The sequence below is a fragment of the Arachis stenosperma genome, chromosome 6 (genome assembly GCF_014773155.1).
Source record: "Arachis stenosperma cultivar V10309 chromosome 6, arast.V10309.gnm1.PFL2, whole genome shotgun sequence".
NCBI lineage: Eukaryota > Viridiplantae > Streptophyta > Magnoliopsida > Fabales > Fabaceae > Arachis > Arachis stenosperma.
The window spans coordinates 139,180,326-139,251,670 of record NC_080382.1 but is presented as its reverse complement, the minus strand read 5'-3'; the positions used below and the strand labels follow the sequence as shown (position 1 = coordinate 139,251,670).

Genomic DNA, 71,345 nt, shown 5'->3' with positions numbered 1-71,345 from the left:
AGTCCTACTTCACTACCACATCCAAGACCAGAATTCAAAGTCTCAAGTCACAGCTATGATCGGTAAGAAAAACTGGTTCAGTGAAAGAATATCTTCAGAAAATTCAAAAGCTTGTTGATGCACTCTTCTCAATTGGATATCAACTTCCTGATGATGACCATATCCAAACTATTCTTGATGGTTTTCCAGAAGAATTCTCAGGTTATATCTCATCCGTCATGTCCAGGTTATCTTCCTTTACTGTAGTTAAAGTAGAATCATTTTTGCTAGCATATGAAGATATGGTAGATCGCTTTAAGCGACCAGAAACTGGTATACCCATGGCGAATTCAACTCAGTCATCCATGTCCTTTACCAATAATGGTAGAGGCACGTTTGCTCGTCGTGCCAGAGGTGGTAGATTTGGAAGAGGGGGAAGATTTTCCTCTCCACGCCCTCAATGCCAACTCTGTGGCCGCCTTGGCCATGTTGTGCAAACATGTTACTTCCGTTTTGACCAAAGTTTCCAGAATAACTCTTCTCAAAATGCCGCTCAAATCCCCTTTGGCAATTCTATCCCACCACCACCATCTTCCAATTTTCACCAACCCCGTGCATATTACACTACACCATCATCATCCTCTGTGGCAGAATCTTCATGGTACCCTGATTCGGGTGCAAGCCACCACGAGACTAATAATCGCAACAATCTTATGACTGCCAATAATAATGCTCAAGGTCTTGATCTCTTTGTGGGTAATGGTCAAGGTATTTTTGTCCCTACTATAGGTTCCTCTTTGTTATATGATAGTTTTCATAATATGTATTACAAATTGCATAATCCTCTTCATGCACCAACTATCACACAAAATCTTTTAAGTGTTTTGAAATTTGCAGCGAATAATCATGTGTATTTTGAGTTCTGGCCTAACTATTGTGTTGTGCGTGATCAGGATTCCCGGAAGCTTCTTCTCCAAGGCACTGTTGAGGGAGAAATTTATAAGCTTCAAGATTTAGTTGTTCCAAGATTGTGTTTGAGTAAATCTCTTGTGTCTTTTTTTGCTGATTCAAATTCTGGGTCTTGTTATAATAATTCTTGTTTGTCAACAAATTCAGTTGCTGTGTCAAGCAACAAATGTGAGCCCTCTCAAAATGTTCATAAATGTGTGTCTAAGTCTGTTAACTCCCCAAATTTTGAAGTTCAGAATGCTATTGATGCCAAGTCTGTATATTCTCTGACTTTTGATAATAAAAACGTTGTTGATGTGTCCACTATATTATCTCCATCTACTGCTAATACTAATGCCCACTCCCATGATTTCATCTCTTAAGCTAACACAAAATGATTCTGATGTCTATGAAGATCCCAAGCATTATCGATCTATTGTAGGTGTTTTGCAGTATTTGACGATCACTCGTCCAAAATTATCCTATTCTGTCAATAGGGTATCTTAATTCATGCACTCTCCAACTATTAATCACTGGAAAGCTGTCAAGTGTATCTTGCACTATGTTCAAGGGACGGTAAGTGATGGTTTAGTTTTTCATAAGTGTACTGACTATTGTTTGATTTCCTTTGTTGATGCAGACTGGGGAGCCGATTTGGTTGATCGAAGATCCATCAGTGGGTATTGTGTGTTCATGGGAAGCAATTTAATATCTTGGAAGAGTGGCAAGTAGTCTAAGGTGTCCAGGTCTTCTATAGAGGCAGAGTATCGAGCACTTGCCACTGCTCAGGAAGAACTCATCTTGCTGTAGCAGTTGTTGCAAGAACTTTGTATCCCGCAGCCTATCCCTCCCACTGTTTATTCGGATAGCCAAAGCGCGTGTTTGTTGGCAGCAAATCCTGTTCTTCACAGCTGATGCAAGCATTTAGAGCTTGATTTGCATTTCCTACGTGATAAAGTTAACAGTAAAGAGTTGTATGTTGTCAATATACCTGTCGCTGATCAAGTGGCTGATACATTTACTAAGCCCCTTTCTGTTAGTATGTTTAATAAGTTCAAATTCAAACTTAGAGTGATTCAAAATCCACTACCAAGGTTCTGAAAACCAAATCGGTCATTGAATCGTTCTAGTTACTGGTTCACTGGTTCATAGGTTCAACCGGTTCGACTGTGGTTGAACTGAAAAAAACCGTTTTATAATAAAATAATAAATAAAATATAAATAAACACATGAAAATATAATTATAGTCTAATGTAAACTTTAAAATATCATTTAAATTAAAAGTACTACATAAACCAGAATGTTATAATCTCATTCAAATACAAATTCAAAAGTCAAAAAATAAAACAACCAATCAAACATAACATAGCAACATCAAAATGATCCAAATTTGTCAACAAAATCTAATGATATGAAATGAAAGGATGAATATATATATTCCATTTGTTTTTCTACATCATACGGGACCTTAGAACACTTCTTAATGTCTCCACCTATCTTCGCCAAATGCTTTTTCATTCTATTAATTCTCCCGCCCCCGAAAGTACTCAGACAAAATAAGCATTGGTAATGCAGTTTTTCATTTATATTTTCTAAAGCAACATATCCCTAAGCAGGATCAGTTTTTCCCCGAACACTAGAAGTTTGTGACTGACTTTCGTTAGTCGTGGGAGGAAGAGAACGTTCATTCGAAGCAGAATTATTTTCAGCATTATTATTCCTAGGTAATTCTTGGTTGATACTTTCATCCATACCTAAACATTACCAGCAATCTAACCCAATAATCTCAGCTCTCAAGTTCACAACAAACAACAAAATCCAGTTCAGTAAACAAAGCAAAATCAAAGAGCTACTCAATCAAAGAGTTCACAATTTAGCAGTTCATCATGTCACAAAATCCAGTTCAGTTAAGCACTTAATCAAAGAGTTCACAGTTTAGCAGTTTATCATGTCACAAAATCCAGTTCAGTTAAGCACTCAATCAAAGAGTTCACAGTTTAGCAGTTCATCATGTCACAAAATCCAATTCAGTTAAGCAGGATCAATAAGAGTTCACAGAAGCAGAGTTCATCATATCACAAAATCAAAGAGCTACTCAATAAACAGAGTTCACAGTATCAGAGACTCAGAGTTCATCATGCAACAGTTATTCAGTGATTCAATCAAACAATCATAAGTTCATAACTAAAATAAAAATTACCTGGAACTTTGGAAGCTCGAAGGCACCTTCAAGGCTTCAACAGAACATGCAATAGGGAGAGTGGGAGACAGAAAGTGACGCCGAGTGGTGACGGATCGAAGGCGGTGACTGCTCGGCGGAGGTGACTGGTTGACTGCTTGACGGAGGTGACTGGTCGAAGGAGCTGACTGCGCGATGGAGGTGACACGTCAAAGGAGGTGACTGCGCGACGGGGTGAACGCTCGACGGAGGTGACTGTACCACGGAGGTGACTGCGCGACGGCGAACCCCTATGGCCGTGTGAGCCTGTCTGCCTGTGAGTCGTGATGGCGTTCTCTGTTCTCTCTGAAGCTCGATGACAATGGTGAAGGTGAACTGTGAAAGTGTAAAGGGTTGAAGGCAATTACAATTAGGGATCAGAATTCAGAACATGTGATTTAGGGTTTCAGGGGAGGAAACGACAGCGTTTTGCTGCCCAGCTCAAAAATTGGCCGGTTCACCGGTTAAACTCCAGTTTTCAAATTTCACGGTTTTACTTAATGTCTGAACCGTTTTGGTGCCCAATTCATGATTCGACCGGCCAGTTCAAACCGATTTTCAGAACCTTGTCCACTACTAAGTTGAGGGGGTGTTAGTTAGTGAGATAGTTATAGAGTTAGATATAATTTACTGTTCAATTTTGAGAGGAATTAATTAACTCTCTGAGATTTACAAAGGGTGTATGGTATATAAACTAGTGAGGCCCAAGTTTCTTGGGTGATATGATTCATTTTAGTAATACATTACTCTTTTCCTGTTTTCTCTCTATTCTCTTTTATGCTTCTTGGTACAACCCTAATTTAGAAAGACAAAAAAAATAAGAATGAAGAACGAAAAGAGAAACAAGCATTTTGTTTTGGTTGTGAATTGTGAATTGTAATAAGAGTGAAACATGAATTCGAGTGAGAGCTGTGTTATAAAGGGATCAGAGAGTTACTGTAACAACCTTGCTATTCAAGTTTCTCCATTTTTACCTGTTTCATTGTAAGGTCTTTAATTTTTTTTAATAGATTCTAAAAATATAAAAAATTACAACTTAAGTTTTTGGAAATCGAATAAGTATTTAAAACTTTATAATTCTAGACTTATATTTTTAATCAATCATCTTGTACATTCACAAAAATAATCATTAAATTGCATATTAAAATATGTATTTGATTTTTATAAAAAAATTATTATAAATAAATTTTATTATTTAGTTATTACAGATTTAATTATTTTGTTATGGCAGATTTAATTATTCTAAAATTTGATTATTTAATTAAAAATATACAAAATAATATAATTATTTATACAAATTACATACTAGTTAATGTTATTTTTTTTATGTATAAATAACAAAAAAAATAAAATGTATTTTATTTATTATTTTTATTAGCAGATTATGTTTTAATGAGTGCTGTACTCTACTTTTTGAATTTGAATTCTTTAAATTTTGAACTTTTATTTTAGAGAATAAAGTATGATTTTTTCATTCTTGAATAGTTTTTCTATCATATTTTTTTTAATCCTACTTATGAAATAGATTATAAAAAATGAAAAATCACACTACTTTATCTTCTAAAATTCAAATTTTAGAGGATACAAATTTCTATTTTTTACATAAGCATTTTGTCATGAAATCACTCATCCCAAAAGTTTAAGCTGACAAGAGAAAGTAATACTAATGGTTATATTTCTAACATTTTCCCTCAAGTAAGAGCCTCCATTTTTGGATTTGCTTGATTTGCTAATTTTTTTTTTTTTTTTACTTTTGGGGTTCACATCGAACTCTTGACTTTTCGGACATAGAGCTCTGATACCATGTTATGAAACCACTCATCCCAATAGCTTAAGCTGATAGGAGAAAATAACACTAATATTTATATTTCTAACACATTTATCTAAGATAATAGACTAATAGAAAAATAAAATTATAAACATTACAATTTTCGAGAAACTTAATTTTCCTTTGTAAATTTAATAGTTTATTTAAAAAAATTTCATAAACTTATTTTATTTTTTTATCTAAATTTTATAAGTTTCTTATATATTTTTTTCAAAAATATACTTACCGTATTACTTTTGTTTTTCCTATATATTCACAATTATATTTGGTTTTCATAAACTATAAAAGAGTTCTATCTAATATGAAATATATAAAAATTGTGTTTCAATAAATGAAATCCATAAAAGCTATATAAAAAGATACCAAACAAAAAATGTTATCTTGGGATAATATTTAAATATGATAATGCAAGACAATAACAAAGTAATTTTATTTAATTTAATATTTAATATTATTTATTTATTCTAACAGTAACTACATAATATAAAATAAGAAGAAACAATAATTAAAAACATAAAATTAAATAATTTTACTTAATTTTTATTACTTTTCAAAAATTTTGTTGGAATATTTAAAGGAAACACAGAATAAAACTCAAAAACGGAAAAATTTTAAAATTATTTAGAATACAAATATCAATTTAAAATTATTTTTTAATAAATATCCAACAAAAATATAAAAAAATTAACTTTTTAAATTGTTAAAAAATATATTTAATATCTAAAAAAAATAATCTCATTAAACAATACCTCTAATATAATATTACCAACTTTACACGACTCTCCAAAATACCAAAATACAAAAAGAGTAAAATATGAAAATACCGACGGTGGGACATTTTACAAAAAAGATTTCATATTATTTCTTGGAACGAATACTCCTCAGCAGGACAAGTGGCACATGACGTGGCACTTTTTTATTGGTGTATAATTTTATCTTAGACATCTATAACAATATATAATGCTAAAACTCATTTTGGTGTCTAAATTTTTTTTCCATTTTATCCTTCCTAATAACTTACTCTTAGTTACAGAATTCCTACTACTTCATTTTCATTCACGTTCACGTTCACGTCAATGTAACTTCCATAATTATTTCACTAATAGGATACCAATTTCTCCCGTTAATTTCTCTCGCTTCATGTTACTTCATAATACTCGAGTATAGGTCAGTTACAAAATTTTCACTCCTTCATCTTTATCTATAATTATTTCACTAATAGGATACCAGTTTCTCCCGTTAATTTCTCTCACTTCATGTTACTGCATAATACTCGAGTATAGGTTAGTTACAAAATTTTCACTCCTTCATCTTTATCTATAATAACTAATAGGATACTAGTTTCTCCTCTTAATCTCTCTTACTTCTTCACATTACTGATTATTCCATAATAGAAAAAATTTTCTTCATCTTTGTCTTCTCCTACATCTTTCTCATTTCACAGACAACGAAGACAAAATATGAGTAAAGAACAGAGACAGCAACACATTGCCAGAAGGCATGCCAATTACCGAGAGAGTATTAGACGAGGAAAACAAATCGATTACGAGAAAAACAAATCGATACATCGAGTAGAACTAACAACATAAATTTATTAATGGGAAGTATAACTTAGAGTACCTGATACAGAATATTGATGAGCGGGTGTATTTATGATATCTTGTAATGGTGTTGTCATGTTAGTTCCACTCGATGTATCGATTTATTTTTCTCGTCTAATACTCTCTCGGTAACTGGCACGCTTTCTGGCAATGTGTTACTGCTCTGTTCTTCGCTCATATTTTGTCTTCGTTGTCTGTCTTAGTCTTGCCAAGTTCGTCGACCACTTCCACATGAATCTTCCATTGGTATGTTGTCAATTGTAATTAATCAAAGAAACATATAAACATAGTTTTACACTTTTATTTAATGACGAAAAGCATATTACAGTAGGTTTTACGTTATATTTAGGTGAAGTGAGAAAGATGCAGGAGAAGATGGATCAGAGATGAAGGAAATTTTTTCTATTATGGAGTAACCAGTAATGTGAAGTGAGAGAAATTAAGAGGAGAAACTAGTATCGTATTAGTTATTATAGATGAAGATTAAGTAGTGGAAATTTTGTAACTGACCTATACTGGAGTAGTAACATGAAGTGAGAGAAATTATCGGGAAAAACTGGTATCCTATTAGTGAAATAATTATAGAAGTTACATTGATATGAACGTCAACGTGAATGAAAATGATGTAGTGGAAATTCTATAACTAAGAGTAAGTTATTAGGAAGGATAAAAATGGAAAAAAATTTTGGACACCAAAATGAATTTTAGCATTATATATTGTTATAGTTAACAAAAACGATTATAATTAAATGGAACGTCTAATAAAAAATACATCTTAAAAGATGTTTAACAGAAATTAAAAAAAAGAGGGAAAGAAAAGGAAAAAAATATAAATTATATATGGTACATGTATGAAATCAAGATTTAAGTGTCAAGTTAATGGGTCTCTCATTTTATAAACTCCTCATTCTTCCTTGTTTTCTTTAACGTGAGACTAACTTTATACACTCCTCACACTTACAACATTAACAGAAAGCACTCAACACGTAGACCACGTGTTGCATCACCAAGGAATCAGAATAGACATATAGACATTTCGCCCCCACATGTTGAGTTAGCACACCCTCCCCGTGTTGGTAACACGCCCTCGACGTGACACGTGCTAAGTCAGCACTCAACACACTTCCCATATGTTGAAGTTGCCCAACTAATACGTCCACCATAGTTATCAAATCCGGCTTGACCCGGCCGGTTTCGAACAGAAACCTGGTTACTTGGTCATCTGGTCGGATCGAGTTACTTATTGAATCGAATAAGTATGAGACCCGGTGAAAATTGGTTTGACCCGGTCGGTTTTCATCAAAACCGGTGACTTGGCCGGTTAATGCAACCCGGTCCGGATTGTGTTTTTTATTTTTTATTTACTTTAACTTTACCTGCAAATGGCGTCATTTCAATGCCTCTTCCCCACCTCCCTTTTGTTAAAATCTAATCTGAATAGAACCCCCACTCCCAGCCTCATCTCTCTTCTCTCTCGACACTGCACGGCCTCACCCTCACCGCGTCACTCTCTTGGTCTCGCACTCATAAGCTCGTCGTTGCGGTCTCGTGCTCCTGCATTCGCTTCGTCAGCGGAAGAAGCAAACGGGACCAGTCAAGCAGCATCTGCTCCATTGGATGGTGGTGGTCGTGGTCGTCTTCTTGTTTCGTCGCGGTCTAGAAAGTTTGAAACCAATTAACCGGGTGAGCTTTGTTCGAATTTTTGATCCTGTTCTTTCACTGGTTTCAGTGTTAAATTTGAATAAATTAGAATTGTTGTTGAACTTAAGCAACTTTTAATTAGAATTGTTGTTGAATCTGGTGGTTGTTGCTATTGTATTTGATTTTTCACAATTGTTGCTGAACCTGAGCAAATTTTTTATTGCTAGATAACATAATTAGATTGAATTTTGATGCTAGATATCAGAGTTGAATACTTGAATAAATTAGAATTATTATTGAACCTAAGCAAATTTTAATTAGAATTGATGTTGAATATGGTGATTATTGCTGTGTATTTGATTTTTTACAATTGTTGAACCTAAGCATATTTTTGTGTTGCTGGATAATATCATTGGATTGAATTTTGTTGCTGGATGACCCGAGTTGAATACTTGAATAAATTAGAATTGTTGTTGAACATGAGCAAATTTTAATGATAATTTTTGTTGAATCTGATGATTGTTGCTACTGTATTTAATTTTTTACAATTGTTGCTAAACCTAAGCAATTTTTTTTTTGCTGGATAACATCATTGGATTGAATTTTGTTGCCAGATAACAGAGTTGAGTACTTGAATAAATTAGAATTATTGTTAAACCTTAGCAAATTTTAATTATAATTTTTGTTGAATCTGGTGGTTGTTGCTACTATATTTGATTTTTCACAATTGTTACTGAACCTGAGCAATTTTTTTGTTGCTGGATAACATCATTGGATTGAATTTTGTTGCTGGATAATAGAAGTGAATACTTGAATAGTTAAATTTGTTGTTGATTATCTTTAGTGAACTTTGGTGGTTGTTGCTGTGTTGATTAAAAAATTGCCTGTCTAAATCTTTCATTGCTGAAAATTTTTTGTTTCTTTTACTAAAATTTTAAAAATGTTTTCATCTCAAACACTATCAGAAACACCACCATCTCAAGAACAAGCATCATAGCAAAGAGTTGTATTTTAAAAATGTGTAATATGTTGATCGCCCTTGTTCATTTAAATTATGAGAATATTTTGTACTAGACATTAGTTTATTATAGATTAGTTTATTATGTCTAAGAATTGATATTAAATTATTAATATTTGTAAAGACTTGTATTTTAAGTTTTAAAACATTATTTTAATTTTATTTATGTAATTTTATATTTTTCTTAATTATGACTGGGTTAACCAGGTAAATCAGTGACCTACCAGTTGAACCAGTGACCCGGTGACCCAGTCATATGATCGGATTGATTACCGGTTCGGTTCTGATAACTATGACGTCCACTAATATATAAATACACCAAATACACTTATTTCCATTAAAAACACCAATAATATTTTGAAATTATAAAATGGCCTAATTTGGCATCTTTAAACAAATAACCACAAAATAAATAGTGTATTTTTTTTACATTTTGTTTGGATGTTGAAAAAAAAATAGAAGAAAAAAATAAAAGAAAAGAAAATAGAAGGAAAAGTTGAATTATTTGTATTTTGTTTGGATGAATAGAAAATAGATGGAAAGAAAATAAAGAAAAAATTTTTCTTTGTTTAAATAGAAAGAAAAGTGAGAAGGAAAAAAATCATAATAGTATAAAATTATATTAATATCCTTATCATAAAATAAAGTAAAAATATTTTTATTTATTCATATTTTGTTATATTTTATAAATATTATAAAATATTATAATTTTATATATTTGATTTAAATTATTTATCTAATACATATAATATTTAAATATAAATTTCTATTATAATAATATATTAAAACTAAATTTATATTAATATTTGTCAATAATAATATAATTAAGAATAGTATTAAAAATACAAAATTATAACATTTGTTTTTTGTTTTTTTATTTGTAATGAAAAGAAATTTTTTTAATAAAACTCACACCAAAATTTTCTTTCCTTTTTATTTTTTTTGATAACCAAACAAACAAAATATTATTTTTCATTCTTTTTTTATTTATTTTTTTTATTCATTTTTCATCAAACCAAACTAAATGAATGCTGACGAAAGATTAATCTTTCGACAAAATTGATCAAACGTTAATTTGATTTAACCGTGATAGACTCTATATTAACACTTCCATGACTTTCGATCTTTATTCTTTCTCTTTTAGGACCTTGTGACCATCACAACCATTAACATCATTATTAGAGTAAATACTTTTTTCGGTCTCTAATTATTTGCCTAATAGACTTTCTACCCCTTAAGAAATCTAAAACTTAAATCAGTTTCTATCTACTTTGAAATATGTACATTCTAATTCCTATCAACTTTGAGTAAATGCTTTTTCAGTCTTTGGTAATGTCCTTTCCGATTTCTAACCAAGAATTGGAACTCGGTACATATATCAACGTAGATAAAAACTGATTTGAGTTTTTAGATTTTTTAAGGGGTGAAAAGTCCATCTGACAAATAATTAGAGACCGAAAATGACATTTACTCTTATTATTATTACCGCCATCATTTCCCTTGTCTTCTTCCTGTTACTACTCCTACTCCTACTCCTCCTTAGTGAATATCCAACTCTATAAATTTTGCTCTCTTTCTCTCTCTCTTATTGTGTGAGAGATCATTTTTTGTTTATTAAGTAGTTAGAGACTAAAAATATATCTAAATTATTTTATTATTAATAAAAATACTTTTAAATTTTATTGTCAATACTAAAATATTTTATGTTAACAAAAAATAATAATGTAATAAACGAAAATTTTTATGTGACAATTAAAATTCTGACATTAACAAATAAATTACATGATATTTTTTTATTAATAAAATAAATCTCTGATTACAATTAGATATTTTTTACACATTTTAAAATGATTTAAAGATGCTTTTGTTAATAACAAATTTAAAAATATTTTTGTCAATATTAAAATATTTTGGTACATTTTTTGTGATTTATTATTGGTAATTAATTTTTAAGCTTTTAAATTGCGAAATACATTGATTATTTTCCGTTGTATAACAGTATAAGTTTTTGGTAGTTTGAAAAAGGAATTAAAAAATTGTTCTTCTGATAAATTTGGTGGCTAATTTTTCTCATAATTAAAATTTTTAATAATTATTAAACTAAATATTTAATTTTAATGCACTATCAATTTAAATCATTTTACATATTTATTCAATCAAATTTATGTATTTAAATAATTTTAATATATTTAAAAATTAATCACTTTTCCAAAACAATTAGTTATCCACATAAAATTTATACTGATAATACATGAAATTAAATTCTTAAATTTATAAATAAAAAATTTAACAAAATTGTGCTTTTAGATTACTTGTTAACGATTCTAAATGTAACAATTTAAAAAAAAAGTGTGTTAAAAATATAAAAAACTTGAATTTTTAATAAATTTGTCCTCTTCTATTTTCTTAACATAACCAAACTACAAAAAATTATAGACACAAAAAAAACCTATAAAAAAATATAATTCTTTTATAAAAAATAGACAAACAAAGAAAAAAAAAAGAACAAGTGGGACACGTTTGGCAATACGAAAGGCTACGTTTGTTTCTAGAGACAGGACAGAACATGACACTGAAACGGAGACAATAGGACGGAGACACTAAAAATTATCTTTTGTGTATTGTGTTTGGATACGATGGACAAGACACTAATGTAATGTCTAGTATTATGTTTGGATACATATGGACAAGACTAAAATATTAGAAGAAATGACTAAAATAGCCATGTGATTCCAAATTTTTTACATCAATACAAATTAATTTAATAAAAAATGAGAGTACGTAGGAATACAGACGGAACTTGAAAAAATATTTGAAGAGGCAAAAAATTTTAATAAAAAAATATATTAGTATTTATATTAAAATAAATTTATAAATATAATTATTTTATTTTAAAATTTATTATTAATATGTAAGAATACATATAGTTAAGATTAACAAAAAAAATAAATTTGAGTTTGATTAATAAAAAATTTTGTTTAAGTTAATAAGCCAAATTAATTTTAAATAAAAAATTAATTTAAAAAAAATCCATTTTTACATGAAAAAATAATTAGTTTTTGCATATAAAAATTTATTTTTATTTAAAAAAAAACTAATTTTTTTATCTAAAAACTTATTTTTCTTTATAAAAAACTGATTTTTCTTTAAATTATATAAAATCAATTACAATTTAAAAATTATTTTTTAACATTTTAAAAGATCAATTTTACTTTTGATAATATTTATCTTTCAAAAGTTTTAAGTTTAATTATTTTTGTTATTATTTTTATTACAAATCAAATAATATAATATAAGGTTAAAATGGTATTAAAGTAAAACGATAAAAAGAAAAGAATTATCTACCCCCAATAAAAAATTCTACAGAAATACCTGAAAAAAAAAGAGATAGAGAAAGAACAGGAAGAAAAAATTATCTCTGAACAACGCAATAGGAAAAATAAGAAGGGATAATAGTGGAAAAAAAGGAAAACAAAATTTATAAAATTGTCCGTGTCCACTCTTCCAAATCCCGTGTCTATCATTGTCCTTCGTGAAAGAGTGGACACAAAAGTATAAGAAACTGTCTCGGAGACAATATGTGCACTGTCCATGTCTCTGCTTCCAAATACTTTTTAAACAAATATTGTCCATGTCTCCGTGTCCTGCCCCCGAAAACAAACGCTACCAAAGAGATCATCGTGCGGCCTATAAATAGTAGATAGCTCCTCCAGGATTTCTTATGCATTGATTTGCATTCCAACCTAGCTAGGTTGAGTGTTTTATCTCGATTTCTCTCTCTTACTCTTTTGTCAATCTACGAGGTTCAGACGCTCGCAATTTCTCTTCGCCGAAAATATTGTTTTTTCTGCTAACAAAATTTCTTTGCAGCCTCTTCGCAAACCCTAACCCTCACACCCCTCACTCTCTCTAATATTCCTTCGATTTCCTCTTCTCGCAGGTATTATCCTCTTTTCCAAAACCCTAGAACTATAAACACTTGAGTTTCTAGGTTTAAACCCTAATTTTCTTTTTGATTTTCCTTTCATTTCAATTTACTGAATAATTGAACACTTAATGGTTCGCAGAATATGGGAGAAACCAAGGACGAAGCATACGAGGAGGAGCTTCTTGACTACGAAGAGGAGGACGAGAAGGCACCTGACTCCGTTGGAACCAAAGTCAACGGTGAAGCTGCCAAGAAGTGAGTTTGTCTCTTGCTTATGGTTTTATCTGATTCGAATAGAAAACCCGCATGTTAGAAATAGAAATAATTGTTTGGAATAGGATTTGCTGGTTGAAACATGTCAATTTTTTATTTGGTTTCCGTTATATCTGATCTGTTTTTATCGTATGCATTCTCCCTTTACTTGGGCTTGTAATTGTTTTTCCTTTTGTTGAGTTTTGGAGTATAAATGTTGAGCTTAATAAATACCTGTAAAATAGTGTTTTGTGAATACTGTGTTTGGTATTTATTTTGGTTTGTTTTTGTTTTGCTTTTTGTCTGATGTTTTATTTTGTTGTTATTGTTTTGTCCGCAGGGGCTATGTTGGTATCCACAGTTCAGGATTCAGAGACTTCCTTCTGAAGCCAGAGCTTCTCCGGGCTATTGTGGATTCTGGATTTGAGCATCCTTCCGAAGGCAAGTTATCACTCATCCTCATTTATAGTGATTGGCTCATTTCGGTTGCACCTGTTCTAATGACTTAAAGCTCCAAAGATCTAATTGGATTTTGGATGCCTTTACCTTTGTTTTTCCTGGGATGAAATAAAATTCTTTGTTGATAGTTTACCCAAGTCATTAAGATTTCTAATTTTTGTTTGAATAATTGTTTTGATAAGCTTTATTTTCTAATGTAGTTTTTGACACTTGTGTTTATGCTTATCTTCCGGCCAATTTTATGCTAAGATTTGGGATTGAGGTTACCAGACAGCTTGTCAATTTTTGTTGCAATATTGCACACCATGGCATCCCTGACAAATTATCGTTCTGCCAGTAATATTTGTTTGATGCACATGCTGATTTTGAGATTGAAAAATTGACGTATCCCTGACCGTACTTATTTGTCAAATTTTCTTTTCGCAGGTAATACTTCTATATAATCTTATTTTGGGCAACTAATATGCTTTGGTAGCCCTGCAAAGGGTCAGAAAGGTTTTTTTTACTTACCACCGGTTCCTTCGACCGTCTTTGGTTCATCACCAGTGCAACACGAATGCATACCTCAGGCAATCCTTGGAATGGATGTGATTTGTCAAGCTAAATCGGGAATGGGAAAAACTGCAGTGTTTGTTCTTTCAACTTTGCAGCAGATTGACCCTGTTGCAGGACAAGTTTCTGCACTTGTTCTGTGCCACACTAGGGAATTGGCATACCAGGTATTTTATTTGAAGTTTATTATATGAATGGTGATGTAATTTACTATTCTAGTATCTTCTCAATCTTATTTTAGATATCTTTTCGGCTTCTTCCATGTAGATATGCCATGAGTTTCAGAGGTTCAGCACTTACTTACCTGATCTCAAGGTTGCTGTCTTCTATGGAGGTGTCAACATTAAAGTTCATAAGGATCTACTGAAGAATGAATGCCCTCATATTGTTGTTGGTACACCTGGAAGAATACTAGCACTGGCTAGGGACAAGGACCTTTCATTGAAGAATGTTAGGCATTTCATTTTAGATGAATGTGATAAGATGCTGGAATCACTGGGTATGTCTAATTGCTGTGCTGTAATTGTGTTCAATCTTATATTTGAGTGCTCTTTAATTTGGATATGGTTTTAAATATTCCTATTATGCTTTATGCAGACATGAGAAAAGACGTGCAAGACATTTTCAAGATGACTCCCCATGATAAGCAAGTGATGATGTTTTCTGCAACACTTAGCAAGGAAATTCGTCCCGTCTGCAAGAAATTTATGCAAGATGTAATGTCCCATGGCCAGCTCTACTTGTATTTGAAGTCTCTTTTGCATAATACTCGCATTCCCTGAGAGATCATTAAATGTTTACAACGCTCTGCTTCCTGAAAATTTTACTCTTGATAGGAGTTTCTGTCGGGATAGTGTCTTCTGTTTTCAAATCCACTTTCATGGTACAAACAACTGGTGGGGTGAAGAGTGGTTGGGTGACCATAGCTTGGGCTAGAAGACCTTTACTGGGTTGTTTTAGGAACTTCTATCTGTGACTGTTGTCCTTCTTGTGGCTGTAGTCCTTCTTATGTACTTTTCCTCCATGTTTCACTTTGGAAGTTAGTTTTTGTCTCCAATAGTATGTCTATCAGATGTGACTTTTCACAACTTAGGATATCCTTTAGTTTTGGTTGTGGGGGTAAGTTCCTAGTGCATTTTGGGGTTTTGCCTACACTGTTCTTAGTGGGTCAGAGTGTCAGTGGAATTTTGCATGGTGTGACTGAAAAAAAAGTATCTACAAGGAGACAAAACTGATGGACCAGAACTGTGATTCAAGGGATCTGCATCCATCATTCATTTCGTTCTGGATTCTGTTAGCTTGAGGAAGGCACCTAATATGATTTACTGTGACATTGTTGCTTTCAGCCAATGGAAATTTATGTTGACGATGAAGCCAAGTTGACCCTTCATGGACTTGTGCAGGTGACTTTTTTGCAAGTTAATTTTTTGATAGATAATATGTTAGCTGAATGGCTTACATTGGGGATTGAAATTGCAGCACTATATTAAATTGAAAGAGGAGGAAAAGAACAGGAAGCTGAATGACCTTCTTGATGCATTGGACTTTAATCAAGTTGTGATCTTTGTTAAAAGTGTTAGCAGAGCAGCTGAGCTTGACAAACTACTTGTGGAGTGCAACTTCCCATCAATATGTATTCATTCTGGAATGTCCCAGGAAGAAAGGTTTGTATTGTGTGATATTAATGGACCATTAAATTATGGGTTGATATGTGTATGAATCTGATGTTAGAATTTGCTATGATTTCATTTTTTAATGGAGAATATGTAGCGAGAAATGTAATAAATCAGAATCACAGGAGCAGTATATTATTTTATTATACTTCAGTTAAAAACTTGGTCTAAAATTTTGAAATGCATTTTCACAGTACAATGTGTGGCACTGGAAGTTTCACAATTTCTATCATTCATTTTTTTCTTTTAATAATTTAGTGTACCCTTGACGAGCAACTTGGATATTTCTTTTAATTGGAATTGATTTGTATGCTTGTGTTGTATAATATAATGGTTTAACCTGAAAGTGGGGTTCTGAGAACATTTAAGTACTGTGTTCATGTCATGTATGCACTAGTCTCTCTAAATGCCATTGTTTTGATATGACTGAGAGCCATGTGCTACTTGGTGCTAATGCTTTGAATTTTTAGAAGGTATATTGAGCTATACTGTTTGAATTGTTGGTTCTGCGTGCAATTATATTGACTCTTCCTGTTTGTGTTGCTCATTGCTGTTGTCTGCTTGCATTTGGATTTTTGATTGTGTCATTTAAGTGGGCCATTTAATGGATTTCCCATTTTGTATGTTTCTTGTTTTTCTAAAACAGGAAAGGCTTGGTTGTGTGCACTATTAAATCTTGTCTGATTCTGGTTAATGGTTTTGTAGGTTAAAGAGATACAAAGGTTTTAAGGAGGGCCACACTAGGATTCTTGTGGCTACAGATTTGGTCGGTAGGGGAATTGACATCGAACGTGTGAATATAGTTATAAACTATGACATGCCCGATTCTGCAGACACTTACTTGCACAGAGTATGGCTAGAAAATCTTCTATTTCTAAGTTTCGTTTTTCACTTAGTTATATCTTATCTGCAGTCTAATTTCTTTTTGGCTGAAACTCTGAGCAGGTAGGTCGAGCTGGAAGGTTTGGCACGAAGGGCCTAGCAATTACATTTGTTTCATGTGCTAATGACGTTGATGTCCTCAACAATGTATGTATGATGACTTATGCATGTCTTTTTTGACGATCGACATTGTTTATGAAAATATGGCAAGGCTTGTGAAAATAGTCCAGAATCCTCATATGAGTTGATTGTCTTGAGGGTTGATACATTGGTGCCATGGTTTTGATTGTCCCTCTTGTTTGGTTGGGTGCTTGGTTTGTGATTCTGTTCAAAGACACTTCTGTTCATTTTGTTGAGTTTGATGTAGTCCTCCTTCCATATTCTTTAGCTTGTCATTTATGGTATCTCAGTAGTCTCCCTCTTTTGTGGCATTCTGTCCCTGGCCTATGTATCGAAATTTCTGATTTCACATGTTTGCAGACTTGATTGCTCATCGTAAATGACCTGCTTAAACTGTCAGCAATGTCTTAAAACCATGAACTGACAATACTCCATAGCAGATCTTCTCAAACCGGAAAATCTGACTGAATCAACATAGATGTTCACTGCTCCGAATATCCACACCATGGATCACCCAGAAATCCTTTGTTTTGGGGGATTGCATGTCCAGCCGTAACATAACAACCAAAGTCAAACAAAGTTCCTGAAGTCCTTGCATGTCCATTTTCCAGCCTGTTATTTTATTTATGCCAAGTCACCTCTCCCCCTCCCCTGTTGTTTCTGTTTGTCTTGCATGGTTTGCATGGTTTTAGTGTGGTTTTACCAAAAATATCACCTTGTTGAATAAAAAAAAAAATTCATTCAGCTTTTTCAATTTTATGAAAAATGTTGAATTATAAAATTTAGATTCTTTAGAGAGTCCAAGTTGGATAGATTTATTTTTGAATACATGGTGTTTAGTACAGTTTATTTCTGTGAGTGCTGCTGTTTGCAGAAATGCAATCTTCACTATAACTTTAGTGGGTGTTTGGATTTTTACCAAGCTGTGATCTGCCATCCTTATCACAGTCCAGGTTACTAATTTCCTTTCTTTTCTATTTCAGGTTCAGTCCAGGTTTGAGGTTGATATTAAGCAACTTCCTGAGCAGATTGATACCTCTACCTACAGTATGTTCTTTGTCCAATGCTTTAATTTTCTATATTTGTCCAGTACTATGTTTTGGTTAGATACACCACTTAGCATGCTAGAATCAATCAATCATTTGCTTTCTAGTCCTGTTAATTTGCTTAACTTCATCTATTGGTAGCTTGTTTAAATATTTTGGTGTCTCAGTTTCTTACAGCCTTACAGGATGCAATTATAGAATTGGATTTATACCTTTTGTTATCCTTTGCCAAACTTTAGGGTTAATGGTCAATATTTAAACTCAATAATACCTCTATTGAGGATGTTTCAAATTAGTCCCTTGAAGATACGACAACGGATCATATTGGTCCTTCCATTAGTTAGGTGATGATGTGTCAAGAAATTATTAAGGATTATTTTTCTGTTAACCATTCTAGTTGATAATTCAAATGTGCTTGCTACTAGATACTTTTGCTTGCATTGACACCCCAAATTTATGATTTTGTTGATATTGGATTGCTCTTGATTGTCCTTTGTATATTTTGTATTAGTACTTACTGATAGGCTCATAACAGAAGTAATGCTGAAATGTTAACTATAGCATTATAAATATTCGTACATTTTTGTACCCCGAGTTGATGAGGCTTCTTTGGTGGAATATTGAGAGAAACCAACTTAATGAAGTATTATATTCGATATTTTTTGTTTTCAATACACTTCCAATGTGTTAAATACATCAGTAACAATAAAAGTTGGTTTTATTAGTTCTATTAAAAAGTCCCCTACACTATTAACTACTGAGAATTGTCCTTGCTTAACTGACACTTTTGACTTCTGGGGTTTGTGCTGTTGGCTGCTTCCCTTGACCCTTTTTTTTCTCAAAAATATTTGCAGTGCCATCTTGAATACCACGCTGGTGAAGAGTCAATCTCATGGATGCAACGAATTTATCTTTTCGGCATTCAGCGGCCCAAGGCTCCTAAACCACTGAGCCCATTTTGAGCCTTGTGTAGTTTTATGTTCTATGATGACCGTTTTATTATTAGGGGTTTTTGTTGCTATTAGGATTTTGCGGTATCCTGGCTATTAATATGTGGGATTCAAATTCTGTACTCTATTCTGTAGATGTTTGCACCTTAGGGCCTCGACTGTTTCTTCAAGAACTTGTGTTTTGAATTATTATGGTAGTGAACGAAGTGGTCTTTTATTTGTTTATGTCGCTGCTTCTCTGTGTTTATACAGATTTTGCTGGTGTTATCATAATGAGCTGTTTATTTGTAATTTTGTTTTGGACACTGCGGTGATATACTAGATGAGAATTGAGAAATATGGCACGCCTCTTGCGTCATACACTCAATCTCTCTCTTCCATCTTATTTATTTTGACAAATGGTGGCGCCATCACCTTTTACTCATTCTTTCTTTCGTAGGAACTGCTAGTTTTACATTGAGATTTTAAAATGTCCTGTTTTATTTTCCTGGTGGTAGTACTTTTGTTTTTCGGAATTTACTCCTAATTTTATGTGAGGAGCACATAGGTGTTCTAGTAATGGCGTCTCATCCGTCATACACAGACATTTCAATTCTCAATCACCAAATCGTTGTACAAAATGATACAATGGAGGATAAGGTTCAACAATGGACAGGCACCAGGAACAGCGATAGATGGGCCCCAAACGGACAAGAAACACCGCTCCTCAATGTATTGTTCATCAAGCGAGCGAGCTATACTAAAAAAATTTCCTTCTTTCCCCCAAACTACTATTTCACGGTTCACCGGATTAACATTGAATTCCTTCAGAATTTAAAAAACTACAAGTTTTCTTGATTCCAAATATGTTGCATCTCGTATCCTAATTCTAGCCATTCCATATAATATCTCTATTACTTTGCTGCATTTGTTGTCATCCAATTAGCAGCACTGTTGGTTGTCTCTCGAATCAAAGGAAGCTGCACTTAACAATTTCTCTAGTGAGAACCTTTATGTACAATCTGTTTCTCAAATAACCTCCTTAATTTCACATACCCAAAGGAACACTAATCCCCTTCATATTGCAAAATGTTCTGTATAAAGTCCATACTATGAAGAACATTTGAGACTTCAACATTCCCTTAACAACTTTTTTTATTTATTTTCAAAGTATAACAATTACTATTAATAGTAATATATGGTTTGTGATTAAATTGATCCCAGCCGTCCAGCTAATGCAACATGCAATCATGCTCAAGGGACATCCACTAATATTGTTTCTCCTCCTATAACATGTTTGAGTCAATACATGCACATTTAATTAATTTGTTCCTTGATTAAATGATTTTGTTAGAGGTATATAATAAATTTGTTATTATTTTAAATTTAAGTTGTTTTATTTAGTTTGGAACTTTGGATTAGGTTTTATTGTTTTTTTATTCAATTAGTTATGATTATAATCACTTTCAATTTGTAATCGAGTTATCAATATATAATAAATTATAACATAATTCGTATTTAAATTCAGCTAACTTTTCATTTAAAACGTCTTCTGTAAGTGAAGTATTAAAATTGACTATGAAAATTTACATTATTGAATAATGGAAATTATGACTACGTAAAATTCGTGAAGTATTTTGTGCAGCGTTTTATTTCTGATTTTTTTTCTTTTTTTGGATGCATTTGATTATAAATGCTTGAAGCTTGATGCTAGTTTGATTCTTCTTGTTTCAAGCTACAAAAGACATCAACTTAGAGAATAGAGAGAATCATACACCTCATGCTCATTCATCCAATTTAGAAAATTAGTGTCCCAAATACTGTATTTGGATATTATTTCTGAGATAAAAATAGAGAGATTTAAACTCGTTTATCTATAGAGACAGAAATAGAGAGATAAATTTTGGTACTTCAAAGAGAGAAAACTATTGTATTTTCTCTATCTCTATGGCTATATTTAGATATTGTTTCTGAGACAGAAACACAGACATTGGATATAGAAACTTGTTTGGTTGTAGAGACAGAAAATATCTGCTCCGTTTGTCATGTCTATAGTTTTATCTAAGAGACAATATCTAACTCACTATTGGAAATATCAATTAAAATCAGTGATTTCATCAAATATTATCAAGCAAGACAAGAAAGCATATTCCAAGGAGAATGCATGGCATAGTTATACCAAAACAAATAGAAAAGAACATAGAAAGAGCTTACTGACAAAGAATGGAATCAACCTGAGCTTCAAACAAGATTCCAACAACTACTCTTCGAGATGCTGATTGCTGAACCAGAAATCCAAGATGAAACTGTCTAAAGAAAATATAAGAATGAGATTATAATTTTATACATTATAAATCATTATATTTTATAGAGAATAAAATTTTATTTGAATAGAAGAGTACAAAAGCCTACAGTAGTATAGTAAAATCATGCAACAATGCATGAAGAAACACCATTGAACCCTGTGTAGAGTAGCAAAGAGATGCCAAAAGAGTAATCATAGCGCAAATAAAGCATAGAATGAAAAGGAATAACTAATGATTTTGGTATTATTTTCCAACCAGATACAACAACATAAATGATAAGCCAAAGATTGTCACAATGTCTACTTTTCATTTATAGGATTTAAAATCTTTTCAAGAAAAAAGATGATGTTAATCCATATGAAAAATCCACAACTCCAAAAAGGATCCAAAAGTATGATTCAGAGAGATCTTGTCATAGGGCACAATGGCGAAGCTTGAAACAAAATTTTGAGGGGCCAAAAATCAATACTTATTGAATATTCTAACATTTTTATCATATAAAAAATTAAATTAAATAAACAGCAAAATATAAAATAATATTAAATTAAATAAATAAAAAATACCTAATTTTTTATATTTGAACTCAAATGTAGAGGGAGTGTTGCTTGTTGAATAGAAAGCTGCGAAATGCGAATAGATAGCAAAGCAGCGTGATTTTATAATGATGATTTTTATGTTTTATTTTGTTAGATGATCTTTTTTTATTCTTATCTTTTTTTGTTAGATAACTTTTTTATTTGATTTGATTTTATCTTTTAATTTTGATGTGTTGTGAAAGCCAACAAAGGCCCACTCAGTTCAATCCAAATCCAATATGTTTTGAATGTTTAAAACTAAAAACTATTGTGCAATAAAAGCAAGAGATGAAGATTGAATTTGGGTACTTTAAGTCATAGGAAAATATTTGAGCCAACTGAACAATTTTTTATTTTTTAAAGAAGTACTACTAATTTCAGCTCCTACGTCATGATACATTGATAAACATATTTGGGAACAAGGCAGCAAGTTACAAATACACACCTGATGTAGGCCTCAGATCAGCAAGCTCTGGCTGGCTATGAAAACAAGAAACTAGAAAAGCAAGGGCAAAGTGAATCCAGGAGAGGGGAGTGTGAAGTAGACAATTTCAAATTCCTGATTCTTGGGTTATAAGGTAGCCTTTAACCTAAAGAAACTACAAAAAACTATAAGCAAATATCTGAACGGCATATGCTATAAGAGAATGTTTTAAATACAATTAAACAATACATTACTCCCTGCAAATGACTTGTCCAAATGCATCCTAAGGGTGCATATTAACAAATAATTATTTGGAATCAATTTATTTATTATTCCAAAATAATGCATATAACTTCATTGATTTCATGAAATTAACTCTAAAATGGCTACCTTAGTAAATTACATAGCTTACATTTCAATTTCAGCTGTACAAAAGTTGGCAACCAATAGCATTTCTACCCTTGGTTCAGACAAGTAACTGAGGACAATACCTATGTTTTGACACCAACAAAAGAAACTTTAATTGTCTCGTGAATTGTTAGGATACAGCATCAAGATTGACTCATGGTTATTCATCTACCTCCTAGTCAGTTTTTGGACAACATTTTGTACATGATGGAAAGTAGAAACCTTGAAAAAAGAATTAAAAATCGTAATCTCAAAATGATATTCAGACATGAAAATTTTGAAGTTTCAGAAAACGTGGAGAAAATTGATGATGCTTCAATCAATTGGTCACCAGAAGTCTCTACAGGAGCACACACCATTCTTGAAATGGTGGAACCGATTGCGGTCCCTCACCACAATCTCTCTGTTATAAACCTTAGATATGAACTTAGTAGCAGAATGACAATCTTCACAGACACGCAAGTTTTTCACGAGTCTAATGGGTGTGCCAGGGGGCGTATTCAAAAAAGAAAAAGCTATGGCAATTTTTTCACTGTGTCTATACAAAGCATCTTCTTTGTCTTCTTCATCAATGTCAAGCAATACCTGTGAGGTTGTAGGCATATAGCCAGCCCTCTTTATCTCCCTTCCCATCTCGTCCATCATTTCATATATTTGTTTCGACTGATTATGTGACTTATCTCCAGCGACAAACTCATACATCTCATTATTCAGTTCAATCATGGTGCTTCCTGGGATCTTCTTCATCCCTTTCAAATCCATCATCTCTCTAACCTTGGTCTTTTTCTCCCAGCGAAGCAATTTTGCGTAAATGTTTGAAAGCAGTACATAGTTAGACTCTTGCATTGGCTCGCTTCTGATAAGTTTTTTTGAGATGCTCTCTCCAAGCTTGAACTCACCCCGAGCCTGACAAGCAGTGATTATGCTTCTCCAGATGATTTGGTTTGGGTTAATAGGCATTTTTTGAACAAATTCCAAAGCCTCCTTGACAAGTCCAGCTCTACTTAACAGATCCACCATACATCCATAATGTTCAATCTTTGGCACAATGCTGAAGTTCTTCTCCATTGAATTGAAATAGTAATGTCCTTTATTGACCAGCCCGGAGTGGCTACAAGCAGAGAGGACCCCAATAAATGCAACATCATCAGGTGCCACCCTTTGCTCAATCATCATATCAAACAACGAAACAGCCTCTAAGCCGCGGCCATGCATTGCCAAACCAACAATCACCGAAGTCCATGAAACTATAGTGCGAAAACTCATTTGTCTAAACAGTTCCAGAGCTTTGTCAACATCACCACACTTTGCAAACATGTCTATCAAAGCATTGCAGAGCTCCACTGACTTTGGTATTTTCTTCCTCTCAACATAAGACTCTAACCACTTCCCAAGCTCAAGTGCACCCAAATCGGTACAAGCAGACAACACACAAACAATGGTGACATCGTCAGATACAACACCCTTAACCTGCATTTCCCTAAACAATCCAACAGCTTCCATAGACCGCCCGAGACGCGCATATCCACCAATCATAGCACTCCAAGTAACGGAATCCATCTTGGGACTTTCATCAAACACCTTCCGAGCAAACTCAACCCCTTCCCCACAGCAACAATACATGTGAATCATAGTGTTCTGTACATGACGATCATCATCAAAACCAAACTTCACCAAAGATCCATGAACCATTTTCCCCAAATTCAAGTCACCAATGCCAGCACACGCCTTGAGCACAAAAGGGTACGTGAACTTATTTGGCAAAACGCCATAGCTAAACATGGTTTTGTAAAACTCCAAAGCCTTAAACTTTGAGCCAGCCGTTTGAGCATAAGCCCTGATAACAGTGTTAAACAAGAATGCATCATACAATAAGAGATTGCTATTATTATTAGAGGGGGAGAATAGGAATGAAGAAGCATAGTGAATGGCATTGAGATCTGAAGATGTTGAAGTGAACTTGGTGAGAACAAGAGGGTTGTTATGGAGACCCAATTTGAGGATGATGGTGTGGATTTGTGTGAGGTTGGTGAGAGTGTTGCAAGAATGAAGGAGGGTCAAGCAGGTTTGTTCTGCTAGTCTGCGTTCGGAGGTATAAGAAGGGAGTTGGAGGGCTAAGTTGGTAATTGCACGTGAAAGCTTGGTTCTGATGGAATGATTCATCACTATACCTCCGAACATTTGATCACTATGAAATTAACCAATATACGCAACTTCTTCAAATTTTACATACGTGAGAAAATAATTAAGCTTTTATTTGTTTAAATAAAAATAAAACCTTTCACTTAGATGCGATCATGCGACGAAAATTGTTAAAAAAGGTCCACCGAATACTTTGCCTGACAAAATTTGGTGGTAATAGAAACGGCCACGTCAATCGCCATCTACCTTCGTTCTTTCTCAACTCTACTTGTCCCTCTCTTATGTTACGAGCTACCTGCATTCTTTTTATGATCGCATTCAAAGCATAACGCAAAAAGCAACCTCGTTTACGGATTTGGAAAAAAATGAGAAGAATATTCTATCTTCTCTCTGAGTCCAAGAAGCTCATTGCAGCAACAAACCCAGCTTCCAAGCTTCGTTTCAATGCGCTTCGCTCTTTTTGCGATCACTCTCTCCTTCGCCCACAAAGCCGTCCAGGTTCACCAAGCTCCACCTTCTGCAATTTCTTTCTCATTTTTTATTTCGCGAAATGAAGTTAAACTATCTTAATTATTCATTGTTATACCAATTTCGAGTTGGTTGCGTGGTAGGCAAGTTCGTTTCTTATGATAGGTTCCGGTGGTGGCAAAGATAGCGAAGAAAGCTGTTCAATTTTATAGCTCTAATTTTTAAATGTTGAATTTGAATTTGTCAATTGATTTAGTTAGTTTTTTTTTTTTTGTATCATTACAGGGCCGCTTGTGCAGTATAAGAATCTAGTGGAGCAAGGGAAGTTGAAGCATGATCCATACCAAGAGGGTGTTGCTTCAGAGCTTGAGAACTTGCTTGCAAGGTTGGAGAAGTATGAGAAAGATATGGAAGAATATCATGTAAAATTGGAACTGGATATTTTGTTCTATTCTAATCTTTCTTCATCTTTTCGTTTGTGCCTAGCAATGTACTTTTTTACTTGGTTATGGATGTTCAAGGATTCTGTAATTTTTTGTCAATGTGATTTTAAAATCATAGTCTTCCACTTGTGGCAGATAAAACTATCTGAATGGGAGAAGAGTAGGGAGAGTGAACGGCGAAAGCTTCTCACGGAGGAAGTTGAGCAGCAGCAGAAAGACGAGGATTGGTGGAAGCGGTTGAACAATAAACTTGTTGATAGATGGTCCTCCCGGTAAATTTTGAGTCAAAGTTTAGATGATTTGGTTTCAACCTGCTGCTTAAGCATATGTGATCGGTTTGCTTCTGAGAATTTTCAATCAAACCTATATTTTTGTCTGAGTTTCTAATTTTGCTTCATTTAGGTTTCCTTGGTTTGAAATTTGTTGATGTTTCCTTGTTTTGAGTTTTGCTTCAAATTATGTTTTCTGTACTAGTTACATTTTATTAAAGGGAGAAGTCTTTCGTGACTCAGTAAGAAACCAGAAAATATGGAGCCAGGGGTCGGAAAATGGGTGTCATATCTGAAACGTGAGAAGAAGTTGGATTCACTAGTTGGTCGCCGTCCTACTGCTCCTCCAGCCCCAAAAGGACTTTACATATATGGCAATGTTGGCACAGGTAACTTCATTCTTTCATTTTTCTTTATTTCAGATGAATCTCTATGTTACCTGTAGTTCAAACTTCACCACCACTTGATTTATGGTTATCATAATGCTTTACGTTTATGCTTACATCATTTATATCAGCTTCCAGTTTCCATATAATGTCTGCTTTATTTTGCAACTTTTTTTCTGATAATTTTGATCACATTTTTAATGCCGAAGGGAAGACAATGCTGATGGACATGTTTTACAGTGCCACTGAGGGAATAGTTAAACATCGAAGAAGGTATCACTTCCATGAGGTGAGTATTTTTTCCTGGACTATTTATCATGTTTCTTTAGTCAGACTACTGTGAATGTAGCGCTGAAAGAGAAAGAGTTTAATCTTTTCCTATGAATATGCAGGCCATGCTTAGAATAAATGAACACATGCACAAGATATGGAAAACTCAAATGGAAGAGAAGTCCTTGCAGTCTAGCATTGCTGGTTGGATTATGAATCTTCCTTTTGACACAAAAGCTAAGGAGTGGCTGGCTGCAGAGGAAAGGTACAAGCAAGAGATGCAGATGAAAAACATACTTCCAGCTGTAGCAGATGAATTTTTCCTGAATCAAGAAGAGGACAGAAAGGGGGCTAGTATTTTGTGCTTTGATGAAATACAGGTAAATAAAAATGTAAAATCGTATTATAATAGATTCTCATTATTTGTATTGTAGGTTATTTTTTTCAGAAGCCATCATGACTGATTTAATTATTTGGAAAGTAAAATGGATGTAATGGGGTATTTTAGTATGTATTATAATTCTGTTTGGTTTTCTTGCTTAACAATGGGCATGTACTGTTCCTTTCCACTTTTAGAAGTTTTTGGTGATCCATTTGAAAGGATTCTTTACGGTGGTGTAAACTTCATGTGGTTTTCCACTTTCCCTACCCCTTGTCTAATTCTTTATGCATAAGGTGCTTGGATTTCTTTTGTGCAAATAAGTTTTTTTGCACCCCTATGTACACATTAGCTCCAGCCTCCAGATCTCACTGTCTGGAAGCAGGCTTTAAGGCATCACTGTTTTAGCTTGTAGGGTTGATTTTCTTCCATTGTTTTGTCCTGCCTATTTGATTCATTCTGTGAGCACTCTCTGCACTATGCTACTTGTAGCTTTTGCTGATCGGATCCTTTCAGAATCGCAAATTATAATGACATTTTGATGCTCTATTTCAGACTGTTGATGTATTTGCTATTGTGGCTTTATCTGGAATTCTAAGCAGATTACTGAGCAGTGGAACCATTATTGTGGCAACCAGTAATCGAGCGCCGAAGGATTTAAATGAGGTGTGTGTTTTTTATTTGTCTCTCTTTTGCTGCATGTGGGTCAAGTTATTACAAGGATGATGTGTTTTTTATGTTGTGGGGATGGAGGAGCCTTGGAATCCAGACCTGTAGGATATGATGTCTTATTTGTTTCCTATTCTCTTTCTTGGATCATTTGTCTTGTTCAGGCTGGTATGCAACGAGAAATCTTCCAAAAACTTGTATCCAAGTTGGAACAGCATTGTGAGAATGTATTAGTAGGAAGTGAAGTTGACTACCGTCGGTTTATAGCACAGAGATCAGCAAATCAGGTGAGAATTTAAAGATATCTATTTACAAATGGGATGTCATATTGTCAACTTTGCTATAAAACAATGATTTTCTTTTCTTGAATATTTGTATATTGATGGTATGCACCTCTGAATTCTATTTTCAACTATTGTGGTCAACTGGTCATTGATTTCTCTTATATGTCATCTACAACATATAGTTAGCAAAGTCATTCAAAAGTAATAATTAAGAGCTGATATTGTGTTATGAATAGAAAGGAAAATAATCAATAGTTGGTAAGCATATACTTCACTATGATAAATTTAAATCTAGACCAATATATAAAGAGAATTGGGGTAGTTTGATTTATATTTTGGTCTTTCTCACATTTGTCTCACACAATTTGTAAAAATAATTCCAAAATGGTTGACGTGAGGAATTGAATCTAGTCTCTTCAAGTCGTACCCTTTACAAATTCTTTAACCACTAAGATATAAATCTTGTTGTGTTTATTGTTTTATATAAAAAAATATATAAAAATGCTCAATAAACACCAAAAATAAGTTTTGTGTATATTTATACATGTTTGTTCACACATCTTTTTGTGTTTATTGTTTTATATAAAAATAAAAATAAAAATGCTCAATAAACACCAAAAATCAACTTCGTGTATATTTATACATGTTCTTTCACACATCTTTTTCAACAGAGTAATCAGCTAACAGAATAATGAAACATGTCATAATAAAAAATTCAAAACTTGTCCCAGTAGAATAATCAAACCTTTTTATAGCATTATAATCAAAATTTTTCATGAACACCACATATGCATTCCTATGCGGTGGCTTGGTGGCTGATTTTTTTATATTCATGTTGCACAATTATAAAAGATAGGCGCTAATATATAATGCTTAATTGGAATAATTTTAGTTTTAATGGTTAATCAAATGTAGATGCACTATTTCTGGCCCATTGAACCAGAAGCTGCCAATAAATTCGAGAAGAAGTGGCATGACGTAACAGGAAGGTTTGGAGGAAGAATAATCAGCAACACCATCTCAGTGATGTTTGGAAGGTACTCTACGAATCTAATTATAGTTAGTGCTGTCAAACAATGGTAAATAGTAACCTTGGATCATATAATTTTTGTTTCAATGACAGGACACTTGAGGTTCCTGAAAGTTGTGAGGGAGTTGCACGCTTCACGTTTGAGTATCTCTGTGGTCGTCCGGTACATTGTCTCTTTGTGTCCAGTTATTTCCAACTTTCTTCTAGCTAACACTGTCGTTAAACGGGATTCTATTTATTTATTTATTTATTTACCCCCCCCCCCCCCCTCTTTTCTCTTTCCTCTCTCCCCAATTGGTTAGTTCACATGGAACATCTGGTGATTAAATTCCTACTTGATGTGGTTTTGATCTTGCCTCAATGACCTTAGGGTCAACTACACTCGCCTCAGGGTAAGGGGTATTGACAGTCTTGTATTAGAAATTTGGATCAATGTAGAATCCTTTTTCTAATAAAGTATTAGTTGAATACTAGGTGGCTTGAATTGCTCGAGTGAAATCCATAAAGCCTCATTTATTTGTATGGTATATATTGCAAAATCAGATCCCAAAATGATCATTTATCCACTACTGTAGCTATATCATGCACCAATGAATATTTAGAGTAATAACAGTGCGAGTTATCATTGTTAGAAAACAAATTAAGATTCAAAGTTTGATAGATAAATCATCCCCAGACGACCATGTTTGGGAGGTTTGGTTCTGAAAACTGAAAAGGGTAGGAATAGTACAGTATCGTGCTCTGTTGTTGTTCCTTAATCCCCATACTTACGATGTAACTTGCTTTCAAATTTTATTCTAGTGTTTGTGCATATACGACAACTTGCTTACTCTCTCTCTCTCGGCTTTCAGTTGGGTGCAGCTGACTATATTGCAGTTGCTGAAAACTATCACACTGTTTTCATATCTGATATTCCAGTGATGAGTATGCGCATCCGTGACAAGGTATTGTTACTGAAAGGTTGAGTTGACCTCAACTGTATTGATAATTGCCTTATTTTACTATGATGGGAAATTTTAGGTTATGAAACTCGTATTCTCTCACTCTGTATCTGCATTGTTTCATAGAATATTCCTAAATAACAGCCATTGCATTGAATTAGTACAATCGTTTCAGCATAGCCCTGTCTTGTTTTGATTTTTATATTGTATATATTTTACTTTTCAGGCAAGGAGATTTATAACCCTAATTGACGAGTTGTACAATCATCATTGCTGCCTTTGTTGCTTGGCATCCTCCTCGATTGATGAATTATTTCAAGGAACTGAGGATGGCACACTTTTTGACTTGGAGAGGTAACCTTGTTGATTTGTGTTATTTATGTTGTGCAGAAAGAACTTTCAGATTAAAAAGTATGAATCCTTTAGAGGAGCTCTAACCTGGTAATTGATTCTTATGCTTGTAGTCTTAAATTTTCTTCTGATGCCATGTAGCTGGGAACAGATGGCTCAGATTATAAACATTTTTCATTGAATTCCCAAATCTAGGTATTTTCAAAATCCCGGAAGCGTGCGGCAAGTCTATGTTGACCGATTTACAAACCGCGTTACAATTGCTAAAATGCGGCATACATAATATGTGAGGCGAGGCAATAAGGAATTTTAGTCACAGTTTCACCAATATCTATTGTTAGCAAATGCAGTATTTGTACTGATAGGTTCCAAAAGTGATGTTTTATTGATTTAGTTAAAAAGTTGGAGGCCCTAAATACCCTGTATCTGAAATCTGAATTTTTTAGTTCTCAGGTTTCTATCAAACTTGGGATAGAAGGAACGTAGATTTGATAAATAGCTACTGATTTATGTATATCCTATTATTAGAATTTTCTCAGTAGTGTATAAACTAGTGCTTATATAAGGCTTATCAACTCTGTTGGTCGTGGTATTCTAGTGATCAATGTTGCATTGCTAACTGAACCTCTGCAATCTCGTCTTGGTTTCAGTTTCCAGTTTGAAACAGAGACCGAAGGTGCTAAACTTCGCCGTGATGTCTTAGCAGAAGGCAACGTGGGCTCAGGAGGTACTCCTGTTGGTATCACATCCATATTATCTGGTCAAGAAGAGATGTTTGCCTTTCATAGAGCTGTAAGTATGACCTCCCAACTTTTAGTTTCAATGGAAGCAAGAACACTGCTGATTATGTTTTTTAACCTTTTGAAAGAACATCATTAACATTGGCTCTTTCTTGGAATGCTTGGTAGGTTTCGCGCCTTGTAGAAATGCAAACGCCGTTGTACTTGGATGGAGTTCGCGATGTCCATCCTTATTTTCAGAGGCAACGTAGGAGATCTCAAAAATCTAGTGGCAGCTTACTCTCTGAGGCATCAATCTGAAAATAAGATTTTCATTCTATTTCTACCAAAATAACTGTTTTCCAACGGCCTAAACTCTGCTTGTTATTCCAAACAAGTAAAAGTAGGTGAGTGATCTAGTTAGTGTGATAATAATGTTCATTCTTTATTCCTTACAGCTATAGGTTCTAAATAATGCAGTAATGCATATGATAAATATGTACTTTGAAAAGTCCAAAATGTGCAAGTAATGCTGAAGGATATTGAATATTATCCTCATAATTGTTGTTTGATACTTTCATTCATCAAGTTTAACAGTAGTTCCTGATACTTTTTCATTGTCAGTGTTATGTGTTGTGCAGATTTTTTTCTCTCTCTTTTATGGATATGCAAGCTACCTTTTACAGAGTTACCCATGGTTGAAAAAAGCTAAAAAATCGATGGTCTTATCTTTTGCTAGTTAAATCGATGGGGTTTTCCGTTTTTATTTATTATCTTTTTGGGGTCTGAAACATTGATGGTTTATAAGTAACCTTTTTTGGGTCTGGATTTGAATAACTCAACTGTTATCTTTGATCACAAGGAATAGCCCAACAAAATGAAAGAGTGACAAAGCAAATTAGCTTCGGTGTGAAATATGTCTAAATATAATATTTTACGCATTCTCCCGAATGGGATTCACAATTATCATCTCTTTTATACATGTACACTTTGGATTTCTTAAATTTTCTGAAATTGTAGATCTTTATATCAGGAGAAAAATTATAGTAAATAACGTAAATAACAAATTATAGAATTAGTCATAATGGTAGACTAACAAATAATGTTAGGAGACAATAAAAAATTAACCTAAAATAGTTTTAAATTATCATATTTTATATTTTTTAATTATTATTTATTTTATTTTTTAATTATTATTAAAATAATTGAGTAATTAGATATAATGAGTATATAATTATGAATGTTACATATATAAAATTATAGATATTAAATTAAATTTGATTTTAGATTATTATCTCTCTAATATTACCGGTAGATAAGTAATGCTTCTGTACAAAATAAAATGGGTAGATTACTAAATAGTATTATTTTTGTTGAGTCTGCAGGGGAATTTGAAATTCTAATAGATACAAAGTAATATGAAATTGAACATTATCCACAATAATGCACTAACTATAACAAAGCCAATATGAGAAAATAGGATGTGAATTAATTTTCTTTCTTATTTTTTATGATGTTTCAACTACATTGTTACAGAAATATATATAGTATCATATATGCTATAATTTTAATGAATGAGAATAAAATCCTCCTATAAAAACTCCCTACAAGTTCTTTTCTATTAAAACTCCTTGCAGACCTTATTTTACTCCCTAAGTTCGCTTTTAACCTTTCTTTTATTCTCACATTCTCCACCTCGTTCACAATTTGAAATCTACTCAAATTTTGGACGATCAAAGCGTGGTATTCATATCCGGTTGCATCATTTTTACAATGACTGCCTACGTACCCTTGTTCAGGATCAAACCAATCGTAGTTCCTCTATTTCTCCATATAATGCCTAACATGAAGCAATATTGAGCAATTCCAAACAGTATTGGAACTTGTTTCCTGACACTACTTTAGTCAACATATCAGCAGGATTTTTATCTGTGTGTACTTTTATAAGAAAAATGTTACCTTTCTCTATAACATCGCACAAGAAGTGATATCTTACATCAATATGCTTGGTACGAGTATAATGAACCTGATTTTTAGCCAAATGAATTGCACTTTGACTATCACAACTCAGATTCACGCAATCTTGCTTCAACCCCAAATCATCTAGAAGACCCCTTAGTCACAATGCCTCTTTCACTCCTTCTGCTACTGCCATGTACTCAGCTTCTGTAGTAGATAGTGCCATTGTAGCTTGTAACATCGATCGCCAACTAACTGGAGCACCTTGTATTTTATATACATAACCAGTCGTAGAACGTCTTCTATCTAGATCACCAGCATAATCAAAATCAACAAAGCCCGATTTGACATGATTTTTCACTAAAGCATAAACCTGTGTTAATGGTACCCTTCAAGTATCTTAATATCCACTTGACTGCTTCCCAGTGTGTCTTACCTGAATTTGCCATGAACCTGCTAACAACACTGACTACCTGTGAAATATCTGGGCGTGTACACACTATAGCATACATTAGGCTACTGACTGCACTAGCATAAAGTACATTTTTCATGTAAGCCTTATCCTCTGCTATTGTGGAAGATTGTTTACCAGAGAACCTAAAATGTGGAGCCAACAGCGTTACCACCGATTTAGCATTTTTCATTTCAAACCTTTCAATGACGCGCTCAATATATCCTCTTTGGCTCAAGAACAATTTTTGGCTTGATCTCTCTCTTTTAATTACCATGCCTAATATTTTTCGTGCAGCACCCAAGTCTTTTGTTTCAAATTCTTTACCAAGTTGAACCTTTAACATATATATCTCTACCTTGCTCTTAGAGGCAATAAGCATGTCATCCACATACAATAGAAGATAGATATAATCACCTCTAGGAAGCTTACGAATATATACACAACAATCATAATTACTTCTGGAAAAATCTTGATTTAACATAAAAGAGTCAAATCGCTTATAAAATTGCCGAGGAGATTGTTTCAATCCATATAGCGATTTTCTCAAGCGACATACCTGACTTTCTTTACCCTCAATTTTGAAACCCTCAAGTTGATACATGTAGATTTCTTCCTGTAAGTCATCGTGCAAGAATACAGTATTCACATCTAGTTGTTCCAACTCAAGATCATCATGAGGGACAAGACTTAAAAGCACCCGTATAGAAGTGTGTTTCACCACAGGAGAAAATATCTCATTGTAATCAACACCTTCTTTCTGTGCAAATCCCTTTGCTACTAACCTAGCTTTGAATCTTGTACCATCTGACTTAGTAGGATCTTCTTTTCTTTTATACACCCACTTACAACCAATTGCAGTCTTTCCCACGGGCAATGGGACCACATCCCATGTCTTGTTCTTATGAAGAGATTGCATCTCTTCCTCCATAGCGACAAACCAACTCTCTCTTTCTTTGTCTTTGATAGCATGTTTGAATGTCACCGACTCATTATCCTCCACTGAGAGTGCATAATCTACCAAGTTTACCTGCCCATAATGTCTCAAAGGCTTGTCTGACCTGAACTTCTGAACAAATTTATAATTCCTCTTTGGCCTAGTAGATGCCAAAGAATCCTGCTGTTGCTGTTGTAATGCATGTGCATTTTCTCGTTGAATTTCTTCATGATCAAATTCATCTTCTGCGTCATCTCGGGTAGCAATAGGATGCTCCACCTGAACATTTCTAGAGTCTATTTGTTGGTATTTAGACTCTATCTCCACCACTTGAGTATTTGAAATTTTTCCAGTATCACCATCATCTGGCACCATATCTTTAGACAAAGCTACCATAGATCGTTCATCAAAGGTAACATCCCTGCTAATTACAAACTTAGAATCATTTACACTCTAAAGGCGATAGCCTTGAACCCCTCTTGGATATCCCAAAAAGATTGCCTTCTTAGCTCTATCATCAAGCTTGTTATCTTTGACATGATAATAGGCTGTGCATCCAAAGACTCTGAGTTTTTCGTAATCTGCATGTTCTCCTGACCACACCTTATAAGGTGTGTTTCCATCTAGAGAAGAATGTGGGGATTGATTCATTATGTAGCAAGCTGTAGCAACCGATTCTGCCCACCATTCTCTGCCTAATTCGGAATTAGAGCGCATACACCTTGCCTTCTCAAGTAGCGTAGGAGTCAGTCATTTGGCGACTCCAATCTGTTGTGGTGTTTCTCTAACTGTCCAGTGTCTTATAATGCCTTCTTGGTTACAAAACTCCTTGAAATCCCCATCTGTGTACTTTGTGCCATTATCAGATCGTAAGGTTTTCAACTTCCTACCTGTTCGGTTTTCAACCATTGCTCTCCACCGCTTAAAGGTATCGAATACCTCATTCTTATGTTTTAGGAAGTAAATCCAAACATACCTGAAATAATCATCAACAAAAGTAACAAAATACCTGGAACCACCCTTGGAAGTAACTTTAGATGGGCCCCAAACATCAGTTTACACGTAGTCTAACAACCTTCTGCTTTTATGCTTGCTTGTAGAAAACTTCACCCTATGTGCCTTTCCATACACACAATGCTCACAAAATACCATTTGTGGTTTCTTCATATTTTTCAGCAAACCTTGTCCACAAAGCAATGATAGACCTTTCTCTGACATATGTCCAAGCCGCATGTGCCATATTCTTGTGCAATTTGTTTGATCTCCACTTCCACCGATTCCAACTGCTAACTCACATGTGACTATTGACCCCAAAAGAGAATAAAGATTACTATGACGAACTCCCTTCATCACTACCAAAGAACCATGAACAACTTTTAGTATCCCATTTTCTGCAACTATTTTGCAACCATTTTTCTCCAACAAACCTATGGAGATAAGATTTTTCCGTAAGTCTGGAATATGTCTCACATCCTTTAAGGTTCTTACTATTCCATCATGCATCTTAATTCTTATAGTACCCAAAACCCCACAGTTTTACAAGCATGAGCATTGCCCATTAAAACTGTGTCACTATTTATGTTTTCATAGGTAGTAAACCACTTCCTATTTGGACACATATGGTGAGAGGCTCCTGAATCAAGAATCCACTTACCGAAGATTTTATAAGATTGTTCTGTTACAGAGTAACAATCTTCCTCATCATTTGAGACGTAGCTTGCTTCTTACTTTTTTTTTGGGTTGTCGTTGTTCTATTTCTTGAAAGTTATCTTCTTATTTGGACAATTTACTTTGAAATGTCCAGTCTCACCACATTTAAAGCATGTTCTCTCCGCGTGAGGTCTAGATTTTGGCCTAGACTTTCCACGCTTATTACATTTTTTCTCTTTCATTAGTCCTTCCTTTAGCCGCGAACAATCCTTGTACTTGATCATTATACTCTCTTCCATTTGAAGATGACATTACACTTGTAGCAACCTTACGTAGATCATCCGTTAAAAGTGATGCTCTCGTCTCATTCATGGTCAGAGTGTCACCCACCAGCATCAATGTCTACACTAAATTTTCATAGAACTTCGGTAATAAAAGTAACAATATGAGTGCCTGGTCTTCATCATCAACCTTCACATCTATATCCTTTAAGTTTGATATGATCCTATCAAACTTATTGATATATTCTCGGATTGAAGTGCCTTCCTCTATCTTGCATGTATACAATTTGAATTTTAAGTATATCCTATTAGTTAGAGTCTTCGTCATGAAGTTACTCTCTAACTTTGTCCAAACGCCTGCTGCAGTTGTTTCTTCGTTCACCAAGAAAGCAACATCCCTCTCAAGGCATAAGATTATTGCAGCCCGTGTCTCAAGTTCTAATTATTCCTAATCCTCATCTTTCATTCCTTTCGCCTTTTTCTCTTTTTCCGCTAGTGCCTTGTGTAACTTTTGTGATATAAGCAGATTTTTCATCTGCTTCCTCTAATAGAAAAAATCATTTTTTCCAGTGAACTTCTCGATTTCATATTTGCCTACTTTGACATTACCACTAGTAGAAGCCATCATATTCAAAATTGAATTTTACCACTCAAATAATGAATAATATAACGTTGGCTCTTGATACTAATTGTTGAGTCTGCAGCAGAATTTGGACTTCTAATAGATACAAAGTAATATGAAATTGAACACTAGTCACAATAATGCACTAACTATAACAAAGCCAATACGAGAAAATAGGATGTGAATTGATTTTCTTTCTTATTTTTTATGATGTTTCAACTACATTGTTACAGAAATATATATAGTATCATCTATGCTATATTTTTAATGAATGAGAATAAAATTCTCCTATAAAAACTCCCTACAAGTTCTTTTCTATTAAAACTCCTTGCAAACCTTATTTTACTTCCTAAAGTTGCTCTTAACATTTCTTTTATTCTCACAATCCTATTATATGATTAAGGGTGGCAAAGGATAGTCCATCCCTGCCAAGGCCTGTCCAAAAAAAAAAGGAGGAAGGTTGCATGCTTAAGACTATTTTTAGTAAAAAATTCATCTCAATTTTTTTTATGATTCACTTATCATGAAAGATGATTTTATATCAATTTTTACATTATAAATAGTAAATAAAAACTCAAAGCATCTCTCTTCTTTATTAAAAAAAATTAATTTTAGTTTCTGTTATGGTCCTATTTAATTAATTAATTAAAATAATTAAAATTAATGTAGTTATTATTTTTTTATAATAATATTATTTAAATTTATAAATTAAAAAATAATTTACTATTAAAAAATATTAATATTAATTTATTAATAATAACGATAACATATTAATAACTAATTTTTAACAATTAATTTTACAATGGTTAGCTTTGTAATGTGGTTAGCATAAATTTTATAAAAAATTAAACAATCCAAACAAAAATTATTTTGTAATGTGTAAAAATTAAATTTATTTTTTTATGTAAACAAATTTAATTAATTATAATTTAATATAACAATATACATAATATTCAATAATAATATAATATAATTATTTAAATAATATTTTTTTTTACTAAAGATAGAAAAACTCAAACCTACGACCTTTAGATAAATATAGAAAAATTATGTTATTTGAGTTATAGTTTATTAGCTAAATAATAATTAATTAAATAATTAAATTATAATTAATTTATTAATAATTATAATAATTTAATGTAATTATTTATTTTAAAGATAACTTACCACATGCCAAATTATCATTGACAACCACAAATCTCTCTAAGGAGAACGCTTTCTCCTAGATGCATGAAGAGGGACGCTACTTCTCTTCTCTCCAATAGTTGGAAAATGGAATCTTGAAAAATTCATGCGTGGCTCATTTTTATTGATATGGAGGCTTTGTGTGTGTGTTACATGGATATGGATGTATGGGAGCGCAATACACAATTGTGGGGCAACTTTTGTCCTTAATGTCAGGTGCCACAACTCGGATGGTACGAGTTGTTTGAGTTTGGTGTTTTGATACAAATCGTTAGGTCCGATTTGCGGAAGGAGAGATGATGAATTTCTGGATGATGGAAATCGTACCATCCGAGTTGATGGTTTTATTTTTTTTGCGTTGTGAAATCGGAGGGTCCGACATGTTTTATTATATTATTTTTTTGAATTCAGTTAGGGAATCGCATGGTCCGATTTGGTTGGGACTTTAATAAAAGTTGGTGAAAATGCATATCAGAGCAATCACTCTCGGATCGTCTTCTTCTCCTTCTTCAACGGTCCTCTGGTTTTTAGTTCATCTCTTTCGTTTCTTGTTTAGTAAAGTAGTAAAAAATCTGAAACTCAAGTTTATGAGGTTGTTAATGTGATTGAGAGAAATGAGTGACAGAGTGTTATTGAAGGTGTATTATTTTGGTCAGATTTTGTTACAAACATCTGAAGGAGTAACATTTGTTTGTGAGAATCCGTTAGATCTGGTGATTCCTTTTACAATCTCATTTGAAGAGCTAAAGGGTGTGATATGTGAAAGGATTGATTCTGAGAAGGCAAGAAGGATATCATGTATTCTATACAGAAATCCTATACAAGTGTTTGGTGGATTCGTCCAGTTTCAAACGAAATATGTAACGGACGAAGTGAGCATGCAAGATATGTTTTCCATGTATATTGAAAATCGGAGACAACTATCGTTCATCGAGTTGTATGTGGAGTTTGAGCAATGTGAGGCCGACCGTAATATTCTACGGGAGGATTACAATAGTGACAGCGAGGAAAAGTTCGAAAGCAACTACGAAGTTGTTGGTCCAGATGGAGATGAAGTTCCAGGTGACGGAGCTATGGCTCCGGATGTGTCTGATGTCGCAACTGCTCTGGCAAACGATGTGCCGTTTGAGGAGCCATCATTTATGCGAGTTTTGGATTTGGAAGCCATGCATGTTCCGGAGTTTCCGGATTATATCAATACTGGTACGTGATTCTCCATAATTATGAGTTAATTTAATAAATTAAGTAATTATAAATTGAAATTTATTAGTGAATTAGTTTAATTAAAATTGGTTAAATTGGAATTTATTAAGTAAATATAAGTAAATTAGTTAAATTAAAATTTGTTAAATTGGTTAGATTTAGTTAAATTAAAATTAAGTCCATATAAATAGGAATTTATTAGTAAATTAAGTAAGTATAACTAGAAAATTAGTTTAATTAAAATTGGTAAAATTGGAAGTTATTAAGTAAATATAAGTAAGTTAGTTAAATTAAAATTTGTTAACCGGGTTAAATTTAGTTAAATTAAATGTAAGTTAGTATAAATAGGAAATGATTAGTAAATTAAGTAAGTATAAGTAGTAAATTAGATTAATTAAAATTGGTTAAATTCGAAGTTATTAAGTCAATATAGGTAAGTTAGGTAAATTAAAATTTGTTAAATCTGTTAAAGTTCTTTAAATTAAATTTAACTGAATATAAATAGGAATTGATTAGTTAATTAAGTAAATATAACTACTAAATTAGTTTAATTAAAATTAGGATCTGTTAGTTGATTAGTTGAATATAAATATCTGTTAGTAAATTAGTTAAAAATAATTAGCTTGGAGGGTTTTATTATAATTGATGTAGTCATCATTTGTTTTACCTTTATTTTCGATTATTTAAATATTTATGTTTCTAAAATTTGTTGTATGGCTGTCCGCAGAAATTCCTGTTGTCGCAGATGGTGAATTTGCCGTTGGGATGGAATTCAGTTCGAGGGACGCTGTTATTAAGGCGATAAAAGAGTATACTATACGAAGAAGCGTAAATTATCGGGTGTATGAGTCTGAGCCATTGACATTTTATGCGAAGTGTATACAGTATGGGTCAGGATGTGATTGGCTTATCCGGGTTAGCATGATCAGCCGGAAGTACTGTTGGGTTGTAAGGAGGTATAATGGCAGTCACACATGTACCAGAGCAACAATTTCTCAGGATCATTCTAAGCTGGACTCAACAACGATTGCAGAAGCAATTAAGCCGTTGGTTGAGGCTGACCCCGCCTTAAAGGTAAAATCGGTTATAGCAGAGGTGCAATCGAAGTTCAACTACACTGTTAGCTATCGGAAAGCATGGTTGGCTAAGCAAAAGGCAGTGGAAAAAATATTTGGAGGCTGGGAGGCATCGTACGAAGCGTTGCCTATATGGTTTGAGGCCATGTGTCACAAGGAGCCGTCAGCTGTTGTTCATTTTGAGACTATGCCTGCATATCAAGGTGATGACTTGGTGACTGATATTCGGGTATTGCATCGTGTCTTTTGGAGTTATTACCCCTGCATTAGAGCTTTCAGACATTGTAAGCCAGTTGTCCAGGTCGATGGGACTCACTTGTACGGAAAGTACAAGGGTTGTCTACTAGTGGCAGTGTCACAGGATGGCAACAACAATATCGTCCCAATTGCGTTTGCAATTATGGAGGGAGAGACTTCAGATGCGTGGCACTTTTTTCTGAGTAACCTTCGTCAGCACGTTGTCACTCGGGATGGTGTGAGGCTGATATCCGACCGTCACGAATCCATAAATGCAGCTGTGGAAAGGAGTAATGGGGCTTGGTCACCTCCGAGAGCCTTTCATATGTTTTGCATCAGGCATATAGAGTCGAATTTTTTGAGGAAATTCAAGGCGCCGTACTTGCAGAAACTGGTCGTCAACATAGGTAACTATCAGAGTAGCTAATTAATTTAATATCAGAGTTCGATTGAATGAGTGTGTTGACCAATATTGTCTCAATAATTTCTTTCTATCCTACAGGATATTCGAGGACGGTGCGTGAGTACGAGGTGCGTTACCAACGTTTACGAGAACGGGGCGAGGCATACACTGACTGGTTAAACCGAATCCCCCGGGAACAGTACGCGTTGGCTTTTGATGGTGGATATAGATGGGGTCATATGACGACAAATCTAGTGGAATGCATCAACTCAGTATTGAAGGGTGCACGCAATCTCCCCGTGACTGCCCTTGTGAAGGCAACATTCTACAGGCTGAACGAGTTGTTTACCCGAAAAAGAGCGGAAGCGGAAGCCCGGATTAATGCTGGCCATGTGTTTTCCGATGTCGTTACCTCGAAGTTGCATGCAAACCGACTTGCGTCAGGAAACATTCAGGTTAGTTGCTTTGACCGGCAGAACGAGGTCTTTGAGGTGCGTGAGATGCCAAGCGGAATGGAGTTTGCAGTGGACCTACGTGGGCTTCGATGTGACTGTGGTGAGTTCCAGGTGGACCGGATCCCCTGTCGACATGTGTTTGCATGTTGTGCCAACCAGCGACTGGATTGGCAAGTGTATGTTCATGATGTGTATAAGATGGACCAAGTTCGGCGGGTGTACCGAGCAAGGTTTAGGCCATTAGGTAACCCTACTACATGGCCTGCTTACAACGGACCTCGGTTCATCCCGAATCCGTTCTTGAGACGCCTCGGGAAAGGTCGCCCAAAAATGACGCGATTCTTGAACGAGATGGACACACGGATGTTACGTCGGCCTAGGCGATGTACGCTTTGTGGGGCTGAGGGGCACAGCCGTGGCAGATGCCGTCAGCAAGGTGGTGCAAATGCCAACAGAGAGCATTAGTAGATTCTTATTCTGCGTTGACATTATGTATGTGACATTATCTATGTGGCAATATATGGTTTGTCATGAGTTGTGAATTTGAATTAAGCAAGTATGTTATATGTAACCTGTTCTGTGTTGTGTTATAAACTACGACAACCCAGCCTTACTCTCCATATGTAACATTTTATAATCTGACATAAAAAAAAATAGTCGACATATTTAATCCCTTCAATACGTTCATAAATACATAAAAACTCTAAACAAACAATCTACTAAAACATAGTCCGTAGTCAAATTTATTAATACATAGTTACTCTAAACAAACCATACTCCAGATCAGTATTAATACATAATTACCCTAAACCCTAAATGCTACAAGTCATGCATACATAATGCCCAACACATGCGAATAACCATAGGCATTGTAGACATTTTTTAAGGCATAAATAAGAGTATTACACCACAACTACTTTCTCATTGACCACTTTACATCTTTCACGAAGTTCTTGCATTTTTTCGCGGCCTTTTTTAACACAGACGACGTGTAGCGATTATCCAGTGCACACCTGCCCCAGATTTATCCCCAAACAAGATCGTCCCGATCAGCAACATAATATGGCACTTCACGTACCTCTGTATACTTAAGTCATCAGTCAACTGAATGTTTTCTTTTAGGTCCCGCAGCCAAGTCAGTTTTATACAACATCCTCTACACTCTACCTTACTCGGTGCCACTCCAAATTGATGCAAACATTCTGCCTCCAACGCTGAGAAGCTACTCATTGTCATCCCAGTAACTAGAAGACCATCCGTCGGGAGACCAAGAATTAGAGCCACGTCTTCAAGACTTACGGCACACTCACCAATTGGAAGGTGAAACGTATGTGTTTCAGGGTGCCACCGTTCTATTAGAGCATTCACGAGTGCTTTCTGATTTTGTACGACACCAATTTGAGATGCATGATAGAAGCCAGTAACTCGTAAATGGTCTTCTACCCGATCGTTGTACCGATCCGGGGGAAGTGGATGGTCACAGGTCAACATTCTTAATTTCTAAAAAAAAACAAAACAAGTAATTAGTCAACTCACACACTATTGCTTAAATATTAACATGTTACCTATTACTTAAATAAATTTAAACGTATATTTCAAAATTTTAAAAAACATTAACAATTATCGTAAATATCTTTTTAAATTCGTTTTCTGTTAACAATAATAATTAATTAACATCTCTTATAATGATAATTACAATTAATTAAAGTAACACGCTTTCGATTATTATGCAGTTCTTATTTATCATTTTCTACACCTCTTTATTATTTTATTGTAGCCACAACAATAATTTACTAATACAGTAACAATTATAAATAATTAAGAATTTATAAATTTATTCAAAAAAAAAAAAACATACTGTATCCAAAAATTATTAACAATTCGGCACTCTTTGTTTATTTTTAAAATTTATTTTCTAACTATTTTAATAATATTTCACTTCTTAAATTCTAAAAATTATAAAAACAAAATCCTGAAAATTATACAAAAAAATTTAAACAAATAAAAAAAAATCCTACGTTTTTTATTTTAATCACCGCAACCACAATAACAACAAGAATTTATACAGCAAAACCATTAACACACTAACAATAATAAATTTCATACAGAAATAGTGAAAAAATTAAAAAAAAATTAAAATTATTCCTAACTATTCTATATATATTTCTAAGTTCAGATCCTAACAATGATAATAACTACTAAATTTTAACAATAATAATTATAATTATAAAAATTAAAAAAAATGATAACAAACTTACATAATCAGGCACACTGAGATAGTGTATAATATGCAACTCAAGACGATCAACATCTTTCATTTTATTTTTTTTGGACATCTTTTCTTTCTCCCCAACATGCAAAGCACCAACAACAGAGGGATGAAGAAGAGCAATGGAGTTTTGGGAATGGAAAGTGAGGGCTCAAAGGTGAAACTCGGATGGTGAGAGTTTAATTCGCATCCACCAACCTTGTATGTGGGGCACCGTCTGGGGAGCAACGTCTGAGTGCCGCGTGTCCAACATGCAGCAACTCGGACCCTCCGCTTTGTCACACACAACTCGTACCCTCCGAGTTGATGGTCACACACAACTCGTACCCTCCGAGTTGATGGTGGTGTCTCGCACGGTCCGATTTCCTTTCCTTCCTGACACCACATCCATGTTCAACACCCTCCCTTCCCATATTCCGGTTCAACACCTTTCATAGTTCCATATCAAAATTAAATACCGTTCATGCGTTAGTTTTTTAAAATAAAGTAATAAAATTAATTTAAAAAATTATAATTAAAAAAATACAAATAAAAAATAGTTTTTTTTTAATTTTAAACTTCAAAAGAATTATTTAAAATAATATTTATTAATAATCTTTTTTATTTTAAAAAATAAATAACATAATTTGAATATATACGTAAAAGTGTAAAATAAAATAATTAAAGTTAAAAATAAAAAAAATAAAAATAAATTCAAAATATGTTTTATATATGCAATAATTTATAGGTTAATAGTAGATTTAATGGAATTTAAATCTATTGCAAATTAATTTTTGACAGATTAAAGAATATCATAAATAATCAAAAAAATAAAAAATAATATATTTAAAATTATATAATTATTAATTTTTATAGCACTAATAATCTTTTGTTAAAAAAAAATTTTGGCTTAATCGGCCGATCTTCTCTTCTCTACGGAAATATGTGATTTTTTTTTTTTGGTCAGACAGAAATATGTGAATTTGACCGTACAAGTTTTGCACGTTTTTTTTATTTTGCGGGTTTTAAATTTTAGTCCAACTTTTTTTCACGCGAGTTTGACTCGTTCTGCCATTCTTATATCTATATATGATTATTTAATCAAATTTTTGCATAATTTTATAAGTTATAAGTTTTAAAGTTAACTATTTTTATTGATGTATTAATATATAAATGGTTGTTTGTAAAAAAATTTTATGTTAATAATGAACGATTTAAATTCTTCATATGTATATACCCAAAAGAATTATTTGTTATTTTAAAAAAAAATTAAAATCCAATTCAATATTTCTTTCCTTTTCCGGTTATAGGATTTCCGGTTATTTTTTATATTTTTCAAAATAAAATCCAATTTAATAGTTTCTTCCTTTTTTGGTTATACTTTTTTTTTTAAGATCACATTATTATTTTAGTAATTGATTTGGTGCTGATTTTTTTTCCATAACATTTTTTATTATCAAATCATCTTTATCTAAATACCAAAAATATACTTACCTCAATCTACCAACATCTTTAAATACCTCTTATTTATTGATATGGATATTGATTTCCAAAGTCGTTGCTGATTGATGATTCATATTTATCTAAATAATAATAATAATAATAATAATAATAATAATAATAATAATAATAATAATAAATATTCAATAACAAACAAAATTACTAAATTAGTTAAAAGCAGTCAAAATTTATCTTATTTAATTTTTATTAATTATTGTGGACAAAATATTAAATTAAATTGGTCTTCTACGTTTAAGTGTAATTCTAATTTGGTCTTTAAGGTTTAAAGTGTCCTATTTGAATTCAAAAAAGTTTCATTTAGATTCAATGTAGTCCTACTGTGATGTTAAAGTTAAATAATTAATGGAATGTCCTACGTCCTACATGACAGTAATACAAGAACAAGATCGAAAATCTAGAGAACAAGTACAAGCTCCAAAGACACAAAATCAACCGTAGATGCATCAATAGATTTATTTATCATTTTTCTTATAATTTAAATGAAATATTTTTTATAGAACTAAAGAGAATGATAAATAAATATATTGATGCATCCACGGTTGATTTTGTGCCTTTGGAGCTTGTACTTGTTCTTCAAATTATCGATCTTATTCTTGTATTGCTGTCATGTAAGACATTCCGTTAATTATTTAATTTTGACCCCACGGTGGACTATATTGAAGCTAAATGAAACCTTTTTAGATTCAAATAGAACATTTTAAACCTTAAAGACCAAAACAGGATTACGTCCAAACGTAGGAAACTAATTTAATACTTTACCTTAAAAATTAAATAGGGTAAAGTATACTTTTTGTCCCTGAAGTTTGACAAAAATTTAAAAAATACCCCTAAGTTTTATTTTGTTTCAATTTTGTTCCAGAAGTTTTCGATTTGCATCAAATATCCTTAACGGCTAAATTTTCAAAAAAATTTAAAATCAATCTAACAATAATGCATGAAAATTATGCTTGATTTGCTTGTGTTGAGGGTTGTTCTTATGAAATTATTTTTGAATTGGTCTTAAATTTTTTAAAAAATTAGCCGTTGGGGGTATATTTGATACAAATCGAAAACTTTTGGGACAAAATTGAAATAAAATAAAACTTATGGGTATTTTTAAAACTTTTGTCAAATTTCAGGGGCAAAAAGTATATTTTACCCAATTAAATAAGATAAGTTTGGATTTTTTTTTGTCTTCTTAACGTTATCGTTTTAACACAAAGTATTTTTCTATCATAATGCTAGCACAATTTTCAAGTATTTTAATAAAGAATAAAGTATATTTTTATTTTTGAAGTTTGTTAAAAGTTTTTAAAATATTTTTAAATTTTATTTTATTTTAATTTTATTCCAAAAATTTTTAAACATTTAGCGGCTAATTTTTCAAAAAATTTAGGATTAATTTAACAATGAGTACGAGAACAACTTTCAACACAAATAAATTAGACATAGCTGTCATGTATTATTACCAGATTAGTCTTAAACTTTCTAAAAATTTAGCTATCAAAAATACATTTGATTCAATTCAAAAAATTCAAAAACAAAATTGAAATAAAATAAATTTAGAAATAATTTTAAAATTTTTGACAAATTTTAGAGATAAAAATTATACTTTACAGCTTGTTTAAAAACTTTTAATAGTATAAAATTGAATTCTAATATTTGAAATGAATTAGTAAAATTATAAAATTGAATTAATTCTTATATTTGGAATGCTTACCAAATAAAAGTTTTATAATAGACAACTTTTTCTTTTATTAATATAACATCATATTTAAATAATAAAATATTCAGCAATTCATACGTATTGGTAAATATTTAGTATCATTAATCTAAGTTAAATACATAAAATTTATACGTATGAATAATTTTTATAGATTTACATAGTAGATCCTTTCAAAAAAATAGGTATATATTATATTAAGGGCTTATTTGGGTAAGCTTTTAAGAAAATATCTTTTTTCGATTTATCTTTTTTTAAAAGATCTTATAGAGAAGTAAAAGTAATTTTTTGTTTGGATATCTCATGTAAAAAGGTCTTTTTATCTATCAATTATGTTTGGGTATAACAATATAAAAGTACTTTTTTTGTTTATTTATTACATGAAAAATATCTTTTTTTTAAGGAAAAAAGATTTTTTAAAAAAAGATGTAAATTACAGCTTTTTAAAAAAGATCTTTTTTTAATTTTACTAGTGCTTTTACTTTTACTACTAGAAATTTGCTAAACACGTTAAAAAATTAAAAAAGATCTTTTTCATTGAAAAAAGATCTTTTTTTTAACAAAATAATAATGCTCAAACATGCACTAAGTGATTTGAAGAAAAAGAAAGGAAAAGGAAGAGAACGAAGACAATAAGAGAAGACACAGTGTGTGTTGAAAGATAGGAGTTGTTGAGAGGATATGAGTGATAAAAGTTAAAAAGAAGTAATTAAATTATAAGAATATTTTAAATATTTTAAGTTTTAAGTAAAATCTCAATAGAATAGTCAATGAATTATAGTTCAAATGACATAGTTTTTTTATACTCATTTAAAAGATTGCAAATTCAAATTTTCATATCTTCGATAAAAAAAATCTCAATAGAATAAAATTCTAAATCGGACCTATTTAATCGAAATTGATTTTAAAAAAATTAAATTAAATTAAATTAAATTTCTATAAAAATTAAATTTTAAGAAATTTCTAAACACTCTATAAATCTTTAATATATTATTAAACGTAAGCCAATTACTTACTCAATGTATAGAAACTAGAAAGTATAAAAAATTAACCTTAAAATCTGAGACAGCGACATCAAATTAGCTAAGAACAGAGTCAACAAAAAATGGTTATGCCACCGTATACATTAAAATTAGTCATTAGTATAAAATATATGATGTAATATAAATATATATTAAAAATAAATTAAATCATATATATATTTATACACAAATATATTAATGATTAATTTTAGTGACTAATTTTAGTGTACAAATAACATTTCTCATTAAAAAAAATTAGGTACAAAACACGTCAAAGTATGTCAAATAAAGAAGAATATCTCTCTTTGAATTCACTTCCCAAACTTCGTTACACCAACCCAGACTTCCAACCAAACCAAAAAATAACAGGGATTGGTCCTCTAATTTTATTTTTTGAATTAAGAAAACGTTCACATCAAATAAAAACATTTCATGAAATCCTTTTTTATAAATAATAATATGATAAATTTGCTTTAATTTATTTATTTTAACAAAAATGGGGAAAGAAAAAAAATCATATGATATCGATACAACATACAAGTAACAACGAAATAAAGTACATGAATCAATCAAATTTGCAAGTATAAATAGCTCAAGACAGATCCACATTTCTACTACTCTCTCTGATGTGTTGAACACTTGAGAGAGAGAGAGAGAGAGAGAGCAGCGCTACGCTAAGAAAGATTCACGTTCACCTAACACCTCTCTGTAGCTGCCGCCACCTTATATTATATCTCTCGTTTCCATCGCCCTTCCCATTTAACACTTTTTCCTTCTTAATATCTCTCTCTTTCGCCAACCCTTCCAAGCTAAAATCATTTTTTATTTTTTTAATTATTTTATTTATTTATTAAACCTTGGGAACTGGGGAGGAAAGGAATAACTGGTTTTGTCACAGAAGGTTTTAGGTTCATCAATTCATGGGTGGAAGAAGAGGAATTCAGCAATTTCACCACGATGATGATAACCGAAAACAAAACGATTGGTTTTTTCTCTCTGTTTCCGGTTTAGGTTCTTCTCATTCTGAATGGGCTCACAACCCTGGTGGATTGTTCGCTAGCGTAGGTCAAATGGGAATGGGGTTTGGTGCACCAAACCCTACACCTTCTCCCTCTTCTGATTCCCAAGGAAGCAACAATGGAGTCAGAATCCCCTGCACTGAGTTGTACGTGAAGTACGTGCATTCAGAAGGGAAAGTGAAGATTGTTTCTGAATCGGAGGAGTTAGTTACGGAGGAAGAGGAAGGTGTTAGGGGGAAGAAGAAAAAAGCTGGGTTTTTTGGGGTTAAGATGAAGGTTAAGGTGAAGAACCCTTCACTGAGGAGGTTGATTAGTGGTGCATTCGCGGGTGCAATTTCGCGAACTTGCGTGGCGCCATTGGAGACAATAAGAACTCATTTGATGGTTGGGAGTAGTGGCCATTCAACAGGTGAGGTGTTTCAGAATATCATGAAGAATGATGGCTGGAAGGGATTGTTCAGGGGTAATTTTGTCAATGTCATCAGGGTTGCTCCTAGCAAGGCTATTGAGGTAATAAATATATTATGCATTTTCAATGCTTTTTGTTGTATGTAGTTGTTAGTTATAAGTTTTAAGATCAATTTGTTGTATCTGTAAGAAATTGAATGAGTATTTGTTGGTTAGCTATATGTATGATAAAAAAATTTATCAATGAATAGTAGAATAATTCATCTGAATGATAATACTAATAGGTAGTTTGTGAAGTAATCTATATCTAAAGGTTTTCTACTTAGTATAGGTGTTTGTTATAGCCTTCAATTCATGTAGCATGTGCTACTATGCTATACATATTTGTTACAAGTAGTTGAATGTTTTGCTGTCAAAATGTTATGCCTAACTTTCAATTTTATATGTTGCATCTCCTTTATTACCTCAAATCCTGAAGCTGGTTGTGTTCAATCATATTTTCAATAATGTTGATAAAGAGCCTTTTGTTTTGTTTTTTTTTTTTTTAACTTTTTTGTTTTCGATACTCTTGTACATCTATGCTATGGCCATTTTGTCAATTAACCATGAAAATCCATATGACTTGAAGGGGCCAAGTGGATTTTCGAATTGAGAGGATCCACTGCCTCAAGTCGGACGAGTGTTTAAGCATATTAGATGGCCCTTTAGAAAGGTCAAAGTGCAACTTGTCTCTAATGCATCCATGATCACTTAATTTAAGTAGCTTAGAATCTTTTTCCTTTAATGCTCTTCACTAGATTCCATAGTTTTCATGTCTTTTAATGAGGTTTATTGCCTTTTATTTTCAGCATAAACTGAAGTGTTATCACTTTGGTTGGCTGTATTTTGGTGTAGCTATTTGGTCTTTGTAGATTTGTTTTTTTGGTGGGGGTGGCATGATGAGCTTGGTTAATTTATTTTAGTGATGGAATACCAAAATCTTACCCATGATGAGAAGTCCCATATTTGCATTTAAGGGAATATGCTTTGTTTTCAGAAAAGAGAAGCATAGAATCTCTTTATCTTTTGTTTACTCTTTAAATAAAATTTTAAAAAGATAAAAATTCATCTTTCAAACAATGACAAGTTATGCTTGTTTCAAACATTTTCTTCTGTGACCCGTTTTTTTATATATTAACAATTCACATCTTGAAAAGAGTTGTTGTCTTTTAATAGTGATCAAATCTACTCTTGCACTAATGCTCATCTGTCTCATTATATTTCATTTGTTTCTGCACAGCTATTTGCTTATGACACAGTTAACAAGAATCTGTCACCAAAGCCTGGGGAGCAGGCCATGCTTCCTATTCCTGCATCATTGATTGCAGGTGCCTGTGCCGGAGTTAGTTCAACTATATGCACATATCCTCTAGAGTTGGTCAAAACTCGACTAACCATCCAGGTGCGCACATATAAAATCAAACCAGAGCGTGATTTTCTTTTCAATATGTATCTTCTAAGCATCTTACTGAAAATTGGAAACGAAATTTAAGCTGCGTTGGTGATTTTGCAGAGAGGTGTTTATAATGGTTTAGTCGATGCATTCTTGAAAATAATTCAACAAGAAGGTCCTGGTGAACTTTATCGAGGACTCGCCCCAAGTCTTATTGGTGTAATTCCATATTCTGCCACCAACTACTTTGCATATGACACATTAAGAAAAGCATACAAGAAAATCTTCAAACAAGACAAGATTGGAAACATTGAAACACTCTTGATAGGATCAGCTGCTGGTGCCATATCGAGTAGTGCAACTTTTCCACTCGAAGTGGCTCGCAAGCATATGCAAGTGGGGGCACTCAGTGGAAGGCAAGTTTACAAGAATGTTGTTCATGCCCTTGCAAGCATACTTGAACAAGAAGGTATTCAAGGATTGTATCGAGGGTTGGGACCTAGCTGCATGAAGTTGGTGCCAGCTGCAGGTATCTCTTTCATGTGCTATGAAGCTTGCAAGAGGATACTAGTAGAGGATGATGATGAAGAATAGAATGAGTTTATTTAGCTATCTAAGGCTTATAAAGCAATGGCCTACGATTGCTATTAAGAGGAAGAGGTGCAATTTTTTCCCCTTCAAATGAGTACTTGGTTAAATTATCTTGGATTTCTTTTAGATTATTGGATTCTTTTTGATCCTCTATTCAGTTTTGATAGGCAATTGAGAATGGAATTATGGCTTGTGTTTTGCAATCATTTCTAGTGGCACCTAGCTATATTTGGTAGTCAGTACTTGGTTTCTTACTAACTGCTCATTGTTACGGTGTAAAAGACCCAAAAGGATAAAGGTTGGTTGTGCTATCATATTCATGATGGAGTTTTTCATTTCTCTTGTCTGTTATTTTTAGCTTCCGACTAAAGTTTGAATCTTAAAATAATAGTTGTTACAGGTGAAAATTGGTCCTTGAAATATTAGGACATCAATTTAATTGTCAGAGAAATGGATGCTGGCATCGATTTTAATTTTATTTCTCGTTACTTGGAACTAAGATATATTTTTGTTTTGTGGAGAAATTTTATCTCTTCTCTGCTATAGACCCTTATTTGAATGAGCTTTTCTCAAAAGATTTTTTAAAGTAGAAGTTACTTTTATATTCAACCATGTAAATGGTATATATATTTGGTGTAGCATGATACGTCTACAAGATAATAATGGAAGGTATATTATGCCCAAAAATAATAATAGTTTCCTATGAAATCATTTTTAGAAGAAATTATGTTTTGACACAGCACACATTGCTCGAATGGTTTGGAGATCCCTTTCTCGTTTTTTTTTCCGTTCATAAGTTGTAATGACTGATTGAGTATTTTACAATGCTATAAACTGTTAAGGTTGAACTTTCAAATGTTACAAATGAATCTAACTATTTGCACTAGAATTTCAATCTTACTAGATGAAACTGCTAAAAAGAATGCTATATAACATTGCCAAACTCCAAAATATATAACATTGCCAAATATTTCCAAACCACTTAACAGATCCTTAATGTTGAATTATGACAGAAAAATGTTCATACTTATGCAAACAAAATCCAACATAAACAAACCACTTAACGGACAAATTAACAACAAAGTAGATAGCTAACAGAACCTTAACTAATAGTAAAGGTTTGCAACTAAACACTTTTGTTGGTAGAATGATGCTTGAATAAAATTTTGACACAATTTCTTAGTGCATTCAACCTAATGCGACAAATGATAACCCCACCTTTAATATTATGGCATGCACTCCAGTAGCTAATTGGCCAATATTATTGTTATAGCTCATTTGATCAAGAGATAAAGTCTCAATACGTTGTAACTTAGCCTATACATTACCAACCACTATCTCCAAATCTCTGGTTTGCCTCCGCTTTTTGTTGCTCCAGAATTTCGCGTATCTTGGGATTGTGGAAACGATCACGAACGTATTTCCTCTCCTCGGCTTGTATCTCCTTGATGGCACTTGGATATGGGTTTGGAGGAGGTTTCTTTCCTTGAAGACGTGCAATTTGCTTCAAGCGAGCATATGCTTTCTTCTTTTCCTTCTTCTCTGCCAGATATTCCATCTAAGAAAGAAGAAATTTCAACTAACCATTAGAGGACAAAAGGGAGAAAACAGATTGTAGAATGATCATATGCAGGAAATTTCAGGTTACATACATCAGCTACAGCCATTGCTTGTTCCTCATCTATGCCCTGCTCTTTCAACTCAAGAACCCTCAAGGCATATATACGTGATGGAGGATGATCAAAAGCAGATATCCTGTTCCAACATTACACATACAAAGGAATCATTGACTACAACATTTGATGCTAAATAGCATAGACATGCAGACAAGGGCTATGCTACGTACAAGCCTTCATGACAAAAATGGAGGTAACTTGAAATTTTTACAGTACATTACTCTTTAGAAGTATTTAAAAGATATACCAATGATGGATTTAGGATTCTTAGAAAATTGCTAAAACCAGCATAACTTAATCCCCTTTTTTATGTATGTACGGGCACAGATTAACAATAACGCTAACACATAACTTGAGAAACAATGTGAACCATGCCATATTTGTATTGGAAAAATAGCACTTGAGGTTTGAGGACCACACAACTATCATAAAACATAAGAAAGCACAAAATAATCAGAGAGCAGCCCATAAAGACTTATAGACTCTTTCATACTGTTCAAGTGCAAAGTTGCGAACAGGCTATTGGCTTGGCTGACAGCCTGACACTGTTCACAACATGACTAGTTCAACAATGCATATTTAGCTACTCAGTCCCCTCATGACCACATCATACATATCACACTGTAGAAACCAAACTCATCAAGATAGCAGTACATCACACGACAACACAAAGAACGATTGATGCTTGAATATTGTAACTGGATACATAGAGGTAGGAGAAAAAGGGCATACTTGATTGGATCATGGTATTTCGAATCCGGATATTTATTGTAAAATTTCTTCACGTAGGCATCCTCAGGAAGAGTAATGGTTTGAATTTTCCCCTCTGCTCGAGGAAATGTTGCTGGTGGAGCTCTAGTAAACACAGTCAGAAGAGAATACAGGAAAGTGGTCACCCTTATGGGGAAAAAAATGACCATGAAAAATATTAACACTACTACAACTACGATAACAACAGCTATGCTTTGTCTCATTAGGTGGAATGAACTACATGGATCAAATGCCGTCAAAATACTCTTTTGTGAATCATATCCATGTCTAAACAACTTATATGTAAAGTTTTTCAATAACATTCCCATATAATTTCCTATGTCTCATTCTCTATCTCTAGCTATAAGACTACCCTCCATTAGATACACTTACTCTATTGTAAATCATAACCATGTTCAAACTTCAAACCATTAAATTTAATTTTTTATAAATAATTTTCCTTATAATTTTCTTAAGCTTCCCTCTACCTCTCTAGCTTAATGACTATTCTGCATTTGATACTTTCTTAAATACTGGGGCCTCTGAAATCCTTTATCGAACATAACTAAACTGCCTAAGGCAAGATTCTGCCTCTACAGCATTAGAAGATTGGTATCGCACAACTTGAAGAATTAAGTAAATAATAACCAACCTAAAAATGCTTACATTGATTCAGTGAGAATGAAAAAAGAAAATAATCATAACATTAAACAATAATATGAAATGAAATGCACAAGGCTTCTCATGATTGATATAAAAAACCCTAAATTTGACAAGAATTATGAGTCCAGCCATGTTAAAGCTTCCATTGTTTAGTAATTTTCCTAGCTATTGCAATGCCTTCTATGCCTCAGGGTTAATATGATTGTTTCTTTAAGCTAGGGCGTTGAGTATATAATCATGAACAAACACATCTTCAATTCATGTCCTAATTATTCATGCGTTGAAATTGAATGACTTGCATCGCACCCCTTTAAAATTTCCCAGCAAATAACATTGTTCCCACCCAGAAAAAATAAATAAATACATAAATAAATTTACAATCTAAACTGAAATCTGAAAGCAAAATATTTGACTGAAGCCATGTTAGATGCCGAATTAATTGCAGTGGTTGAAGAGATTGAATCCAAAATCAGGATTCAAACATAAATCCCAATAATAAGAAAGGCATAGAGAAAGTAACTGACTCTTCCATGGCTTTGAGCCAGAGGGGTTCGGCCTTGGCCATTCCCTTGACGAGCTTTCTAGTTTTAGAGAGCAAATTTCCTCTCATAAACGACATTTTTAGCGCCTCCTTCCTCTTCTTCTTCCTCTTTTCTGAAATGTTCTCTGAACTCTCTGGTGTTTGGAAGTTGAAGAAGCAAACTCGTCAGGAAGACTTTGAGGTTTTACCATAAAACCCTTCCGTTCAGATTGGATTCTTTTCAATGCTTTCATTGACGGACTGGATCTATTCTATTATATAAAAATAGAATTTCTTATACTATGGAGAGTATTTTTTTTATTTTATTATTTTAATTTATTTAATATAATTTATTATCATAATTTAATTATATCAGCTAATTAATTTGATTAGATATTTAAATATTAGATGAATTTTATGATGTCTATAATTTGATACCTAACTTTTGTCTAACTTACCTATTATGACAACTTTTGAATATTTAATAATTATTTATTTTTATACTTTTAAAATTAAACTAGTGTATGAACCCGTGCCACGGAAAAATTTATAAAAAAAAATTATATGCTTCGATATTTAAAACAGAAGTACAAAATAATTATTATTTTAAGAAATTTATAAAATTATTATCAAAATCAAAGTTTAACTTAAAAAAAGTGAGTAATAATTGTTTTATATTTTTTAAAATAAAATAATTATACATTGATACATAATTTAAAATAAAATTAAAATATTTACATTAGAAAACTATTTTTTCAAAGACATCTCTATAAACAACATTGATTGTTGAATTTGCAGACATTTCTACGTGATTCATAAGTAAAATTTTTAAACCTCTCTTACTCTTAACTCTTGAAAGTGCCACATATAGTTGGTTATGTGTAAAAACTGGTTGGGACAAGTACAATCAAACATGAGATAAAGTTTGTCCCTGAGACTTATTAATTGTCATGGTAAGCGATACTATTATGGAAAATTGTCTTCGTTACAATCTAAATGGGACGGTTTCATTTGTCGGTACCATATTCATTCTTGGAATCAAAGCAATATGACCAACATTGTTACCCGTTAAGACTTCACATTCTATGACATGATTTCCAAGCTTCCTAACTTGTAGCCTTGTACCATTACAAAGACCACCGGATTGGTCAATATTCCTTAGTAACATCACCGGAACACCAACCTTGAGTATTAATTTACGTGGAAGCAAACCAGAGCAATTTATATTATTCAGTAATTCAGGACCATAGAGATCTATTTGACTCTCCATATTCCCTTCATCTATACAAATGGAATCCAAACTAAGATATAATTTTTCCCCTCCAGGAATATAGCCATCAGATGGTTATTGACCTCTTCAACGATGTCTAGTGTGGGAGCCAGTATAGTTCTTGCTTTGAAAAAATCCTTTGAGGACATGTTTTCCAAAATATTTGGATAAGAAAAATGAACCAACTCATCAAATGTCTGGTCGGGAGAAAGAATAACAATATCTCTTAGAAGACATATCTCAGATTCACCATCCATATTGTCACCTATTATACCATCACCAACTTTCAATAACCACTCACCAAATTGCTCTGTCTCATCTTGATCTGAAGCAGTCGTCCCTACAAAGAGTCTCATATTTTTTGTTAGTTTGAGCATCTGACAAAACTTCCAAAGGTAAGACAAATTCACGGTTGAATGAACGATATCTTGTCTCTATCCTCGTAGAATAACAGGAAGAATTTGTCTAAAGTCTCCACCTAGTCAAACCCTTTTCCTCTAAAGGGCAAATCTTTGCTATATGTTGGAGAATACCTCATTATATCACCCAAGCATTTATCAAGCGCTTCATAGCAGTACTTACTAACCATTGGGGCCCCATCCCAAATTATAAGTTTGGCTTTCAATAGCAACATGCTTGAGGGGAACCAGGTTTGATGTTATATACAGAATCATCAGTTATATTCAGTGGTATTTTGAACCTTGAGTGTGCCGTTCTTCTATTGGGAAGAAGTAAAGATGCAATACCACTTGAAGCAACGTTTAATACTATATCACCCCTTGAGCGAATCTCAGCAGACATAAGGTTTCAAAGAAATGTTTTTCCAGTACCCCCATGACCATACACAAAGAAAAAACCCCCTTCATCACAATACACAGCTGTAACAATTTTATCGAATGCATATCTCTACTCAAGTATTGCGATGGCTAACATGTCTGAGGTATTTTTCTTTAAATCATCCCTGTTAAAGTTTAGCTCTTCCCTAATAACCCTTTCGGTTAACAAAGAACTATCAACTTCAGTTGCTAAAGGCATGGGAGGATAGTCTTTGAAGGTTTTACCATAGGAATGTAAGATCTTGTCTATATCCATTAAGCACAACTGCTTAATCTCATCATCTGACATTGTTAACTCTGCATATTATACAATACTGTAAAAATTCAATCAAACTAAAAATGATCAATAAGGAAGAACTTTTATCATTGTAATTAATAAAAACTCACCCCTCATGTTCATCACGGCTCTCTGTCGATACAAAATATCATCTGAGAGTTCATGCCAACATCTATCCCAGACATGTTCTGGTCTTGAGATATTGTTGGATGTTAATAAGATGACAAATAACCTCCTAACATATGATCCCGAGGTCCATGAGCTTGCTTCCTTAATTGCATCAATGAATTCTTTGTCATCTTGCAAGAGTCCAAGGACGAAGCATGCATCTCTATACGTAGCATAAATTGTTCCTCCTATTGTTCTTATATTTCGAAAACTCATACATCCTCTTTGAGCATTCAAGAGAAGTCGTTGGTAATATTCTTCGGTATTTGCTGCAAAAAACTTGGTTAAAATTTCACTTTTAAGTTGTTAAATGGATTAAGTTACGGTATTTTAATTATTATGTAGCTACACATCCGCATAAGAATAATTTTCCTAAAAAATATAAAAAAATAATAAATTGTATAATCTACAGATTATAACTGTTGAAAGTTATTTGAACATTTATTTTCTAGTGTAGATAAATCGAATAAAATGGATGTAGGGTACAGGTTGTTAAGAATTTAAATTTAAATCATTAAATAAGTAAGATTAAAATTGAATATAAACTCGTCATTACCTGCAGGTACATGAGTCAACCTTCAAATTGCGAAGTCTTTCTTTCGAGGAAACCACTTTGAAGAATCGTCCTTCCAAATAAACTTGGTTGGAAACTCAGCATAAGTCAGACTTCGAGCATAGGGATATGACATGTTTGCCGCCATCCATCCCAAAAACATGGACTTATGAGATATTGCTCTCTCGACGATATCATTCACATTAGAAGTTTCACCATAAACCACAGTTTGCTCATCCTCCAAATGGAATGGAAGTCTAATCACAAATTGTTCTTTCTCTTGAATTTCGTATCCAAATAGACGCCAGACTGCCTCACATGCCGAAATGTACGTACAATCGTAGTAATTCATAATTTCGTCAACAACTTGTGTGGCTTCTGACGGATCACCAGCATTGTATAGAGTAGCTGTTACGCGGTCATTACCCTTGTGTACATACTTAAACAGATACTTAATAGAACTTGTTTGGCATATGTATTCCACATTTATGTGGAACCCAAACTTGAGCAACAATTTTGGATTATACGAAACAATGAACTTATTGTCTAGTACACATTCTCTTTTCTTCACTGTTCAACCGTTATCAATACGCCTATATTTGGAAAATCCGGCCTCATTAATGAGTGTTCGCTGTCTAAACTCTTTAGGATATAACTCTGAAAAGGATCCATTCTTCATGCAAGGTGAATTCTTGTTGTACGGACCACATGGACCATGTACCATGTAATTTTGAACAGCTCCATGTAGATTTGGCCTTTCATTTTCATAAGGAATCTCAGCTGTTATATGTTTGTCTATGTCATCTGGTGTTTGTGGCTTGAATTCGTTACTCATGAATAAAAGGATATGTGCATGCAGAAGCCCTCTCTTTTGAAACTCTACAGTGCAAACGTCTGAAAATTGAAAAATACAAATGAGTAAAGCATTACAACATAAGATTTTAATAAAGCGTTGCATAAACACAGACTTACATCCCAAAATTTTGCGAAAGTTTTTTTCCTCTTTTAGGTCATCAATGAAACTATCAAGCTTGATCTTGAAAACTCGACACAATATATCAAGACGGTCTTCTGCCTTCAATCCAATGGAAGTCACTTCTCTTTTTATCTCATCTCATTCAGGGTTACAGGTCATGGTGATAAAATAGCTAGGATATCATGCATATCTGCAAATTGTAAATGCATCTTTACAATTATTCATCATATACCTAGGTCCACCGGTAAAAGTACTGGGAAGAATGATTCTTTTACCAAGCCTTGCAACATCTACATCCCCGTTTATAAGACTTTCATACAGACATTTGTATTTATCAACCCTCAACTGTGGTTGTATACACCTAAAGAATTTTAACCTCTCTGATTCCACCACTGTGTAGACATCTACCAGAAACTGTTGGAATAATCTCTTTAATCTCAGAATTAACGGAGATTCACCCGTCCTTTTCTGTAGTCAAAAAGCAAATAATTGTCGCAAAGTGATTGTTTTGTTTTTCTTTGTAGGCCTAACAGAGATAGAATCTGATGTTGCAATACCCAAATGAAATATATCCTCCCCATACAAAAACAATAATAGATATTGTAAGGCTAAATAAGATGGATGAAAAACATCAATCCGCTGGAGCTTTCTAGATTGACTCTCTATAATAATATCTCTATCTTTGCTAAGTTGTTCGACATTGCCAATAATCAATGCAGCCACTTCAGATGCAGATGGCAAGTTGTATGTCCTGCCATCTGTAGTCATTTTACTAATCAAATTAAGCTTTATGTTTGTGCAATTTTTCTGTTGGTACATATCTCTTGCATAGCGAAAACTCTTTGCCAAAATATTATATTTGTCTAGCATGTTTCTTAATATTGCCACACTTTTCTTATCCCGCTCATTTATAACTTCATTGGAACTGCAAAAAAAATAACAAAATTTATGTTATTTTCTCTCACAGATAAAAAATAATTAAAAAATTTGACTGATTGCATGAAAATTATTACCGAAGTGTGTCTATTCGATTTTCAATCTCATTTTCTGTGTCATAAATATATAGCTGGGCAAATGTTGGTCGCAAACTATCAGAAGGAAGTAAGCTACCAATGCTATAGTAGTTTTGACCTGCAAGCTTAAAAATTGGAGGAGCAATCCCATTGTTCACCCCACGGTCAATTTTTTCGGCTATTGATGTAAAAAAATATTGAATTAAATGTCCTTATATTTTTTAGGAAATGAATACTTCTTTGATCTTCTCCAGTATGAAGTTGAATGAGCTCATCAGGAGGCACAAAAAGTAGAGGAAGCTCGATCTTTCCTTCCATACAACATAATGTAAACTTTGGTTGGGGCGACTATTTGGATTTAGCAAGCCTTTCTCTAGACCACATCCATGCTTTACAGTGTTGACATTGATAAATAGGATTTCCTATATCCCACACATCTACCGAATGAACTCTCTATAGATACTCAGTTGTCATATCGATGCAATTTAGTCCATGATGTATACACAAAGATGCAAATAAACGTACAGATAAAATTTTTACATACCGTCTAAGGTTTTTGAGGATGGTATAAAATTATCTTCCATATCCACATCCAACATTGAATCATCATAACCATTCAAAACTACATTAAATAAAAATTATAAAAAATGCAAACATATATGTTGATGTATTGCTAATAATTCATATCTCTTGCAAACTACAAACTTAAATTCTTGATATAATGAGAAATTACCTTCATCATCAACAAAAGGGTCAACATTTTGGCCACTTTGTATGCCACCGCTTGGTGGGCGCGTCTTAACAGTCGATAAAGTTACATCTTCGTAAAGTTGTGTCAAATTAATAGCCACTGAAGCAACAACAGAGGAAGATTGTCTTTTTTGCACCTCAATTATAGTAGAACTTCTTTAAAAAAAGTTCAATTTTATTCAATTAAACGTTAGATATTATAGGAAAGAAAAAATATAACAATGATGATCATCTTTTCTAAATTACCTTTCTGTTAGGCACGATCTGTGGGAACCACAGTGTGATGGAAGCTGATTTTGCAGAATGAGTTCCGTTAGATTATTGGCGGATCCTTGTACACTGGAGTATGTTAGAATTGTAATAAATTTATGTTATATAAATGATTTTTCGATGAAGTATACTTTTTGTTAAATATTGGTGTATGAATCATTTGGCAATCATTAATTATACGTACTATTTGTTAACACGGACAGTGGAGTTCTTGTCAATGAGGGATCTGTCCGTAGAGTTAAAGATTTAGATCTTATCTCTGATGTAGAAGGTCTTACATAATTAGGAGGAGTATTTTTCTGTCCAATTTCATACGAGGCACAGTGTACACCATACATAAATAGTTGCTTCCCTATGAATTAGTAATGAGAAATATATAGAAAATTTTTATCATTAAACTGATATAAATTAAATTTAGATAAATATGAGTCAATTACAGTGAGAAAAATGTCACCTTTATTTTTACTGGATTATAAACTGAGAATATTAGATGAGGTACCAGTTTCTCGACACATTGTTCTTTGACTTGTAGTAATATGATGCACATTTTTATGTACGTCAAAATTTGTATTATTGTTATTATTCGACACTGTTAAGTCAAGAAAAATAAATGAGACACAAATAATAATTATTCAATTAACTAATCTCGTATTTGATTTTATACAATTTTAGTAGTATACTTTCGTAGTTAAACTTTTTTTGTATTGGTTTAGTTTTATTGAATTATTTTTTAAATTATTAAACTAAATAAATGAGTATCTATATCATATTATTTAAAATATACCCATTCATGACTTAAAAATAAATACTATTTAATTTAAATAATAAATAAAACTCTAAATTTAAATATAATTTTAAAATTTCGATTTATTTAAATCGAGTTAAATAGATCTACACAAAAGTATCAAATTTTATATTTTTCTAGTTAGTATAAAGTTTTATGTATTAATTTAGATTAAATAGCATATTATTTTAAATTATGATAGAGTATATCTTAAATAATTAATAAACCTAAATAGTACATGAAGATTTGAAGATTGCATAGTTTTTATGTAATTTATAGCTTATTAAATATGAATTTTAAAAAAATTATAAAGATGAATAGTTATTTACAATTTTTCAATTTACTAAATTAAAATATTTAAAAAATTATGTATAGTACAAACTACTTCGCTAATATTCTTAATAATGATGATAGTTTAAACTGTATTTCTCATTAAAAAATAGAAATTAAAAAAGTTTCACAAAAACACTTACTAGAAGCTCCAAAAAAAAGCAGACTCATTATCATCAAGTCTTTTTCATTTTTTTGGCCAAAATTATCCTTCGTCTTAACCTTGCAACCTTGGATTGTGTGATTAAAGTGGGATACATTATCGTTGTTAAGTCACTTATCTACAATGTACTTCTCCCATAATAATGAGCTATGAATACAAATTTTTAAATTTTAATATTTATCTTGAAGTTAAATTTTAAATATCCATTAACATACAATACTGATTATTTATTGATTAATTTATGATGTATTATTTTTTACTTAAAAAGTAAAAAACTTAATTTTTAAATATATAAAAATATATTAACAGTGACTTTTAATTCACAAATTAATAATTTAATTAAAAGGAATATATATATATATATATATATATAAAACCAAACTAATTTAAATATAACTATCTTAAAGCAAACTAATTTTTATATTATATATTATTAAATAATTAATTAAAAATATACACTCATGCACAACAATTTTTAAATTTAAATTTAGAAGTGATTAATAAATCACATTTTTTTAATCAACGTATAACAAAAAAAATTAGTTAAGGACAAAATATTTAACATAGAATAATTTTAGTCATTAAAATTTAAATATTAAAAATTAGATTACGTATTAAAAATCAAATACAACTTTGTGGTATGTTTCAATAATAATAATAATAATAATAATAATAATAATAATATATTTTTAAAAGGTAGTACTGCATGTTTTTCGTGACATGTAATTTTTAAATTTATTTTATAAATAATAAAATATTTTTTAGATAATTAAATTAAGTGAATAATAAAAATTAGTATCTAAATTAACAAATTTTAATCTATCTGATAAAAGAAAATGAAACTTACATAAAATATATGAAACTTACATAAAACATAATGTATTGTGTAGAAATAGCACTTTTAGAGAGTGTATAATAGGTTTTTTTTTCAAATATTTGTCAATTATACAAATATTATTTATTTTCAATTACTAAGCTAATAAGTTTATAACATGTGAACCGTAAAAAAGTAAAATTGTAAAGAAGTTGAACAAAATAAAATAAAAACACTAATCAATAGAAGACTAATAGACACTTAAAAAATTTATTTAAAATGAAAAAAAATAAAATTTACATAAAGATGTGGTACAATGTGCAACACTAACACCTTCAAAAAATATCTAATAGTCAAATACTGAATATGATAATTATATGTAATTGTAGAGTTCTTTATAGAGCTATTGTATTTTGGGCTGGGCTAAAATTTTAATGTATATATGTTATAATTTGTTGGAAAGAATCAAAGAAATTATTTTATTTCAAATCAAAAGTTTTCTTTTTTGAACGAAATAAAATTTTTTTATTTACGGAGTCATAAATATAATGTAACCTACTTTAGTGAGCCACATCAGCATACAACACTAACACCCTAATAATTACTCTCATTCAATAACTACTTTCATTTAATAATATTTTTTATTTGATAATTTAAGGTTTAATGACTAATTAATAATAAATTAAAATCACCTTTTATTATTGTTATTATTTTATTTTGGAAAAATTCATATACTAATTTTTATTTGCAGATTTTGAGTTTCAAGTTAAAGAATTTAGAATATGAATAATATATATCGGTCTCATGCCATGATTGCTTAAAACTTGTGCTATCTTCTTCGTAAATCACTCCTAGTTCAATAAATTTGTGGTCATCTTATCTTTTTATTGTTGTTTTCTAAATCAGGCATCATACGCAGCAAATTTAAGATACTTTTATCCCATTCATACGCTTTTTTATAAACTTAAATTATTAGAAAAAATAATTTTAGAACATAGTATCATATTTTCTATAATTTAAAATTTGAGACTTTGATTTTTATTGACTCCAAAAAAAAATATTACAACACAAGACAAATAAAAAAAACATACAAAATTTAGACAAAATAAAAAAAATTACGTGAAAAATCGTATTAAAAATAGGATCAATTGTATGTAAAATTAATTATATATGGGTCACATGCAATTTGGGATTAGGATTTTAAATTACATATATTAATGGTTTAGCTCATAAATACAAAAAAAATATTGTATGAAATTTAAATTACTTTTGTATTAATTTTTATATAAAATACCCATATCATTATAATTATTCGAAAGTTGCATATAATTCGAACCTTATAAATTCAATTTACTACGTATTTGCCTCAATCGAATTGAATTATAGAGAAATGCAAATTCGATTTATTTAATTTAATTTATTTTTGTATGTGATATGATTTGATTGAAAGAGCAACAATTTATACTGTTTCGTAGAATCTTTTACAATTTTATCTAGCATCTATAAAATTCTACTATCATTGGTTTTAAAAAAAAATAAAATCTAAAACGATGGTTAAAAATAAATAAAGAGGATAGATTTAATTCTTCTATAATTGTATGCGTTTTTTTTTTTTGTAATTTGTGTTTTTATCACAATCCACAAATTTTATGTTTTATAAATTAACATTAATTCATATATAGTATACAAATAAATTTAATTAGAATAAATAACAATTTATTTATTGTATTTTAGACTTTATAAATAAAAAGACTAATTCACTAATATAACAAATTATCATTAATGTAATATAATTAATTAAGTAATATAAATTATAATAAATTATATTAATATTTAAATATTTAATCAAATCAATTAGTTGACATAATTAAGTCAGTGCAATAAATTGTATTGAATGAGTTAAAACAATTAAATCGAGAAATACTCTCCGAAGCATGCCACGTCAATTTCATCATTAAGTGCAGACATCCGATTTTTATATAATAGAACAAGTTTAATCACCCGTGCCATGCACGTGATAAGATTGAAATTATAATTTTAAGTTGTTATGTTAAATTTTATTTTAATTATAATAATTTAATTAATAAAAGAATAACTTGTATGCGTTATTTTTCTTTTCTTATAGTGTTAATTATATTAACTATAAAATTGTTATTTAATCTGCTTTTTTCAATAAATTAGGCATATATACTCAATATGACCATAAATAATCTAGTAATACTTAAATCTACCAACAAAATTTATATGTTGGTTTTACTGTGAAGTAAGAAAATATCAAATCAGCTCAAAATGAAGAACAATTAACCCGTGTCATGCCATGCACGTGATAAGATTAAAGTTGTTATTTAAACTTGTATTAACCCGTGTCATGCACGTGATAAGATTAAAATTAAAATTTTAAATTATTTTGTTAAGATTAATTTAAAATAATAATTTGATTAATAAAAATATAATATGTTATGATTTATTTGTTTTTTCTTAATCTAGTGTTAAATATATTAATTCTAAAATAGTTTAATTGATTTTAGTAATCTACTTTCATCAATAAATCAAACATATATACTCAATGTGACCATAAATAACTTAATAATACTACCACCAACAAATTTTTATATGTTGTTTTACTGTCAAGTAAGAACATATCAAAATTAGCTCAAAATAAATAATAAATTATTAGAGAATTCTAATGCACAAAATTCTCTAATAAAATAATAAATAATTTAAGTCTACTAAAAAATAACTCAACACTTTTCTTTGATGCCTGCAAAACATATACTTAAAATAATATTCAATGTTAGCATACAGTTTTACAATCATCGACCGTATTTACTATACATAACTCCTTCTTAAAAGTTATTCTACACACGTGTGCAGTCGGAAGATAAATTACTGGACTTTGTTTTTTTAAATTATTATATTATGTATTATTCATTAAATGCTAATTGTAATATTGTAATAAAATTATAATAAAGATATTTTTCTAAAATAATTTAGAAGAGAGAATAGTGCTTTCATTTTGGAGGAAAAATGAATTCTTGAGGAATTGTACCTCACTTTATTAGTTGATAATGTATTAATATTGATTTATATAATTATAATAAAATATTTCTCTAATTAGTATAATGTGCATTATTCGTTAAATGTTAATTGTAATAATTATAAAAATATATTTTCTAAAATAAATTTAGAAAAGAAAATAATGATTTTATTTTAGAGAAAAAATGAATTCATGAGAAATTACACCCATTTTTATTAGTGGGAAAAAATTCTATTAGATGTAGTTGATAACTATTAAAATTCTTCGATTAATATAGGAGAAAAATATATTATTATGATAGAATTAATATGAGTATATTTTATTAATAAATAAACAAAGTTAATATAAAATAAAATTATACATAAAAAGCAAAAAAATAAAATTAAAATAGCAAAAGTGATAAAAATATTTTTAATTTGTTTTGTCATTTTTATGTATAGAAGATTAGAAAATAGTAAATTTTTAACTAAATTAATTTATATTGTTGTATTCAATTTAAATAAATAATAAATTATCTTATTTTAATTTATTTCTTAAATTTATATATCATAAAAATTAAATCAAATAATTAATATACCTAATTTTAAATTGTGTGATACTTAAATACATAAAAAAGCAAAAAAATAAAATTAAAATAGCAAAAGTGATAAAAATATATTTTAAATTTTGTTTTGTCATTTTTATGTATAGAAGAAGAAATAGTAAATTTTTAACTAAATAATTTATATTTGTTGTATTCAATTTAAAAAATAATAAATTATCTTATTTTAATTTATTTTATAAATTTATATATCATAAAAATTAAATCAAATAATAATATACCTAATTTTAAATTGTGTGATACTTAAATATCTATTCAATCAATTAGTTGATATAATTAATCATCATAATGAATTGTCTTTAATGAGTTAAACAAAATAAAGTAGAAGCATGCTATGTTGATTCTATCATTAAAGGTAAAAATTCGATTTTTATATAATAGAATAGATAGAATAGATATAAAGACGGCGAGAAGAGAAAGATAAACGTTTTAGATTCTAAGTTGTTTTATTTAGATGTTGCAATGTGGGTATCACATTATTTTACTTATTCTACCATATGGACCCTTTTGTAACTTTATTTCAGTATCAATAGAATTCCACTACCTTTGTGTACTAAATTAAAATTCAAAATGAAACTAAAAAAAAACAAAGAGTATAAATTATTGATTAAAAAATACTCTAAATATAAAAAGCCAAATTAATTTTAATATAAATTCATTAATACGGTTTTAATTTTATATAATAGTTAGATAATAAATTAGTAAAAGCAAATAGAAGAATGACTTTTATATATTTGATAAAATATTCATTTAGAATAATTAAAAAATTTAAAATTATGATATTATTAAATAATATATTTTTATGTTAAAAAAATTATATTTAAAAAAATATTTATAAATATAATTTAGAGTAACATAGTTTCATAAACATTAATCATTAATCATTATGAACTAAATAAAATTATAATATAATTTATTTATGAAAAAATAATCAATTATTAATAAATATAAAAATTATCCAATACTTTGATCAAAATATGAGTGGTTAAGTATTATTTATTATTAATATATTTTGTTCGTAACAAAAATTGAAAATATAAATAATATAAATAAAAAACATCAACTTAATATCTAAGAGAAAATGATGAGATAAAATCATAACACAATTCTAAAATAAATTTAATTAAACCATAATATCATTGCACAACACAAATTAAAAGTAATTTCACACTACAATATACCACACAATAGGTAAATACTTAAGCTTAATTACGGATTTTTTTACGGAATTTTTTTTTTTATTTATACATGATAACACCATGGTCTATAATGCTTAGTGGATAACATCATATATTGCTGAATGATGAGCATGAGTTGAAGAGTGTGTGCTAATTTGTGTCCATGATAGTTGCCTTGTGACGACGCCTCATAGGAAGAAAAAGAATTGTTATAAAAGCTACCCAACGAAAGAGTAATTTGTAAATGAAATAATATTTTCTTCTAGTATTTTTATAGTGGTAAATAAAAACAGAAGGAATAAAATTTTGTATTTTTATATTGGAAATAGAATTTGATATTTATCCTAATAAAATTAAATAACTAATTAGCTATATTTAAATAAATAAAATAAATTAAATAAAAATATTTTTAAGAATTAATCAAATCATTAGTCGATAAATAATTAGTATAATTATTTTATTTGATTTATTGAATTCAAAAATAAATAAAAAATTGATTGATTAATTTGTTGATATAATTAATTTATTATAATTAGATTTAATGAATTAAAAAAATAATAGAAAACATAGGACAATGATTTTTTTAACTAAATTAATATGTATTTATTGTATTTAATCAGTATAAGTAACAATCATTTATGTTATTATGTACCTTATAAATTAATAAATTAAAATAATTGATATAATAATTATAATTATTTGATTGATATAATTATAATAAATCGTGTGATATTTAAATACCTAATCAATCAATTAGTTGATATAATTAATTTGCTGTAATAAATTGTATTCAATGAGTTATAAAAATAAATTAAGAAACACGCTAAGAAGTATCCACGCCCATCATGAAGTACAGAAATTCAATTTTTATATAATAAAATACATTCTTATATATTTATAAAAATATGATTTGATTCATTAACTTGCTTATTTTTTTTAACTTGCCACCTATATTCAGTATGGAATTTTTATTTTTCTAAAATAAATTTAGAAGAGAGAATAGTACTTTTATTTTGGAGAGAAAATAAATTCATTAAAAATTGACACCTCGCTTTCATTAGTTGATAATGCATTAAATATTAATTTTATATAATTATAATAATATTTCCTAAATTAGTATATCATACATTATTCATTAAATGTTAATTGTAATAATATAATAAAGATATTTTTCTAAAATAAATTTAGAAGAGAGAATAGTGCTTTCATTTTAGAAGAAAAATAAATTTATGAAAAATTGACACATCACTTCAATATTAGGAAAAATACAATTTTAGTATATTAAGTAGAAGTATATTATTATTATTATTATTATTATTATTTATTTATTATTATTATTATTATTATTATTATTATTATTAAAAATATTTTTGATTGATAATTGATAAGTAGTTTAATAATGTATTAATATGGATTTTATATAATTATAATAAAGATATTTTTCTAAATTAGTTATTTATGCATTATTCATTAAATGCATTCATTTTGGAAGAAAAATGAATTCATGGAAAATTCATACCTCACTCTCATTAGTTGAGAAAAACCTAATTTTAATATTAAGTAGATTATATAATAGAAATACTTGCTAAGTATATATAAAAGAGAAGATATATAATTATATAATATAATTGCTATATATGTAACAGATATAATTGTTATAATTATAGAGACTTACTATAATTATATTAAATTTAATTATGAATGTAAATAAATAAAAGTGATAATAATTAATATTATTTTTTTCTTTTTTATATTTAATATTTATCGTAAATATAAAAAATAATGAGAAAAAAAAGTAGATACTGACTTTATTTTATTTTATTTTACGTCATGGATTTCTTTACTAAAATTAATGGAAGAAAAAAAATCTTTGTTTATATATCAATCTCAATCACAATAAATAAGATGAATCGATTGGGCAACTAACAAATTTAACGGGTAAATGTTATTTTCCATTTATGGAAAAAAGGAGGTAATATGCATGCGTATATTAATATAGAAAGAATATATACTCACAACTTTAAAATCTTTAAGAATATTCGATTGTATTATCCTTCAAACCAAAAAATTCATCCTTTATTTTCATTAAATATTTATATTAATTCAATTAGATGAGTGTTTTAATTAAAGAAAAGATTATTATATTATTTTATTATATTATTATATTATTATTATTATTATTATTATTGAATAATACGATAATTATCGTTATTAATATTAAATTGGTTATTAATATATATATATATATATATATAATATTGAATTATCATTAATATTAAATTAGTTATATATATATTTATGTTTACTTCTACAATCGTATAATAATATTTTCTTTCATTTGTTAACTAATTAAACTTAGTTATTTATATTAAATATATTTAATGATTACTAAAATTAATCATAATTATCATTATTAATAACCAATTTATATTTTTCTAAAATATTAGTTTCTATTATTATTATATTATTATTATTATTATTATTATTATTATTATTATTATTATTATTATTATTATTATTATTATTATTATTGTATAGGTCACCATTAGATAATAACTTGTCACTAATAAAATTTAGGATAATGAATAAAATAGAATAATTATATCAATATAATTAAAATAGTTAAAAATATTTCTGATTGATAATTAGGTTAATAATGCTTAATTATTGATTTTATATATTATAGTATAGATATTTTTCTAAATTAGTATAATTATGAATTATTCATTAAAATACTAAGTATATATATGTTATATAATTATAATTAAGATATTTTCTGAAATAAATTTAAAAGAGATTAGTATAATTATAATAAAGAGATTATTTTAAATTAGTATAATTATGTATCATTGATTAAATATTAATTATAATACAATTATATCAATTAAAGATAATTTTTAAAAATAAATTTGAAAGAGAGAAATAGTGCAATCATTTTGGAGGAAAAATGGATTCACGAGAAAATGACACCTCACCATCATAAGTTGGGAAAAAATTCAGTTTTAGTATATTAAGTAGATAGATTGATATAAATTATAATAAATTATATAACATTTAAAAAGAAAATAAAATGAATAAGAAGAAAATAAAAATAAATAGAATAGGTAGAAGACTACAATAAAATAAATTGAATGTGAGAGTTTTTTTTTTTGGTACATTTCATATCACATCCGTTT

At 31.0% G+C, this 71,345-nt stretch overlaps 7 protein-coding genes across 8 annotated transcripts; 4 read left to right on the top strand and 3 right to left on the bottom strand.

Annotated features, from left to right (window-relative positions):
* The first annotated feature begins 12,953 nt into the window (after nt 1–12,953).
* Nucleotides 12,954–19,320, top strand: LOC130934971 (DEAD-box ATP-dependent RNA helicase 15-like). 2 transcript variants are annotated; one of them, XM_057864494.1, is made up of 12 exons: nt 12,954–13,173; nt 13,301–13,416; nt 13,754–13,854; nt 14,419–14,591; nt 14,692–14,923; nt 15,022–15,140; nt 15,771–15,827; nt 15,904–16,088; nt 16,803–16,947; nt 17,043–17,126; nt 18,083–18,146; nt 19,000–19,320. In XM_057864494.1, the coding sequence occupies exons 2-12, from the start codon at nt 13,304–13,306 to the stop codon at nt 19,008–19,010; spliced, it is 1,284 nt and encodes a 427-aa protein (XP_057720477.1). In that variant the 5' UTR covers nt 12,954–13,173; nt 13,301–13,303; the 3' UTR covers nt 19,011–19,320. The 2 variants fall into 2 exon arrangements, with proteins under 2 accessions (XP_057720477.1, XP_057720478.1); XM_057864495.1 differs by lacking the exons at nt 12,954–13,173; nt 13,301–13,416 and having other exon boundaries at nt 14,299–14,591.
* A 3,524-nt stretch (nt 19,321–22,844) lies between these two features.
* LOC130932550 (pentatricopeptide repeat-containing protein At4g21065-like) lies at nt 22,845–25,076 on the bottom strand. Its single transcript, XM_057861892.1, has one exon. The coding sequence runs from the start codon at nt 24,966–24,968 to the stop codon at nt 23,115–23,117; it is 1,854 nt and encodes a 617-aa protein (XP_057717875.1). The 5' UTR covers nt 24,969–25,076; the 3' UTR covers nt 22,845–23,114.
* A 115-nt stretch (nt 25,077–25,191) lies between these two features.
* Nucleotides 25,192–31,739, top strand: LOC130932551 (uncharacterized). Its single transcript, XM_057861893.1, has 14 exons — nt 25,192–25,427; nt 25,683–25,819; nt 25,976–26,112; nt 26,353–26,498; nt 26,705–26,784; nt 26,888–27,145; nt 27,700–27,810; nt 27,978–28,100; nt 29,013–29,134; nt 29,221–29,290; nt 29,979–30,071; nt 30,295–30,422; nt 31,070–31,211; nt 31,328–31,739. Exons 1-14 carry the CDS (start codon nt 25,295–25,297, stop codon nt 31,457–31,459), a joined length of 1,812 nt encoding a protein of 603 aa, XP_057717876.1. The 5' UTR covers nt 25,192–25,294; the 3' UTR covers nt 31,460–31,739.
* Nucleotides 31,740–38,837: 7,098 nt separating this feature from the next.
* On the top strand, nt 38,838–42,062 carry LOC130934799 (uncharacterized). Its single transcript, XM_057864333.1, has 3 exons — nt 38,838–39,426; nt 40,154–41,146; nt 41,242–42,062. Exons 1-3 carry the CDS (start codon nt 38,838–38,840, stop codon nt 42,060–42,062), a joined length of 2,403 nt encoding a protein of 800 aa, XP_057720316.1.
* Nucleotides 42,063–48,721: 6,659 nt separating this feature from the next.
* Nucleotides 48,722–51,875, top strand: LOC130932591 (adenine nucleotide transporter BT1, chloroplastic/mitochondrial-like). Its single transcript, XM_057861941.1, has 3 exons — nt 48,722–49,619; nt 50,797–50,958; nt 51,070–51,875. Exons 1-3 carry the CDS (start codon nt 49,011–49,013, stop codon nt 51,541–51,543), a joined length of 1,245 nt encoding a protein of 414 aa, XP_057717924.1. The 5' UTR covers nt 48,722–49,010; the 3' UTR covers nt 51,544–51,875.
* Nucleotides 51,876–52,493: 618 nt separating this feature from the next.
* LOC130932396 (uncharacterized) lies at nt 52,494–55,387 on the bottom strand. The gene is made up of 4 exons (XM_057861716.1): nt 55,154–55,387; nt 53,949–54,071; nt 53,193–53,295; nt 52,494–53,098 (listed from the first exon to the last, which is right to left on the bottom strand). The coding sequence occupies exons 1-4, from the start codon at nt 55,246–55,248 to the stop codon at nt 52,865–52,867; spliced, it is 555 nt and encodes a 184-aa protein (XP_057717699.1). The 5' UTR covers nt 55,249–55,387; the 3' UTR covers nt 52,494–52,864.
* Nucleotides 55,388–58,278: 2,891 nt separating this feature from the next.
* Nucleotides 58,279–61,777, bottom strand: LOC130934798 (uncharacterized). Its single transcript, XM_057864332.1, has 9 exons — nt 61,762–61,777; nt 60,976–61,092; nt 60,787–60,864; nt 60,243–60,420; nt 59,761–60,154; nt 59,462–59,643; nt 59,226–59,353; nt 58,959–59,147; nt 58,279–58,823 (listed from the first exon to the last, which is right to left on the bottom strand). Exons 1-9 carry the CDS (start codon nt 61,775–61,777, stop codon nt 58,279–58,281), a joined length of 1,827 nt encoding a protein of 608 aa, XP_057720315.1.
* Between the last annotated feature and the right edge of the window lie 9,568 nt (nt 61,778–71,345).

Excerpts from the sequence above, each read along its gene's own strand:
- LOC130934971 (XM_057864494.1), top strand. The coding sequence starts at position 13,304 with ATGGGAGAAACCAAGGACGAAGCATACGAGGAGGAGCTTCTTGACTAC. Across the intron at positions 16,089-16,802 it reads GGAATGTCCCAGGAAGAAAG|GTTAAAGAGATACAAAGGTT; the intron begins GTTTGTATTGTG and ends ATGGTTTTGTAG. Across the intron at positions 16,948-17,042 it reads CAGACACTTACTTGCACAGA|GTAGGTCGAGCTGGAAGGTT; the intron begins GTATGGCTAGAA and ends AACTCTGAGCAG.
- LOC130932396 (XM_057861716.1), bottom strand. The coding sequence starts at position 55,248 with ATGTCGTTTATGAGAGGAAATTTGCTCTCTAAAACTAGAAAGCTCGTC. Across the intron at positions 53,296-53,948 it reads AAATACCATGATCCAATCAA|GATATCTGCTTTTGATCATC; the intron begins GTATGCCCTTTT and ends ATGTTGGAACAG. Across the intron at positions 53,099-53,192 it reads AAGCAATGGCTGTAGCTGAT|ATGGAATATCTGGCAGAGAA; the intron begins GTATGTAACCTG and ends CTTCTTTCTTAG.
- LOC130934799 (XM_057864333.1), top strand. The coding sequence starts at position 38,838 with ATGAGTGACAGAGTGTTATTGAAGGTGTATTATTTTGGTCAGATTTTG. Across the intron at positions 39,427-40,153 it reads TCCGGATTATATCAATACTG|AAATTCCTGTTGTCGCAGAT; the intron begins GTACGTGATTCT and ends GGCTGTCCGCAG. Across the intron at positions 41,147-41,241 it reads GAAACTGGTCGTCAACATAG|GATATTCGAGGACGGTGCGT; the intron begins GTAACTATCAGA and ends TCTATCCTACAG.
- LOC130932551 (XM_057861893.1), top strand. The coding sequence starts at position 25,295 with ATGAGAAGAATATTCTATCTTCTCTCTGAGTCCAAGAAGCTCATTGCA. Across the intron at positions 25,820-25,975 it reads AAGATATGGAAGAATATCAT|ATAAAACTATCTGAATGGGA; the intron begins GTAAAATTGGAA and ends CACTTGTGGCAG. Across the intron at positions 30,072-30,294 it reads GTATGCGCATCCGTGACAAG|GCAAGGAGATTTATAACCCT; the intron begins GTATTGTTACTG and ends TTTACTTTTCAG.
- LOC130932550 (XM_057861892.1), bottom strand. The coding sequence starts at position 24,968 with ATGTTCGGAGGTATAGTGATGAATCATTCCATCAGAACCAAGCTTTCA.
- LOC130932591 (XM_057861941.1), top strand. The coding sequence starts at position 49,011 with ATGGGTGGAAGAAGAGGAATTCAGCAATTTCACCACGATGATGATAAC. Across the intron at positions 49,620-50,796 it reads CTCCTAGCAAGGCTATTGAG|CTATTTGCTTATGACACAGT; the intron begins GTAATAAATATA and ends GTTTCTGCACAG. Across the intron at positions 50,959-51,069 it reads AAACTCGACTAACCATCCAG|AGAGGTGTTTATAATGGTTT; the intron begins GTGCGCACATAT and ends GTGATTTTGCAG.
- LOC130934798 (XM_057864332.1), bottom strand. Across the intron at positions 60,421-60,786 it reads ATCCTCAAAAACCTTAGACG|CCGAAAAAATTGACCGTGGG; the intron begins GTATGTAAAAAT and ends TTACATCAATAG. Across the intron at positions 59,644-59,760 it reads CAACATCAGATTCTATCTCT|TTTCTGGTAGATGTCTACAC; the intron begins GTTAGGCCTACA and ends TTATTCCAACAG.